General features: G+C 36.6%; 1 non-coding gene across 1 annotated transcript; it reads left to right on the top strand.

The window, feature by feature from the left end:
• Positions 1 to 41,385: 41,385 nt before the first annotated feature.
• On the top strand, positions 41,386 to 41,492 carry LOC141715572 (small nucleolar RNA R71). Its single transcript, XR_012572329.1, has one exon. It is a non-coding gene; the product is annotated as a small nucleolar RNA R71 (small nucleolar RNA).
• Positions 41,493 to 72,089: the final 30,597 nt, after the last annotated feature.

Raw genomic sequence — 72,089 nt, 5'->3', positions numbered from 1 at the left:
CCCTAGCCTAGAGATAAATTTTCCAAGGGTATTAAAATGGAGAAAATGGCCAGTCAAAGATAATAATTAACATGATAAGGTTGTAGCTTTTGTTATCTCTGTTAATAATAATATCTGAAAGGCATATGTCATAGCCTATTTGTTTATTCGAGGATTTAACTGAACTCAAATAAGAATGTAACAAGTAAATAGTGGATCTACCGTCAAAGAGATCTCACAAAGTAACATCTGTCAAAGGATTCAGAAACAATGTTCATCTACAGACTTGAGGAATTAATTCACTGGAAGAAGTTCAAGAAATTGATCAAGCCTCAGTGAAACAAATTAAGATTATGGATTTAATCAAGTGACAGAGATCTTATCAAGGTATTAGATAATTACAGGGATTTAATCTGAAGAAAATCAAGTTATCAAAGTCAAGACATGAAGAAACGTCACGGAAGTTAGTCACTCATGAACCAGACAGTACATCGAGTGTCAACATTGAAGTGGTGGAATTGATTCATAATTTTCAGTGATTTTCAAAAGATTTTCAGAAGAGTGGTTGTTGTTCAAGAGTAGTATTAATTCTCTATTAATTAATTAAGTCATATAATTTAATTAAGAAAATAAATTATATCTTCAAAGATTAATTTATTGATCAATTGAATTAATTGATTAATTAATTCTGAATTAATATTATGAATTTTCAGAATTGATTTTGAATTTATATTCAATATTAATTCAGTATGACAATTAGATTGTCATACCGATTGTCATGCTAGTCCAGGAGATTGTCATACCGATTGTCATGATAGTTAAAGTGATTGTCATACCGATTGTCATGCCGATTGTCATGCTAGTTCAACAGATTTTCATGCCAGTTCAAGCAATTGTCATACCGATTGTCTTGCCAGTTGATTTGATCTCTATTTATTGAATTATTAAAAGACAAAAGTAACACACATTATTCACACAATTGAATACATCTCAACCACACAAGAACAAAGAAAGCAGCAGCCGAACAAAACATTTCATCTCTTCACTGCTGTAATTCAAGTTCATTAATTTATAGCATTTAAGTTAAATCCAAACCACTAGAAATCATTCTCTTGTTCTTGTGTAACTATCTAGCGGATCAAAATCCCTAGAACTTAATCTCAAATTGCTTTTAGAATTTGATCTTTTTATTGCAAAAATAGAAAAAGTTCATGTCGAATTTATTCTAGATTTGTGATAATTTATTTGAGATTAATCCCTTGTAAACGATACCGTTGTTGTAACACCTTTCAAGTTTAATAATAGTTTTATTTAACTTGAATTTTGTTTCACTTTTTTTATTCCGCATTAAATTGGATTAAACGGTATAGTTTGTATTCAACCCCCCCTTCTACAAACATATTGGGACCTAACAATTGGTATCAGAACCTTCTGATTAACGAACAAATCAAGATCCTAGACTTTTGTGATTTTTCAACACCTTGAATTTTTATTTCTTCAAAAAATTCATAATGACTTCACGAAAAGTTGGAACCGTTAAAATTCTACTGTTTGATAAAGAAAATTATATTATGTGGAAGAAGAAGATGCTCTTGTTTTTACAAGTTGCAAATCCCAAATATCTTGACGTGTTAAAGAAGGGTCCAAAAATTCCGATGGTTATTGAAGCAGAGGTTATAGAAGATAATGTTGTAATTACCAAAGCTAGAACCTATGCAAAAGAGCCTGAGGATTTTACTCCTTCTGAAAATGAAGAAGCCTCCTTGGATGCCAGCCTTTAATTAATTTTAATTGATTCCCTTGATTACTTAATGAACAGACATGTGATGAACTGTAAAAATTTCAAACACATCTGGGAAACTATTGAGGTGATTAATGAAGGCACAGAGGAAGTTAGGGAGAACAAGTTAGAGATCCTAACCTCTGAGTATGAAAATTTTAAATGCAATCAAGGAGAAGGAATTACTGAAGTGTTTGAGAGGTACAATGCATTGATCAACAACCTGAACATAAATGGAAAATATTATTCAATCAGGGAGGTCAAAAAAAGTTCCTTTTAACACTGCCAACTCATCTTGAACATAGAATCACTGCCATAAGAGAAGCAAGAGATCTGAGTGAGATTTCTTTGGAAAGGCTCTATGGTGTGTTAAAAACCTATGAGTTGGAGCAGATTCAGCAGAAGGAAGTCTACAGGAAAGGTAGAGTGGTCAGCACGTCTACTGCACTAGTAGCTGAAGGTCAATAACAACAACAACAATCTCAACAGTCAGAGAGAATGGTATACTCTTCCAAGGCTGAGGAAAATGTGATAGTAGTTGAATATGATTCTCCTACTACAAATCAATCCGGTGATGATTTTTACTCATTCGAAGAGCTAGAGCAATTGGAAGATAAGTCAATGGCCCAGATTGTCAAGAGATTCTCCAATGTCAGATTCAAGAGAAATCCCAAGTTCAAGTACAAGTCCAACTACAACAGATTCCAGAAAGGTGGATCTTCATTCTCTAACACCAGCAGTGGTGGATACAAAACAGGGATGGTTGATCGGAGCACCATTCGATGCTTTAACTACAATTAGTTGGGACACTTTGCCACAGAATGCAGCAAGCCAAAGCAAGTAAGGAAGAACTCTTATGATTCAAATCAGAAGATTAACTCTGAAAGGGCTTATCTGGCAAAGGGAAAAAGGTGGGATGATACTGATAGTGAAGATGAAGAAGATGGGAATCTTGCTCTTATGGCTATTGATGGAAATACTTCATCGTCAAGAAAAGAGGTAAAATTTACTGATGCTGAATTAGTTTATCATCTAGTAGGTTCCTTAGATTGTGCTCTTCATCATAATGAAATGTTAATTCAATAGTTCAAAGACCTTGAGAAAGAGGTCAATGAATTAAGACTTGTGCACATTAATCAAGACAAATTAAAAGAACAAGTAACTTTTCTAGAGAATAGAGTTAACTGTTATAGACAACTCGAAACTATTCTCAAAGACAAGATAACCGGTCTTGAGACTAAGGTTAAAGCTTACTTTAATTATTGTTCGAAGGCTAAAGAGTTCTACAATAAGCAAGCTATTAATAAAACATCCGGAATAGGTTTTGATTACAATGTTGCTATTGGAGAATTAGGCATAAACTTCCCTCCTCATGTCTGTGCCAAAGGTAGGGAAGTACCACATGTGTTTAAGGGTGTTGATAAACCCCTCTATAAAGGATCAATTGCTGAATCATTTGATGAGACCTCCTTTATTATTCAAAAAGAAATATGTGCTGAAGATCTTGCTAATGAGAAGGTTGTTTCCAAGACAAGTGTGTCGAAAGTTCCAGTCAAAGTTGTGAAAGCAACTGAGACTAACTCAGACACACATGAGTTGGATAACAAAAATGCCATGTCTACCATGCATAATTTTCCTGTTGTTAATCCCTCTCATAAAGTATGTGATGTTCCTAATTGTATGTCTTGTGCTTTTAATTTGATGTATGCTTATTTTAATGGTAAGCATGTTTCTAGTGATCAGACTACTCCTCGTCAACATGTGAATAATATGAAGCATGATAGGTCTAAGACTGCTAGTCCTCCTAAGGCTAGAAAGGAGACATTTGTGCCTAAGCCTAAACAAAAATTTGTTAAGGCTGTTTACAAGGTCAAATGTCCAGTCATTGAGAAAGTTGAGAACATAAAAGTTAAGAATGTTGTTTTGCCTGACAAAAGCCAATTCTACAAGTATGTCGGACCCAACCAAGTTTGGGTTCCGAAGAAGGTCTAATCCATTTGTATTGCAGGGCATTAAATAGGTGGAACCGGCAGTGTGGATTCTTGACAGCGGATCGTCAAGACATATGATCGGAGATAGAGCCCTGCTATCAAATGTGGTTGAGAAAGCTGGCCCAGTTGTTACCTTTGGAGATAAAAGCAAAGGTATAACTGAGGGATATGGCTGTTTGCAAGCTGGTAATGTTATCATTGAACTTGTAAACATTTTCTGTATTTTTACTATATTTATATAAGTTTTTATTTATATTTTATGTAATTGTAAATATTGTTTGAGGTAGTACAATTGTTAGGAGTTAACAATTGTATGATATATGAAATTGAATGCTGATATCTTTTTGATGGATAATTGGTATTTAATTCATTGATATATTTTTTCTAAAAAAAAATAGGATGCAACATAATTATTGGTATCTAAAGTACTTGACAAGTATCAGTCCATGATATATTGTTAATATTATGTTGCAGATAATTGTGAGCATTTGACATGAATGAAAATTACTTAGACTTTACCCTAAGTGATCAATGCTTTAACAAAAACTCATTCATATTGAAAGTCAAAATTTTTCTTTCTCTTCTTAATACTGCTAGGTCATCAGTCTGTGTCTTATCAAATCATTTATCTTTTTAGGCATAAAAACAGACTTGTGCACTCGAACAGTTTTAGGAGAAAATCAAACTTCTTTCAACATTAGTGATTTCTTATTTCATTAAAAATCTTTTGAAATCACTATTATACATCATCTCTCTCAAAAGATTAAATGTATAATTTTCATTCATTATACATCTTAAGTACATTTTATCTCTATATTGCCATATGTTCGGTGATACAGGTTCAGCCTCCAATGACCTTCCTTCATTGACAATCATGAGGTTGAAAACCCACAACTTCTATCCCAGACTGTAAAGACAAACACATAAACAGAACCAACCAACACTCTCTTACCACTAAAATGAAGTATGAATGAGCGTGAGGGAGATAGTGCCTTAGTGCACCACATAAGGAAGGTTCTGAAGTCAACCCAACAGCTCTGTCTCCTACAAATATAAGTAGTATTTAAACTGAGACAACTGCTAGCCTCCATACATCTTCTCAAAAAGATGTAATGGCTGAAAAAGGCACAAAAACAGTTACTAGATTCACCCTCTCAACAGGGTGCGTCTATTGAAATTTGCCTGTCGGCCAGGTTATCCGATGTAGTGTCACCACCTCAAACATAAATAATTCTTGATGCACAAGGAAAGGTTACATACACAAAGGAGGAGTTGACGAAAAACAAGAGTTTCGACCATTTTAAGGTCAGATTCGATTTTTCAAGGTTCTTTAATGGACCAATTGCCTTTACAGGTGTTAGGAGAGGATACTGATCCAAAAGCCATATGTCAGTGGTCAGTGTCCACCTCCCCAGGCTTAAATCCCCTGGATGCATCTGTGCATAGTGGATCTGACATAGGTGCAGATCGGAAACTTGTTGACAATGATTCAGATATTACCTGATGAGTCACAAGGAAATGTCTTCACAGACATTAGAAGGGAACTTTAATCTTTATGCTAAATTCGTTGGATCATTGTTTACCTTCCCAGAGTTCAATTCTGGAACCCTAAAAGGGAAACTAGCAACTTGTAGATTATGACTCAGATTCATCTGACGAGTTTAACAAGGATGGGGATTGGCGAACTCCTATTGTACCACCTGTAACCTCCTTAAGGATGGCTAAGGTGATTTTCCTTGCAGGTAGAGCTGAATTTTGGAGCTATGAGAGGAATGATACACTTGTGAGAATGAGTGTAAAACACGAGTGGAGAGAAGAGTGAAACATATGTGAGGTACACTAAATAGAATCACACACTCACAGTGAGGAAGAAAGAGAAACTACTTGTTATTTCTTTTCCAACCAAGTGGAATATGAGAACTCCTTCAGACAACAACATACATTCCTTCTGTAAGGGGGAGATAATAGTTTAAGTAATAGTTTGGAGGATTCCTCAACTAAGGGGGAGACATAGCAGGGAGGAAAGAAAAAGGAAAAGGTAAAGCACATGTACACTACACCACACCATTGTTGTTTGTAAGTACGGATCCTATTGTACGGAAGAGGTGGTAAACACAAGGTGATTTCCTAGTAATCAGAAGAAGTGGTTTGGTTCATCACTATTCTTCATAAGGGAAGAAGCTATTTTCCAAAAGGGGAGTACCATTGGTTTTTATCTGCGGAACCTATTGTACGGGAGATGTGGTAAACGAAGGTGATCTCCTTTAAGTAGTTGATTCTCGTAGGGGGAGAAGCAAGAGAGATATGCACTTCTCAATAGGAAATATGGTTGTACAAAAGAAGCTGCTGATAATTACTTCAAGACTGAGAAGTATTATCAGGAAGAGATTTGAAGAACCAAGGAAATGAAGATGAAACTACTTGAAGATATGTTCAGTCTAAAGGAACATCTATTTGGAATCTGGAAAATGTTAAATATAAACCAGAATTTTTCTGCTATTTACTTTGCATTTCTGTTTACATCTTTTTCTTATTTGTTAGTTGAGTTATCCTCTAGGTATTTGTTGTTATTGTCTAACAAACAAATAGGGGAGATTAAAAGGCATATGTCATAGCCTATTTGTTTATTCGAGGATTTAACTCAACTCAAATAAGAATGTAACAAGTAAATAGTGGATCTACCGTCAAAGAGATCTCACAAAGTAACATTTGTCAAAGGATTTAGAAACAATGTTCATCTACAGACTTGAGGAATTAATTCACTGGAAGAAGTTCAAGAAATTGATCAAGCCTCAGTGATATAAATCAAGATTGTGGATTTAATCAAGTGACAGAGATCTTTTCAAGGTATCAGATAATTACAAGGATTTAATCTGAAGAAAATCAAGTTATCAAAGTCAAGAAATGAAGAAACGTCACGGAAGTTAGTCACTCATGAACCAGACAGTATATCGAGTGTCAACATTGAAGTGATGGAATTGATTTATAATTTTCAGTGATTTTCAGAAGATTTTCAGAAGAGTGGTTGTTGTTCAAGAGTAGTATTAATTCTCTATTAATTAATTAAGTCATATAATTTAATTAAGAAAATAAATTATATCTGCAAAGATTAATTTATTGACTAATTAAATTAATTGATTAATTAATTTTGAATTAATATTATGAATTTTCAGAATTGATTTTGAATTTATATTCAATATTAATTCAGCATGACAATCAATTGAACTGGTATGACAATCAGATTGTCATACCGATTGTCATGCTAGTTCAGGAGATTGTCATACCGATTGTCATGATAGTTAAAGTGATTGTCGTACCGATTGTCATGCCAGTTCAACAGATTGTCATGCCGATTGTCATGCTAGTTCAACAGATTGTCATGCCAGTTCAAGCAATTATCATACCGATTGTCTTGCCAGTTCATTTGATCTATATTAATTGAATTATTAAAAGACAAAGAAGTAGACATTATTCACACAATTGAATACATCTCAACCACTCAAGAACAAAGAAAGCAGAAGCCGAACAAAACATTTCATCTCTTCACTGATGCAATTCAAGTTCATTAATTTCTAGCATTTAAGTTAAATCCAAACCACTAGAAATCATTCTCTTGTTCTTGTGTAACTATCTAGCGGATCAAAATCCCTAGAACTTAATCTCAAATTGCTTTTAGCATTTGATCTTTTTATTGTGAAAATAGAAAAAGTTCATGTCGAATTTATTCTAGATTTGTGATAATTTATTTGAGATTAATCCCTTGTAAATGATACCGTTGTTGTAAAACCTTCCAAGTTTAATAATAGTTTTATTTAACTTGAATTTTGTTTCACTCTTTTTATTTCGCATTAAATTTGATTAAACGGTATAGTTTGTATTCAACCCCCCTTTCTACAAACATATTGGGACCTAACAATATCTCTAATTCATCTGGACCCAAACTGATAAGTTGGGTACCAAGAACTATTAATATATTTCTGAGTGTAGGACATAACAGGTTATTAATGTATATGTATTCTTGGTAATTCATACTCAAGGCATATGATCAAGGAAAGAGCCTCACAATCAAATATGATTGAAAAAAGCTATTCCGTCAATAATCTTTGCAGATGACAGGAAAGGTTTTCATTAGGGGACAAAGCTATGCAGAAAAAGGAATGTCATCATGGATACAACAATTGATATCACTGATAACAACTAATCATTGGAGTCACTGATAACAATTGAAGCATCTTTCTTTCCAGAGAATGAAGGCACAAATCCTCTTATCAGACATTTCTGTATCAAAGGACAAAATGTCAATTCAATGAAGGATTAGTGTCTCATCTGAAGCAGGAAGGTTGAGAAGCTCGCTCTTGTTAGAGTAATGAAAAGAAATGCTCGTGGCTAGACTGGAATCTCAGGAAAGGTGAAGTCAATGGTTTCTACCGTAAAGCTTCATCTGACAAAAGTTTAGCTATGATATTGGAAGCTCTCACCCTTGAACATCAACTCAAGGAACTCTTTTGCAAAAAGGGGTTAGTGAAAGGACTGCCTCATCTGGAATTCAGAAGATGATAAATGTGAGGCATGTCAGAAAGATGAGTCAAAGACAACATCACATCAAAGTAAAGATATACCTTAGTGATGGTGGTTGACTACTCTTATTAAACAAAGTTGTTATTTGTGTATTCTCAAGACAGGACATCACAGATGGTGATTGATCATATCAGAAGATCAAGCTGGAAGCAACTGTAAAAGAAATGATCTTATGGTCAGATAATAGGACTAAATTCAAGAAGCAGCCCTGATTAATATCTATAACAACAAGAATATTCTGATACATATTCAATACTGAGAGCTCCGTGTCAAGATGGAGTGGTACAAGGGAAGAACCGGAACTTGATTAAAGTAATGAGGACAATGTAAAGCTAATCAAGACTTTCTAAATATCAAAGGGCTGAGCAGTCAAAACAGTTTGCAACAAGTAAGATCAAGCCTTGATCAGGATGTGTACATGAAGACCACTAATGAGTTAATGGCCAACAGAAGCAAACACTGGATAACCTGAAAATGTTTGGAGAGAATGTTCTACAGAAGTAAATAATGAAATGTTTTGAATTGTTTGAAGATCTTGGCGTTTGCAGCTAAGACTAGTTAGGATACTTTCCATGGCTACTCAGTGGAGTCTACAACCTATTGAGTGGTTGTGGTTGATCAACAGGAGATGACTGAAAGTCTAAATGCATAATTCAACAACTCCATGCTACAAGCTGTTAAAGGTGAAAATAATGGTATTGATGATTCATATCCAAGCAGTGGAATGGCAGTGTAATACACAACTCATTATTTCAATGAAGCCAGTCAGCAAGGGTAAGGATTTTCAGGAAATCCCAGCAATATCTTAGGGGGAGCAAAAGAAGGATCAAATAGTCAGACTCAACACCACATTGTAAATCAAGAGGACACTATAATAATATATCTACTAAGACAAAGGGTTTGATGTCAATATTATTCCCAGAGTTTAGTTATTAAGTGATCTAGATAGTGGAGTAATGATTAGCAGGGCTACTGAGTATGAGTGATTAATTCTCTAGTTTTCTATCTGAAGAAGAAACTAAGAAAGTTTTAGAATCTCTGATAGATCCGGATTGATTGGGTGATTGTAAAGCAAGATGAACTCAATCTGTCAGCAAGCATATTGTAGAGAAGCTGGTATCCAAACCAAATGACAATTTTGTAATTGGTACATGGATAACCAGAAGTCAAAATTGGATGATAATGGCATTATTACGAGGAACAAGGACAAACTGGATGCCAGGTTATTATCAGGAAGCAATATCTAGCAAAAAGCACCAGTGACGAGACTTTAGGATATTACGATATATCAGGCACCTTGTGGCGCCCTCCAAACCCGGGTCAGAAGTTTGGGGTCCACACACATACCTTATTTATAACCTGCTTATAACAATAATAAAGATAATAATAATATGCAGTGATCCTACTTACCAACCACCACGAACGGCAACAGGTTAAAGTATGCACACAAGCCAAACACACTATTATATTACAAACGTTCAAATCCCAACTATTCCAAACTCAGAACTGAGTTTTAAACATTATTACAAACTTTTACAGACTTAAATTATCCCAAAAGAAGCCTACTAGCTCAGCTCAATCCACCTGAACCCCTAGCTCTTGCGCTGGACTGGGGATTCTCGGTACCAACCGGATCCTTCTTAACTGGACAAGAATAGAAACAATGTAACACCCCCAAATCCGGGGTCGGGGATCCGGGTTGTCACGAGTTCCATTTCCCTTAATAACACCCAATCTTAATAAACAATCAACTACTCTGTACTGTGACCCCACAATAAACACACACACCACAAGTTATAGTCTCAGAGATGAATATCCAAAAATAACACGAGTCATTTTATTCCAAAATTATATGCCATTACACCTTAAAAGGGTTTCTGAATAAATTTACATTTCTTTTCCATTATTACAATTGATAAAGATACATAATTCTGGTACATCAAAAGTTGAAAGCCTAGCCTATTGGTAGTTCCTACCTCAGCTACAGCGACATCAACGCCTATAGGAAACTGCGGAACGTTTCCTATCCGCTCGCGAATTGGGAGCTTGGTCCTGTTTATCTTGTCTATCTGATGTTGTGTGATGAAAGAAGAAGGCAAGGGTGAGCAACAAGCCCACCGAAATAATATGTATAATAATTAACAATATATGAGCATTCTCATAGTACTCATGAAAGTCTTGGTCAAGAAGAAATGAACCAAGCTGATATCTTAACGCGACCAAGTCGCAAAATATTCAGTATATATATACATATATACTTTTCACAATCTTTGAAATCCTCTGACATGTATAATATACACAGAGTTCCAGTTTATAACTGTATAAAAATATCGTTGCAAGGTGATCTCATATATCTAACCTTGTCTCAACGTTTTTCTGAAAATCTTTGTCATGCATAAGATAATCATTTACTAGATATAAGTTTAAAAGATGAAGTTACAAGATACTCCAATATACTTATATCTTTTCCGGATACTACTTGAACTACCACCGTTCAAGGTATCATCAGTTTCAAAAGTTCATCACGTAGATGAGACTACAAGAAAAGACTTGAATAGATTCAATCTTTGAAATATCCTCAAAATGAAATGAAGTTACGAGATACTTCATTTGATGAAAACATCATTTTGAAAACTCGACCCTGCCAACACTCAACAATCTCCCAGCCGTAGCCTTTCTATCGAAGTGCTCTGGGTAGTGTTGCAGAAATATCCAATTGGATGATGAACTCATTACTGGAGTTTTCCGCGCCAGGAAGACCACTCACGATGATCAGTCGCAGTAGTGCAACCCCACCATTTTCTACATGTAGAGGAGAACCTGTCGGATTTACTTGTCAACCGAACACTGGACTCCTAAGGAATGGACCGTCTTAGCGGAACTTCCAGGCCAATTGGGCCAATATAATAAGGCTGGGCCGGCGCCACTCGACCAATTACGCCATTCCTAGTTCAGATGAAATCCATGACTCTGAAACGTAAAGCTCGTCCCCACTTTCCCGAAGTAGAAATTGTTGATACGACTCCACCAAGAAGTCGTATCTAGTTGGAAAGGAAAACTCACCGATATTTCCCAGGCGATGCCTGTTAATGGATTAACTTGTTCCAAGAATTTTACTTCCCGAGTGTTGGGTAAGTAATCAAAAACTCTTTTATCATAATAGAAACCTTGTTGCGAATATAAAATACACCACAGAGCCGGATCCCTCAGGTTTTGAGCGAGTATTTAAATCCCCTTCGAAAGGAGGATCTTAAATATAAAAATGAGTTTTGGGATCTGCCCTAACCTTTAAAATCATTTTGAAGACTCGAAAATATTTTTAAGAATGTTTGGAGTGATGCTGATTTAATAAAATAAATCAGTCCCAATATATTAGAAAATATCTGAATATTATTATTTAAATAATATTCCCATAAAGAATAATCTTTATAAAAATAATTGAAGTAGAAGTTTTAAAACTTATACTTGAAATGAATATTAAATAACCAAAGATATACTTATATGAAAGTAATATCTTTATTTGAATAATCAAAAGTGAGTTTGATTATTGACACATTATTCTTTAATAAAATTAAGAATAATAATTAGTAAATAATCGGAGTCATAAGTCCTCGAATGAATATTCAAATAATAATATTCATTAAATAAAATAAAAGGAGTCATATGTCCTCGAATGAATATTCAAAATAATATTCATTAATAAAATAAACGGAGTCATATGTCCTCGAATGAATATTCAAAATAATATTCATTAATAAAATAAACGGAGTCATAAGCCCTCGAATGAATATTCAAAATAATATTCATTAATAAAAATAAAGTTATCGAATAAACCTTATTCGATTCATAGTTTTGAAAACTATATCTATATATATATATAAATATATACAATATACTCGGGAACATCGACTCCCGATTTTAGAAAATGTTCACCTTTGGGTCCCCTATACTAAGGGTATACGCAACTACTGCTTATCTCTAGCATATGTATTATGCAACTTATAAGCAATTGAATCAACTATATATATCAAGATTACGAAACAGACATGCATATATACCATATCACATGCTCCAATATATCGCAAGATTTGCTAATTAATCACCATGCATCTATCACAAGATAATGCATATTCATATGTATACATCACAACAACAGTATAACGGGTAGAAAACTTGCCTGAGTGTTCCGGGGTAGACTTAAGCTTAGAGTGGGTCCGGTAACCTATGAGCAACAACATAAGCCGGAATTAAACCACGGTCTCTTAAAAAACTAGACTTTAACCATTTAGAGCCCTAACGTTCGCTTTCGCGCTTAACGATTCACTTAAGTTGCTCGAGTACCCTCGGCTCCACCATTTTTAATAAATTAACCCTTAAGAGTTTTAAGGCGATTCTTTCGCGAGTACCTTACCAACTGCCTAATCCACTCAACATAATTGTTTCCTATCCCAATTAGTCATTTAAAGTCCTTAACCAAGGTTTCAAAGTAAGGCGAGGGGTAATGGTTCGTTCGCTAAAACGTAGTTACTTAAAACGGTCGTTTCTCCTAAACCGTACATCGGATTCAAGCGAACCACATATCAAAACGAAGTTTACGACACGCTCTAGCTAAACATGGCAATGTTACAGATTGGTTAGTGATTTATCTGGTCCGAGATTCATGTACAACAGTCTAAGGAAAACGGGCATTACGACGGCTATGTTTACGAGTTTTCCAAGTTTCTCACTACACCAAAACCTCACCAAACAACCCTAAGTGCACCTTTGCAACTTATTCACATGGACTTATTTGGACCAGTTATTGTCTTGTCAATTTCAAGGAAGAAATATGCACTTGTGATGGTGGATGACTACCCAAGGTACACATAGGTATAGTTTATGAATTCCCAGGATGAAACCACACATCATAATTGAACACATCAAGAAAATTGAAGAGCAGGCTGAAGATCAAAATTGTGTAAAAAGATTGAGAAGTGAAAATGAAATAGAATTCAGAAATGCAACATTAACTGAATTCTACAAGGACAAAGGCATCGTTCAATAATTTTCAGCAGCAAGGACATGTTAGGTCACACTTTCACTGTAGAGGGGGTGAATACAGTGTTTATTACAATCAAATCAAACTTCAAGAACTTATGTAACAGAAAACAAACTTTATTTAAACAATAAACTCTGTTACAATCTGGAACTGTTATCTCTCAGTGATGAACAAAATATCACGAGAGCTTCTGGAGTTATAATAAATAATATTCTCGATAATGATAACACTTCTAGTGTAAACTCTATTTCTGTGTTTATATACTACACAGTTACAAGATATTCGCTAATTGATATGGAATATAACTCTGCTTCCTAAAATATATCAATCAGATATCTTCTATTCCAAGTATTCCATTCTTCACGGAATTCCTTCTTCATGCATATCTCTTCTTATGTTTATCTTGATCTTCTTAACTTTAATCAGCTACTGTCCTTATCTGATCGTCCTTCAGCACTTAAGTTCTGATATCTATCTCCTGATAACATAAGTACTGATATCCCTTAAGTTCTGACTTCCAGTACCTTAAGTTCTGACTTCCAGTATAAGTACTGATCAGTTAAGCACTGATTTGTTCTATTCAAATAAGATCTGAAATCTAAACATAAAACATATTAGCCATGACATTATCAAATATATCTAACAATCTCCCCCAACTTGTAAATTAACAAAATATACAAGTTTAACAGATATTTGATGATGTCAAAAACATTAAGTACAAATGCATGAGAAATAGACAAGATAACTACAACTTACAGTCCTTAAAGTTTTTACCAATTCAACTTCTGATAACAACTTCAACCTGTATAAATATCAGAATTTAAGCAGTTGTAGATCTTCGACTTGGCTTCATCATTTTCCGATCTCTCTGATGTCAGAAGTTGTTCTGAGATAATTCTTCAACAAATATTTCTCAGCATATCTGAGTTCATCAATCATTCTCCGTTTGACATCTTTAAGCTCTGCAGTATCTTCACCAGTTTGAAATATTGCAGCTCTGAGATCATTAATCTTTGCTTTTCTCAACTCCCGATCTAGTCTTATGACATAAGCTTTGTTAGACTCTAGATTGAATTCAAGCCCCTTAATACCAAGATATGTTCTGATCTGTGCAGTATTAGGCTTCATATCAACAATATCACCATTGTGATTTCTGTACTTTGGAACATATCTGCTGTCAGACTTAACAGAATAAAGTCTTTTCTGTCTCTGAATCTGTTCCTTTAAGTAGTTTGCAGCAGTCTCTGTTATTCTGTCATCCACTTGAAGTAAGAATAATACATGCTCCAATTCTTCAAAATACTTCAATGGAATGGCATTTTGTCTTATATGATAAACCCTACCATCTGTCATGAAATACAACATGATGTATTCTTTCAAGTAGGTATGGTAAACCATCTGTACAGATTCTAGTTGATTCAATCTCTCAGGAGTTGCTCCAATACCTGGTTCACTCAAGGAAGTTGGATCATCAGTAGTGTTGTGTACTCTTCTTTCATCAGCACTTCCCAATCCAGTTTTATCTCTAGCTTCCTTTCCAGTAACTACTCTTGCTTCAAAACCACTTAAAGTAGTCTTCAAAGATTGAGTCTGTTTTGCTTTAGTGAATCCTGGTAGGAGTGTTTTAGATTTATCTTCTGATATCAAGTTAACTTGAGCACTGTCAGAGGTTACTTGCTTCTTCTGAATATTAGAACTTACAATTTCTTGACTCTGAACAACTTGAGCCATGTCAGAGGTTGTTTTAAGAATTTTTCTTGAAGTCAGAGCAAGATTATGTTTTCCATCAGTAATTTCTTCTTCCTCAGGAGGTACATAAGGCTTGATAGGTTCACCAACCTTTTCTTTACCCTTGGATCTTGGATCTATCTGTGGTTGTGATCTAGCCAAAGTTTCTTCAGTATGTATCCTCTCTTTGATCACAATGCCTTTAGGTTTTGGAAGTAACTTTTTACCAGAAGCTTCAGATTTAGATGTGACTTTCTCTGATTTAAGTCTGGCTTCTTCTTCCTTTAAACTTTCCAAGTCCATCCCTGGATTTTCTTGAAGAAATAACTGTCTTGACATTTCCTCATCAAGATCTAGAAGTTCATCAGAACTTATCCTTTTACCAGCAGCAGAACTTATTCTTTTCCCAGTATCAGAACTTGTTCTGTGACTAGCTTGTCTTGATGTAAATCTTCTACCTTGACTATGACCACTACCCATTCCAGAGTTTCCTTGGTCATCTTTTCCATCATCCTGTCCTTGCAGTGACTTGTTGTTCCTTGGTCATCTTTTCCATCATCCTGTCCTTGCAGTGACTTGTTGGTTTTGCATTTGGACTTAATTACCTTCTCCCCCTTTTTGGCATCAGCAGGTAATAAAAGAGAGATAAGTAGTTCCACTGAGGTCTGGATTTCAGTAAGTTGCGATTGCTGAGAAGCTTGATTTGTCAGAATTTGATCAATCTGAGCTTGTTGCTTCTCTTGAGTTTTCTCAATATAAGCAACCCTGTCAATGGTAGGTTGGAAGAACTTTTTCTTATCAAGTTTCCAAACTTGTTCCTGTTTAATAAAGTTCTCCTGAATCTTGTGTAGCTCTGCATGAGTGTTGGAATGAAGACCTTGTAGATGTTTAGTACTCAATGCAGTGACTCTAAGCTGGGTTTTAAAATCATCAGAATTTAACATTTCATCAGCTTTAGTCAAGTGCTCAGCAAGATGTAAAGCATTTGGAACACATGAAACTGAGTTCCATTCCTTAGTCCACTCCTGTCCTGCAGGAGTTTCACTCCAAGGTACTGGTACATCCCTGATAACAAACTCCTTTAGCAGTTCAGACTTAGGAAGAGTCAGTGGAGGAGTATGTCCTGAAGGACCTGCTGCATCAGCATCTACAGTTGTAGCAGCTTCACCAGTATCTCCAACATTTGCAGCATCAGAACTTAAAGAATCAGTATCTTCTGATAAGACAACTGTATGAGTAGCAATGGAGGCTTCAACATCCTCTAATTGCTGATCTGATACTAAGTTCTGATCAACAGCCATATCCTGATGCTCACCTAAAATCTTATCATCATCTTGATGCAGAGAAGGTGTTAGTGATAACTCAGGAGTTTGAACAGCATCAGTAACAGGTGTTGTGGAAGGATTATTTGCTGTTGGAGCTTCTAAGAAAAGTATTTCAGGCACAACCAAGTTCTGAATATCAATTTCAGCACTTGTGCCTGGATCAACAAGAGATAAAGAAGGTAAATTAGCCTTGTCAGATACAGGTTCCTGAAATGGAGTTGATGGAGAAGAAGTGACTGGAGCAAATTCCTTGTCTTGTGAGATCAGAGATTCCTGATCCCCTTCCTTAGCTGCTTCCTCCTCATCATCTGAAACTGGCCTCTGTGCCCTCTGTTTCTTGTACTTCCTTGTTGATTTGGATTCCTTGGGAGTTGCAGGAACAGTCATACGTCTAAGCCTCTTGAGAAGCCTAGAACCCCCAATTGCAGAATCCTTCTGAGAAGTTGCCTTCTCAGCTTCATAAATCATAGGTTCTGAAGAAGGAACCTGATCTTCAGAATCTGTTTCATCTCTCAAAGTAATCCTCCTCTTCTTCTGAGATGTTTGAGGAACAGTCTTTGTTCTCTTTGGCTTAGAGGATGTAGGCTTCACAGTAGGTGCTGAAGAAGAAGGTTGAGCAGTCTGTGAAGTGGAGAGATATGATTTGAGATAAGTTCTGAGGGTAGGTTGAGTAGAATGAGAGGTAGGGACTGAGGTTGATGGATTTTGGTTATGGTGAGTTGGTTGAACATTTGAGTAAACAGATTTGTAAGTAGCTGGATCAGCATTTACCAGAATCTGTTTCACAGACTGAGGAATCTGTAATTGTCTCACCATTGATTTCTTTGTGTCAGCATTTATCAGGTCGTTAAAGTACCTTTTTGCAACCTTAAAAGGTGGGGTTTGAGTGCTGACTAACTGGGGTTCAGCAGTACAATATGTATAAATAAGTTGACAGAATCTAGCAAAATAAACAACATCTCGATCCTCTGTCATCCTATCCCCAATAAAACCAATTATTCCAGTTGCAAAATCAAAATGAGTTTGATGGATAATAGCATACCCGATGTGCTGACTCAGAATTGGGATAGCATCATAATTAGAACATTTGTTCCCAAAAGCCTTGGTGATGCAATCGAAGAAGAAACTCCATTCTCTTCTGATATGAGCCCGTTTCAACTGTCCAAGTTTCGTTAGACTCTGTTCATATCCCAAATCAGTCATTAACCCCCGAAGTTCTGATTCCTCTGGTATAGAGAAGGTACAATCTTCTGGAAGATGTAATGCTCTTCGTACTGTACCAGGAGTGACTACATAGGAAGAATCACCCACTTGGAAGATAATACTGGGAGTTCCTCGTTTACCACCATCATCAAAAATTCCAGTCCTCCAGAACCGCAGAACTTGTTGACTTGAAAATAATTCAGGCTGAGTTAAGGCGTACCCAACCTCACTATGTGCAAGAAGATCTTGCACAAAATGCAATTCAGATGGAGCGTCAGCATGATCAAGAATTGCAGCATAGTTGTTTGGAACAAACTTTGCTCCATCAATGATTAAATCCTTTGGTGCCATGTGAAAAATATTGAAATTCAAGTATGCCGGTTAGGTGTTTGAGATAATATCTGTATGAAAACAACGGAAATAGTAAAGTGAAGGAGAGTAAAAGTAAGAAGAGAGATAGAAGATGAAGAAATTAAAAAGATTAAAGAAATCTTCTCTCTGCTGTACTTATACAAAAGAAATATTACCGTTGGACACCTGTCAGACATGCAGTAATAACGGATAGTTACTGGGCTCGAGAAAACAGTAATCAATACTTACCCATTTGCCGAGTTTCAAGGAAAAACTGTTCCATTTATCAAGGGAAACAATTCAAATTTTAACCCGTTATCACTGATTGGTTATTTTGCACTGCAACATTAATATTCTGAAAATGAATCATGTTAAAAATGACCGAGATAATTTCGATGAATAAGTGCTGACAAAGAATCAGAACTTAAATCAGAACTTAAGACAAAATTTAAATGGTCATCAGAATATCAAGCAGGATTTAACAACACAAGATAAAATAACTCAGAGACAAAATCTTGAAGTAAAAATAGTTTTCATTAATATATCAAGTCAATACATAAATGAAATAGAAATTACATCAATACAAGATTTTCCCTAAGCTTCTAATCCTAACGTCAACAGCTTTAGTCCTAGCTTCAGACAGGTAGAATTAAATCTACCTCGTCTCCCTAGACTTTGAAAAAGAATAACAGTCATTGAAAAGGAATGTGCACATGGAACAAGAGTGAACTGTTCAAGAACGAGTGCCATTATGTTTTAACCATAGACTATTAATCTTCCACTTCAACATTTCGAAATTAATCTGAGACTGTTACCAAATTTTATTTACAGATAAGTCAAGTAAAGGGTTAGACTGAAAAATCAGAACTTAGACCTATATCAGAACTTAACAGTCATCAGAACATAATGTCTTAACTCGAACAAGGAATATCTATCTTAGTAAATACTCATACAAGTTCTTAGTTATGAACGTCAGAAATTAATCATCAGAACGTGTAACTAGAACTTGTCCTCAGAATTTGTGCAGAAGTGACACAATGACTGTTTATCTAAAATAACATAGACCACCACAGAAATTTCATCATTCATATGGAGTGATGTGTGTGTGCATTAAGCTAAATAACAGACAAAGAGTAAAGTCTGATCTACTTCAGTACATCTTAGAAATAAGTCATAATTAAAATTTTGCTAAAGATCTGTCATTATCCTGAAACCTACTGATAAATGAGTTCATGCATGAGTGCACCTCTACTGTTTTTGTGCTAATTTTATGCATCTTTTGAAATTCTATTTTACAGAGGCTTCTCAGTGTAAGTGAGTCACGACTGTTTATTAGAATTTATGCTATTATCAGAGTATTTCTCCAGTAATCATAGAGTGTGAAAAGTCACCAAGAAAATATTTTGCTTTTCTAATGCATATTTACTTAATACCAGCAATGCACTTGGGTCGTCCCTTTCACATTTTTACTCTAGATCTCAAAGGAGTACCTGATATTATTCTTTGATTATTGTTCTTCTTCTTTTGATAAGTGAGGTTTATCAGCACTTAGTACATTCAGCAGTTTTACTAGAATCAGAACTTAAACAGATGAGTAGCATTATTCTAATTTGTGACTTAGTAATAAGATATACAAAGTAAACTTAACTAAGCTCAGTTATCAGAATTTGCTTGTGTCATAAGATTTCCACAGAAATAACTACTTCTTTCATGGGATCATTTGTTTATTGAAGACTAGTAGGTCAGTATCTAGCACAGTTATCCTCATAGGATAGAATAGTTACTGAAACAGACATATCACTTATCAGAGTTTAGACACATATATCAGACAACAGTCAGTACTTGAAGACATTTATCAATTAATGCACAGAATATACAAAGAGATTAATTCTGTAAATACTGATCATAAAGTCTGATAACATAGAACAAGTTTAAGCAGATTTAGAGAGAGAACCTGAAATCATTCCAAGTTCATTTACCAATTTTGAAAAGGTAGCTTCACACAGTGGTTTTGTGAAGATATCTGCTACTTGTTGATCTGTGGGAACAAAATGCAATTCCACTGTACCTTCATCCACATGTTCTCTGATGAAATGGTACCTGATGCTGATGTGCTTTGTCATAGAGTGTTGAACTGGATTACCTGTCATAGCAATAGCACTTTGATTATCACAGTAAATAGGGATTTTGAAATATGTTAACCCATAATCCAGTAACTGATTCTTCATCCAGAGAATCTGTGCACAGCAGCTTCCTGCAGCAATATACTCTGCTTCTGCAGTTGATGTGGAAATTGACTTTTGTTTCTTGCTATACCAAGAAACCAATCTGCCTCCAAGAAATTGGCAGCTTCCACTTGTGCTTTTCCTGTCAATTTTGCAACCTGCAAAATCTGCATCTGAGTAACCTATTAATTTAAAATCTGATTCTCTAGGATACCATAATCCTAGATCAGCTGTTCCTTTAAGATACTTAAAGATTCTTTTTACAGCTGTTAAGTGAGGTTCTCTTGGATCTGCTTGAAATCTTGCACAAAGACAGGTAGCAAACATGATATCTGGTCTACTAGCAGTTAGATAGAGAAGTGAGCCAATCATACCTCTGTAATCAGTAATATCTACTGAATTACCAGTATCCTTATCCAGTTTTGTTGCAGTGGCCATGGGAGTGGATGCACTTGAACAGTCTTGCATTCTAAATTTTTTCAGCAAGTTTCTGGTGTACTTAGATTGACAAATAAAAGTTCCTTCTTCACTCTGCTTGACTTGAAGGCCCAGAAAATAACTAAGTTCTCCCATCATACTCATCTGATATCTTGACTGCATTAGATTGGCAAACTTTTTGCAAAGTTTGGCATTTGGAGACCCAAAAATGATATCATCAACATAAATCTGGATCAAAAGTAAGTCCTTGCCATGGTTGAGATAGAACAATGTTTTGTCAATAGTTCCTCTGTTGAATCCACTTTCCAGAAGAAACTGAGCTAAAGTCTCATACCATGCTCTAGGAGCTTGCTTAAGTCCATAAAGTGCTTTATCAAGCCTGTAGACATAATCTGGATGTTTGGAATCTACAAAGCCTGGAGGTTGTTCAACATATACTTCCTCTTCCAATTCTCCATTGAGAAAAGCACTTTTCACATCCATTTGAAAGACAGTAAACTTTTTGTGAGCAGCATAAGCCATGAATATCCTTATGGCTTCTAACCTAGCAACTGGAGCAAATGTTTCATCATAGTCAATTCCCTCCTGTTGAGAATATCCTTTTGCAACCAGCCTTGCCTTGTTCCTTACAATTATGCCATCACTGTCAGTTTTGTTTCTGAATACCCACTTTGTACCAACAACCGATCTATTCTTGGGTCTTGGCACTAAGGTCCAGACTTTGTTTCTTTCAAATTCATTCAACTCTTCCTGCATTGCTTGCACCCAATCAGCATCTTGAAGAGCTTCTTCCACTTTCTTTGGCTCAGACTGAGAGAGAAAAGAATTGTAAAGACATTCATTCGAAGTACCTGTTCTAGTTCTGACACCTGCCTCAGGATTTCTAATTATTAAATCAGGTGTATGTGATTTTGTCCACTTCCTTGCAGATGGAAGATTTTCTCTAGAACTGGATGCTCCCCCATAATTCATGCTGTCTTCGATTTCATTTTCTGATGCTCCCCCTGAAACTATGCTCTCTGAGTTGGATCCTTCAGTATTTAGATTTTCAGCACTGTCAGTACTTGGCTTATCAGAACTTGACGAATCAGAATTTGACGAGCCAGATGTATGTTCTGATGCTTCTTGAGATGTGATAAAATCTTGAGTATGCTCCCCCTGCAATGGTGCATCTTCCTTTGACGTAGTCACCACAGTTTCAATAACATCAGAGTTTAATCCATCAGAATTTACAGTATCAGGACTTAGACTGTCAGGACTTGAGGTATCAGAATATGAATCTTCATTTTCAAATCTCAGCTTATTATGATCAATGCAATCTTCAAGTCCAGTGATCTTCTTGTCATCAAAAGAGACATTGATAGATTCCATGACCACTTTTGTTCTCAAATTATAGACTCTGAAGGCTTTTGTAGAAAGTGGATATCCTACAAAGATTCCCTCATCAGCTTTTAGATCAAACTTGGATAGCTGTTCAGGATGAGTCTTGAGAACAAAACACTTACATCCAAATACATGAAAGTATTTGAGATTTGGCTTCTTGTTCTTCACCATCTCATATGGTGTTTTTCCATGCTTGTTAATGAGTGTTGCATTTTGAGTAAAACAAGCAGTCTGCACAGCTTCAGCCCAGAAATAGGTTGGAAGCTTTGCTTCTTCAAGCATTGTTCGTGCAGCTTCAATTAGAGTTCTATTCTTCCTTTCAACAACTCCATTTTGCTGTGGAGTTCCAGGAGCAGAAAATTCCTGCTTTATTCCATGATTTTTGCAGAACTCTTCCATTATCAAATTCTTGAATTCAGTGCCATTATCACTCCTCAAAATTTTCACAGAATCTTTGATCAATTTATCCAGATGTTTGACATGATCAATCAGGATAGATGCAGTTTCACTTTTTGTGTGCAAGAAATACACCCATGTGTATCTGGTGAACTCATCTACTATGACCAACGCATATTTCTTCTTTGCAATAGACATGACATTCACTGGACCAAATAGATCAACATGAAGTAGATAGTAAGGCTCAAGAATTGATGATTCAGTCTTGCTCTTGAACGAAGATTTTCTTTGTTTAGCCTTCTGACATGAGTCACAAAGACCATCAGGAACAAACACTGATTTTGGCAGTCCTCTCACAAGATCTTTCTTGATCAGTTCATTTATCTTGTTGAAGTTTAAATGAGAGAGTTTCTTGTGCCAATTCCAGCTTTCTTCAGTTGAGGCTCTACTCACTAAACAGATTGCAGAACCATCAGAACTTGTTGAAAGCTTAGCTTCATAAATGTTACCACGCCTGAATCCCTTCAGAACAATTTTTCCTTTAGATTTACTAACTATTTCACAATGTTCTGCAAAGAAATCAACATGATAACCTCTGTCACAGATTTGACTTATACTCAGTAAGTTGTGTTTAAGTCCTGAGACCAGAGCTACATCTTTAATAATGACATTCCCAAGATTGATATTGCCATATCCCAAAGTTTTTCCAATGTTGCCATCTCCATAAGAAACACTTGGGCCAGCTTTCTCCACAAAGTCTGATAGCAGGGCCTTATTTCCAGTCATATGTCCTGAACATCCACTGTCCAGAACTAGAATATTTTTCCTGTTGCCCTGCAATCAAAAAGACCACTAATTATTAGTTTTAAGGACCCAGACTTGCTTGGATCCTTTGGCCTTTTTAGGTTTGTTAACATTTGCAGCGGATTTAACATCAGATTTTATGTTAACAGTTTTCTTATCAGACCTTATACTAGAAGGAACAACAGAAACTTTCTTTAAAGAAGGTTTTATTTGATAATAATCATAGTACAAACTATGATATTCCTTACAAGTATAAATGGAATGCCATAAACTACCACAATGAAAACAAGGATTTTGTGGTTTGTATCTAACAGACTGACTCTTAACTCCTGACTTTGTAGATAAGGAGTTAATATTCTTATTCTTCCTGCAAAAAGAAGCCAGATGGTTAGAACTTCCACAGTTATGACATGCTTTCCTAGGAGCATCAGGAACAGATTTATAGTTATTGCTTTTATTCACACCTTCCTTTCCATTCCTGTTTTTCCTAGGTGATTTTACCTTGTTTGCATCCTTAACATCTTTCAGCTTATGCTTAAGCTGCTTCTTCGTCATTAAGCCTATGTTAACTTCAGCTGTCTTTTCCTGTTTTAGTTTGTCAGAAGCTAATTCCTTTTTAACTTCTGATTTCTCATTTTCGGATTTTTCTGTTACAAACTTAACAGGTTTTAACTTCGGCTTTTGCTTATCAACAGGCTTAATTTCTACAGTTCCTTTTTCATTTACTCCATAGCCTAAACCCTCTTTCCAGTTTCCACTGCTTAGCAAATTTTGAGTTGTTTTGCCAGAGTTAGTCCAAGTTCTGATAATCTCTCTCTCCTTTTCTAACTCAGTTTTTAGAGATTCATTCATTTTTAGCACTTCATCCCTAATATAAAAAGCATTATCTCTATCCTGCTGAGTTTGATGAAACATGACTAACTCTTTTTCTAAGAAATCATTTCTTTTCTTAAAAGCAAGATTTTCAGAAGTTAATCTTTCACATGTTAAAGTTTGATCTCTATAACTAACAAACATGGTTTTAAGATATCTTCTCAACTCATCAATATCATCAGTATGAAAAGCATAAGTAGTCTGAGGTACCTTTGTTTCAGCAGCTTCAGAACTGCTCTCAGAACTTGATTTATCAGCATTTGCCATCAATGCATAGTTCTCCTCACTTTCAGAGTCTGAGGTGTCTGTCCAGCTTTTCTGCTTTGTGACAAGAGCTTTGCCTTTGTCATTCTTGGTCTTCTTGCAATCAGGAGATATGTGGCCTTTCTCACCACAATTATAACATTTAACATTAGCGTAATCTCCTCTGTCAGACTTTCCTCCTTTTCCTTCAGATCTTCTGAAATTCTTCTTATCAGAACTTATGCCTTTCCTGGAAAACATCTTTCCCTTCCTGAACTTCCTGTATGCAATCTTTGTGATTCCTTTCACCATAAGAGCACACAGCTTCATTATCTCCTCATCAGCATCAGTTTCAGGCAAGCTTTCAGAATCTGAGTCATCATCACTCTCAGAACTTGATGACTCAGTATCAGATTTTATGATAAGAGCTTTACCCTTATCTTTTTTTGAGGAAGGTGGTTTGGGGGATTCCTCTTCAACCTTGAGAGCAACTGTCCTTGACTTTCCTCCTTTTCTCTTGCTTCTTTGTTCCATCTCAAGTTCATGGGTCTTGAGCATTCCATAGATTTCATCAAGAGTTGTTTCATCAAGATTGTAGTTGTCTCTTATTGTTGTTGCCTTCAAATCCCAACATTCAGGAAGAGCTAACAGGAATTTGAGGTTTGTATCTTCAAGATCATACTCCTTATTTACTAATGACAAGTCATTCAAGAGTTTGACAAATCTATAATATACATCAGTCAATGACTCATTAGTCCTAGAGTCAAAGTGTTCATACTCTTGAGTGAGTATTGTCTTCCTGTTCTTCTTAACTGTTTCAGTTCCTTGACACCTTGTCTCCAGTGCATCCCATATCTCCTTAGCAGTCTTGCAGTTGATTACCCTGTTTGACATTACATTATCAATGGCACTATGCAATAAGTGACGTACCTTGGCATCCTTAGCAATAGATGCTATATCTTCAGCAGTGTAATCAGTCTTTTCCTTTGGTACGGTCATTGCTGCTTCACCTGCAACTACAACAGCGAGCTTGGTAGGTTTGTGAGGCCCTTCCCTGATTCTATCAAGGTATTCTGGATCTGTTGCTTCCAGAAACATGGTCATCCTTACCTTCCATATGGGATATTCAGATGGTCTCAATATGGGAACTCTGATAGTCTCATATCGACTCTGAGTTGATATCTTTGATGATTCCTCAGTTTTGGTAGGCTTAGTTGGAGTTTCTGTGTCAGACATGATTGTGTTTGGATCTTTAACTGTATGTGTGTTAACAGATAGCTCTGATACCACTTGTTAGGTCACACTTTCACTGTAGAGGGGGTGAATACAGTGTTTATTACAATCAAATCAAACTTCAAGAACTTATGTAACAGAAAACAAACTTTATTTAAACAATAAACTCTGTTACAATCTGGAACTGTTATCTCTCAGTGATGAACAAAATATCACGAGAGCTTCTGGAGTTATAATAAATAATATTCTCGATAATGATAACACTTCTAGTGTAAACTCTATTTCTGTGTTTATATACTACACAGTTACAAGATATTCGCTAATTGATATGGAATATAACTCTGCTTCCTAAAATATATCAATCAGATATCTTCTATTCCAAGTATTCCATTCTTCACGGAATTCCTTCTTCATGCATATCTCTTCTTATGTTTATCTTGATCTTCTTAACTTTAATCAGCTACTGTCCTTATCTGATCGTCCTTCAGCACTTAAGTTCTGATATCTATCTCCTGATAACATAAGTACTGATATCCCTTAAGTTCTGACTTCCAGTACCTTAAGTTCTGACTTCCAGTATAAGTACTGATCAGTTAAGCACTGATTTGTTCTATTCAAATAAGATCTGAAATCTAAACATAAAACATATTAGCCATGACATTATCAAATATATCTAACAGGACACCTCAGCAAAATAGGGTAGTTGAAAGAAAGAATAGAACCTTGGTTGAGGATGCTAGAATAATGCTACAAGATGCCAATTTTCCAACAAGTTTTTCGGAAGAAGCTGTCAACATGGCATGCTATACTCAAAACAGATATCTCGTCAAAAAAAATCTTGGCAAGTTACCCTACTCAATCTTATCAAAAAGGAGGCATATTTTAAAGCATATGCATGTGTTTGGAAGCAAGTGCTATATTCTGAAAGTCAACTTTGAAAATGTGGGAAAATTTGACTCTAAAGATTTTGAAGAAATTTTTCTGTAATATTCATTGGAGAGAACCGCCTACAAAGTTTATGTGATTAAACAAAAGAAAATTATTGAAAGCACATATGTGACTTTTGATCATGACAAATGTCTAGGCTTGAAATGCCTTGATGAAAATGAAGTCAAAGTCCTCAAGTTTGAAAATCTTAATATTGATAGTGATTTTGAAGATGAAGTTGAAGTCAACACAAACAACAGAATCAATGAATAGTCTACTGAGCAAGTGTATCATGAGAATGGAAGCTCATCTCAAACACTTGAATTTGATAGCACACACTTAGGGGGAGAAAGAGGAGAACGTTCTGCAAGTCATGCTAATGGTGAAGAAAATACAGAAACTTTAAGTCAACAAAATCATACCAGAAAGTGGGACATGAGTCACATTAGAGATGCAATTATTTGTGATCCAAATTTTGCTGTGAGGACTAGAAGTGCAACCGCTAATGAATCTCTACATGCATGATTTATTTCACAAATTGAGCCAAAGAAAACTGAGGAAGCTCTACTTGATCCTGACTGGATACCTGCTATGTAAGAAGAGCTAAATCAGTTTGAAAGAAACAAAGTTTGGAAGTTGGTTCATGCACCAAAGAATAGAAGTATAATTGGAACAAAATGGGTGTATAGGAACAAGATGGATGAAAATGGAATTGTAACAAGGAACAAAGCAAGGTTGGTTGCAAAAGACTACGCATAGGAGGAAGGAATTGATTATGATGAAACTTTTGCTCCAGCTGCAAGACCTGAAGCAATAAGGATCTTTCTTGCATTTACTGCACAGTCAAACTTTAAAGTGTATCAAATGGATTTAAAGAGTTCATTCCTTAATGGTGAGTTGGAGGAAGAAGTTTATGTGCAACAACCAACTGGCTTTGAAGATCCAGAATTTCCAAACTTTGTATACAAATTACTCAAGGCTCGCTATGGATTAAAGCAAGCACCTAGAGCTTGGTATGACACACTGTCGGGATTTTTACTAAAATATGGATTCACTAGAGGAATAATTGACAAGACTCTCTTCTACAAGAAGCATGGCGGTGATATGACCCTAGTTCAGATCTATGTGGATGATGTTAATTTTGGTTCTATAAATGAAAAGTTATGTCAAAGATTTTCAAAACTCATGCAGTGTGAATATGAAATGAGTATGATGGGAGAATTAAGTTACTTCCTTGGACTTCAAGTTAGTCAAAGAAGTGATGAAATCTTTATCAGCCAAACTGTTAGGATATGTTATGAACTTGATGATAAGTTGAATTAAACACCTTAATAGATTTAACTTAGTGTTTTGGTAGCTCTCGACAGATGCTATAATAAAGTCTCGAAGGATGAACTTATAGTCCCGACGTATGACAACTGAACATCCATGGAAAGTGTAGCTTATGTAACAATAAGTCTTGTAGCACATTTCTGCAAACAACAATGTTTTAGTTGAGTAGATGTTGTAGGATTCTTTGTGTCATATTGACTACTAGATTGATATGCATAATAGGCTGGCTAATTGTAAATATAAGATGTCTTGTAATTCTGCATAAGTGAATTATAATCAAGTGATAAAAAGACTCCTGATAGATGATCTACAAAGGCTCCCGACAGATAATCAACAAGGCTCCCGACGGATGATCAACATAGTCCCGACGGATGATAATGTTTAAAATAGTAGTTGACAGTGACAACACAATCACACACATCGGGTGTTTGCAAATGGAGTGTGGCAGCCTAATTGCAGGATTTAGAGAAAAAAGAAGCATTACCATTTCCATGCAATTGTGAAGATATTCAAAGATGCTGGATAGAGTAATGTAGCAGCATGAAGTTAGACTAGATACAGTTTGTCTTATTGTATTGTCTTACTATCATGTAACTTGGTAATATATAAACCAAGAGTAGCAAGTAGAACAACCAACTGAGTAAGCATTATCTTTAGAGAGATAAAAAAAGCTGTATTTGTTAAGAATCCCTTTGTAATTCTGTAAGTTCTCTTGTAAGCAGCTTTGTGCTATTCAAGCATCACAGAGTTCTCATCTTTATATATATATATATATCTGGTGGATAATTTCAAATCCACCAGAAAGTTTTAAAGCCTTGTGTTTTATTGCTTTGCGTTTTTATTTCTATTTTAATTTCATTCTGCACTTCTTGCAAAATCAAACACAGTTATATATTAAATAAGAACATTCTTAAAATCAGTAAAAGAAGCCAGAATTACATTCAACCCCCTTCTGTAATTCTTGTTGCATTGTTTGGGATTAAAAATTGGTATCAGAGCAAGCTCTTGAAATACAAAGAGTGTAAAGATCACCACAATCAACAAGATGATTGTTAGGGTGATAACACGCGCTAATAATACACGCAAGTATACGCGTTCGCAAGTAATATAGAATACTTTCTAGTTCGTTCCCACAGAGACTCAGACTAATTATTGTTTAATTAAACTCACGCACCAATGTATGATTACTTCTCAATGTTAAAACACTAACACTTAGAATTGTTGACTAAATATTAACTACAATTAATTACTTAATTAATCACTTAAATAACACTTCAATTGACAATATTAAAATACTCATAAGATCACAACTTCATTACTACTTCCTTCAATAGTTATTGTTATTACCCTTAGCATGCAACAGTGATGATATTAATCGAATAACACGAAACTCATAAAAGCCAACTTTCATTGTACTAATACCATTCTACCAAGCATCCACAATTAAGATAGAAGTTGAATAGGCATCAATTATTTTGAGTTCCTATATGTCTACAGAAATTGACAACATAACGATTTCAGCACAAGTTATTCCTTTTGATTACATAGGGCGAATAAAACTGTTAGAGTTACATACTAATCATGCATATCATACATGAACCTATGCTAGCATGGCAAGTTCTAAATCTCAAGATCCACCGTCGCTTCACAAGAGATTAACACACTATCTTATATGTTCGCGACGCACATACGACGAATACGTACAACCAATACTAGATATCATACAATCATCACACACTAAGGCATCAAACAATTAACTAAAGAATTCCATAGTAAATCCGTTACGACCCCATGATCACGATTAGCCCATAATAGCACTTATCGTCATCATGGGTTCATATGAAAACATGATAAACAAACACAAGAGAATAATAACTAAACTAATTATATTAAATCAGAGTACGTCACAAGAGTAATTAGGTTCAAACAAAGAAAACTAGCATCCAACGTTACAACGAAATAAGAATCACAAGAAAATATGCTTCCTCTTCGTTGCGGTGTGCTAAAACGGTCTTCTTCATTTTCTCCTTTGCTCCTTGCTTAATACAACGTTCCAACCTCGTGGAAACGTCTCTAAATCTACTTATATAATAGTCCCATAAAACTCAGATTATATAGAAGTTGGAAGCCAAACAGAAGTAGAAGTCTAAAATAATTTATCAAAATTCCCGACCCTGCGCGACCGCTCAGCATAGCTGAGCGGGCGCTCAGCCTTCTACGCGGCCGCTCAGCATAGCTGAGCGGGCGCTCAGGACCCTACTGGAAAATTCCTGAGTTTGCTCCGTTTCTTCGCTGTAATCTGCCCCTTTCTTTCCTCTCGCAATGGTGAACACATGCCAAGGCTTATTCTTGATGATTACTCCTCTGAAATGCAACTAATACCCTGAAATGCATAAACACTAGAAAAACGCATCAAATACACAAAATACATTATTTCAAGGCACCAATTTAAGCTATTTTAAGACGTTCTAAGTGGTATAAACGTGGTGTGTGCAGATGCTTAACAGATATGCTTCGGAACTAGACCAGTTATTATGACTCAACTATCATCAAGGCAATCACATGATTATACAAAGAATAAAAAATTCTAGGCACAAAGTGACATATAACACTACAAGAATTCTAGAGCTTATTACAGAATCATGCTTTTTATTCAAAACAACAATGCTTATTTAACCGTGCAATGAGTGAGGTACACAAAAGACTTATACAATGGTATCCATGTAGCGAGCGTTAGGTTAGCGGATCCTAGACTCTCAAAGCCTTAGGTCACTAGGCACAAAGTCCCCTAAGAACTTAATAACTCGAATATCAAAGAGCCCACTCGTGATCAGTTATGCATAAACACATACTTCTCTTTTTTTTCTCTTTTTTTTTCCTTTTTTTTTCTCTTTTTTTTCTTTCTTTTTTTTTTCAAAATTTTTGAGCAAGTGTGTTTCGCTCCATCTTGCTCAACCCTAGACTACTCGCATAACTTGCGAGCCGGCTACTAGCCATTTGACGCCTAGCCATAACTAGCAACAAATTCTATTATTACTCCATTTTTTTCTTTTTCATGCCTTTATCACTAAGAACCTATTATCAAATTCTAAGCATAATAAATAGACTATCCTCGAAAACAATCAGATCATAACAACAATCTAGTCCTTAAGCATTCTCTAAGACTTAGTGAAAATACAAGTGCTTCTAGCATGCATATCAACCTACACGACTCAATATCACTTTAATGATATCACTACACTCGCATCAATATCACAAATCAGTCGATAAATCATCGCAAAAGGGATCATGGCATATGCATGAGCTATATGATATGACAAACAAATAAAGCTATATAAAAAAACTATATGGAAAAAATTATACAACTATATTAACTAACTATCATGAATATGCAGCTATATGACACACACAAAATATTCCTTAGCTACCACCCCCAAACCTAAAATCTTCACTATCCCCAATGAAGGTAGTAGAAAGGAACACAGGGTATACCTACTCAGAGTCATCATCATCACCCTCAGTGGGTGGTGTATCAGGCGGCGGGTATGCAGAGTCCTCACCAAAAACTGGCCACTGAATATCAGCTCCAAGGCCTCGAAAAGCAGTCCCTAACGCAAGGGTGAGCTCCTGAGCAAACCTGCTCTGTGTCTCGTACATGGCATCCATCCGCCGAGAAAGCCTCCTATACTGGGCATCAGCCATCCCAGCACCCTCCTGAGCTCTCGAAGAACCAGCCTCATCACGCCTAGGCCTCGCCATAGTAGCACCTCGTGCTGGACGCCCTCCTGGAAGACGATAACCCAGCCCATGCTCCTCGGGCTCACCACCGGTCCACTCCTGCATCCCATTCAGAGTCCCAGAATCAATCGGAGCGGCCGGTAACTGCAACTGCTCATGAGACGGCCAGTTCACTCCCACTGCTCGACAAAGCTTCGTGACCGTGGATGCATAAGGGATGTTCATGTGCTTAGCTCCCCTCAAAAACTTCAGAATTCCTTGGTAGATAAACTCACCAAGGTCCACATAGTACTCCTCATTAAGAATTCCCCACAACAACTGTGCTCTCTCAACTGTGACCTCATGTGCATGTGAAAAAGGCAGAATATTAGCACAAATAAACGCATTCCAAGCACGGGCATACCTGTTCATAGAGATCGCCGGGAAGTGAAGATACTTATTAGTGCCGGTCTTAAAGGTCCAAACTGTGCCCGACCTACAGAGAGTAGCACAAATCAAGTCCAAGTTAAAATCCTCAGTAGTCTTCTCATTCCAGTTCTCCTCCTCGGGCTTCCTCTCTCGCTGCCCAATCACACGGCGAATCGCCGCTGGGTGATAATCAACCGTCAGCCCTCGGACCACAGAAAACCCATTCTTCTCGGCCTTCGCGTGACTCATAAAAAGCTATCCACCCCTTCTCTGCAATCATAGGTAGCAAACTCACCATCCCTCCCCGATGGTAAAAACCCTCTCTCCTTTAGAATCGGCTTCCCCAAAGGCCTAGTGTACTCCTCCTCTGCAGCTATGTCATTCAACTGAGGCCTTGCAGCAGTACCCCTCGATGAATCAGCAATAGGGACTGTGCTGCTGCTATCAATAGTTCTTGCTCTCTTGGGTGCCATTGAATCTGAATAAAAGTGTTTAAGAACTGTGTTTTTGTGCTTGGGAGAGAGTTTGAGTGTAGAAGTTTTGTGGGAGATATGTAGGATAGGTGTATGTATATATAGGGTGTGGATTAGGTTAAAATTAGATTAGGAGTGGGGTTGAGGGATAAAATCATGGGGTAATAGGAAAAGAATTCGTGGGTTAATGGGCTGTGATTTTTTTTTATTTTCTGATTTTTTTTTTTTGGATTGTTTTTATGACTTAAAAAAAATTCTGGCAGCCGACCCCTGAGCGGTCGCTCAGCAAAGCTGAGCGGGCGCTCAGAAGGTCACTGGAAAAAAAAAATTTCAGTCTCGTTTTTCTGATTTTTTTTTGTTTTGGATAGGTTATTAACTTCTAAGGGTTCCTGTAACCACAAATCATGGGTTGCCTCCCACGCAGCGCTTCTTTTCCGTCATTAGCTTGACGTTGCGTACCTTCCTCAAGTTGACAATAAAATGGCACTAACCACTTCTCGGTTTGCCATGTCACCATAGTAGTGCTTCAAACGCTGACCATTAACCTTGAATGCTTGGTCCGGATCATTCTCAAAAATTTCCACCGCTCCATGTGGAAACACAGTTTTGACAATAAAAGGTCCAGACCACCTTGATTTCAACTTTCCAGGAAAAAGTCGGAGACGAGAGTTGAATAAGAGAACTTGTTGCCCCGGCACGAATAACTTAGGATGTAGCTTCCTATTGTGCCACCTCTTCACCTTTTCCTTGTACATTTTATTATTCTCGTACGCTTGAAGTCGGAATTCATCAAGTTCATTAAGCTGAAGCATTCTCTTCTTACCAGCTGCATCTAAATCCAGGTTCAACTTTTTCAACGCCCAGTGCTCAAGCTCCGCAGGTAAATGACATCCCTTACCATACACCAGCTGAAACGGGGACATACCAAGTGGAGTTTTGTATGCTGTTCTGTAAGCCCAAACAGCTTCATCGAGCTTTAAAGACCAATCCTTCCTTGACGGACAAACAACCTTCTCTAGAATGCGCTTGATCTCTCTGTTAGACACTTCCGCTTGACCATTTGTTTGCGGATGATAGGCAGTAGCAACTCGATGATTCACATTATAACGCTGCATCATAGAAGTGAACTTACGGTTGCAGAAATGCGACCCTTCATCACTTATGATTACCCGAGGTGTTCCAAACCTTGGGAAAATTTGCTTATGAAGAAAATTCAGCACTGCCTTTGCATCATTTGTCGGTAGAGCTTTGACTACTACCCATTTTGAGACATTATCGACTGCCAGCAAAATGTACTGATTATTGCAGGACGAGACAAAAGGCCCCATGAAATCGATTCCCCAAACATCAAAGACCTCGACTTCAAGCATCATATTTAACGACATCTCATCCTTTCTCGTCAAATTTCCCATTCTTTGGCAACGATCACACCTTAAAACAAACTGATGCGCATCCTTAAACAAAGTAGGCCAGAAAAAACCTGCTTGCAGAATACGAGCTGCCATCTTCTCAACACCATAGTGTCCACCATAAACTGTGGAGTGGCAGTCTCGTAATATCCCCTCCGTCTCACAGAACGGGATACATCTCCTGATGATCTGGTCAGCTCCCTGTCTAAACAAATATGGTTCATCCCACATATACCACTTCACCTCATGCAAAAACTTCTTCTTTTGAGCTGAGGTCAAATTAGGAGGCATTATATTGCTGACAAGATAGTTTACAATATCTGCAAACCATGGCTCTTCCTCCTGAACTGCGAACAACTGCTCATCCGGAAAATATTCGTTGATCAATGTCTTGTCTTGTGAAGTAGACTCGGGATTCTCCAACCTAGAGAGATGGTCAGCTACTTGATTCTCAGTACCTTTTCGATCCTTGATCTCTAACTCAAATTCCTGAAGTAAGAGCACCCAACGAATGAGTCTCGGCTTCAAATCCTTCTTGGAAACCAAATAGCGAATGGCCGCATGATCAGTGAATACTGTCACTTTTGTCCCAAGCAGATAAGATCGAAATTTCTCAAAACTAAAGACTATAGCCAAGAGCTCCTTCTCAGTAGTGGTGTAGTTCATTTGGGCCCCATTTAAGGTCTTACTCGCATAGTAGACCACATGAAAGAGATTATTCTTGCGCTGCCCAAGAACTGCACCTACCGCATAATCACTCACATCACACATCATCTCAAACGGCTCTGTCCAATCCGGTGCTGTAATAACTGGTGCAGTGATCAAACTCTTTTTGAGAGTCTCGAATGCACATCTTTCTCAAGCAAGTTGCATAATGGCTTAGATATCTTTGAAATGTCCTTGATGAACCACCGATAAAAACCCGCATGACCAAGAAAACTAAGGATTCCTTTCACAGAAATAGGTGGTGGAAGATTTTCAATGACTCCCACCTTGTTGGCCTTATCCACCTCAAGACCCTTGTTAGAGACCTTATGCCCGAGAATAATGCCTTCACGCACCATAAAATGACATTTCTCCCAATTGAGCACCAAATTAGTTTCCACGCACCTTTTGAGTACGGCACGAAGATTATTCAAACATTCATCATATGAATGTCGAAAGACGAAGAAGTCGTCCATGAACACTTCGACATTATTTCCAATCATGTCAGAGAATATCGCCATCATACATCTCTGAAAAGTGGCCGGTGCGCCACATAACCCAAACGAAACTCTACGAAAAGCAAACGTGCCAAATGGACAACTGAAGGTAGTCTTTTCCTGATCCTCTGGTACAATACAAATCTGATTATACCCTGAGTAGCCATCCAGAAGACAATAATACTCATGACCAGCCAACCGGTCAAGCATCTGATCAATGAATGGAAGAGGGAAGTGATCCTTCCTCGTGGCTTTGTTCAACTTTCGATAATCCATGCATACTCTCCATCATGTAACTGTTCGAGTGGGGATGAGCTCATTCTTCTCATTTGCTACCACAGTGATACCTCCTTTCTTAGGCACACATTGTACGGGGCTCACCCAAGAACTGTCAGAAATAGGATAAATGATGCCTGCATCCAGCCATTTCAGAATTTCTTTCTTCACCACCTCTTTCATGATAGGATTAAGTCTGCGCTGCTGCTCAACAGTTGTCTTACTACCCTTCTCTAGCAGAATCTTATGCATACAATATGAAGGACTAATCCCTTTGATGTCTGCTATAGTCCATCCAATAGCCGATTTGAATTCTCTCAAAATCCTTAAGAGCTTGTCTTCCTCACTACCTGAAAGGTCAGATGGAATAATAACAGGTAAAGTAGATGCATCACCTAAAATAGCATACCTCAAGTGTTCAGGTAATGGCTTGAGCTCCATGGTAGGTGCTTCCTCTATTGATGGTTTGAGATTTCCTTCAGCATTCTTGAGGTCAGAAGTACCAAGAGATTCAAACGGCATGTCCAGCTTTTGCTTCCTGGGAGAAGCATTCAGATATTGTAATTGCTCGTTGCCATCTTCATCATCACTGTCAAAATCCCCCACTAAGGCCTTTTCCAATGCATCAGACATTAGCATGTGATCGAGTTCTGAAGTAACCGCAGAATCAATCACATCCACTTTTAAGAACTCCTCATCTTCTGTAAGGAATTTCATTGCCTTGAACACGTTGAAGGTCACATCCTGATCTTTTACCCGCATAGTAAGTTCACCTTTCTGCACATCTATCAAGGTTCGGCCAGTAGCCAAGAAAGGTCTTCCCAAGATTATGGGAATCTTCTTATCTTCCTCGAAATCCAGAATAACAAAATCTGTAGGAAAGAAGAGCTTATCCACCTTGACTAACACATCCTCCACTATGCCCCTTGGGTAAGTAATAGAACGATCAGCCAATTATAGAGACATGTATGTGGGTTTTGGATCAGGCAAATCCAACTTTTTGAAGATCGATAACGGCATTAGATTGATGCTTGCTCCCAAATCACAAAGGCACTTGTCAAAAGTCAACTTGCCAATGGTGCAAGGGATGGTGAAGCTACCTGGATCTTTAAGCTTTGGAGGTAACTTTTGTTGCAGAACAGTGTTGCATTCTTCCGTTAGAGCAACGGTCTCAAGGTCATCCAGTTTCACCTTCCTTGAAAGAATACTCTTCATAAACTTCGCATAACTAGGCATTTGCTCCAGAGCCTCAGCGAAAGGTATATTGATGTGAAGTTTCTTGAACACCTCCAGAAACTTACCGAACTGCTTATCCAGCTTTTTTTGCTGCAATCTCTTAAGGAAAGGTGGTGGAGGATAGAGCTATTTCTCCCCTGTATTACCCTCAGGCAGAGTGTGTTCAACATTAGTCTTCCTTGGTTCCGCCGCTTTCTCCTTTTGCTTAGCTTCTTCATCTCTAACTTCAGCTTCTCCTTCTTTTGCCTTTTCAGCGTCAACAACTTTCCCAGACCTTAAGGTAATAGCCTTGACTTGCTCTTTAGCTTCCTTCCTGCCTGGTATGTCACGCCCCCAACTTAAACAGCAAATTAAATATAACTATTACAACATTTTAAAAAGAAGTAAACATAACCAACTCCAAGATCTTACAGTTTAGGGTTTGGAACAGCCCAACACTACCATCTATTACAACTGATTTTAAAATAGCGAGTCCTCACATAAAACTACTATCTCTTATTCTACCTGAGCTCGAACATAAGCATCAGCATCACAGGTCTTACGGGCAGTCTGCTTGAATTTAACCATAGGTGTTAGCTGTAATATCAGGGTAAAGCAAGGAGTGAGCCAAATGCTCAACAAGTGCTAAACAATACGATACAAATCATAAATCGAGATATACATTAAAGAATGATAATGGAAAGACATAACCAATGATAACGAGAGATAAAACTATGGGTGATGGCATCATTTTGCTTGTATCAAAACAATTTTAAAATCATATCTTAATCAAAATCATTTTATGATGCTACGGATTAAGCCGGTGATCAGCCGCGAAGTAATCCCGAACCTCGCTGGGTTCAAAAACATTACTGGGATCCCTAGGCAACTTTTAAGCCTAAAATAAGTGTGGAAAGGACTCGCGTCTCAGTCCAGATCCACTATTCAAAGAAAACATTTATCCCCCTTTGGGACTGAAAATCCACATTTTATTTATTTCAAAAACTGATGACGATTTATGACCAAAATCTCTTTTAACAGTAAACATTTTTATCAAGGGATTATAATTCAATTCGAAACACGGGAAATATGGTACTAAATCTCAGGGCCATGATCCACTAAACTTTATTTTATTAGGGTAACTGAAAGGATTTCATATATAAAACTTGGACAAGGAAGTTTAGTGAGGCTATTGGATATTATGAAGGGGTAGTGCCAAACTGGGCTTAAAGCAATGGTTTCTCGTCAAGGTGCAAGTGCTAGATCATCAAGAAGATAAGCTTCATGAATACTAAGGGTGTTAAGGTATAAAGAATGATCTTTAACTCAGGATATATCAGAATTGTCAAGCTTTAGGATAAGAAAGAGGGGTATCAATCAATTAGGGACAACTTTGATAAATATTTGGCTTTCAGGTATCAAGGTAAGGTTCTATAGGGGTTCAAGTATCAGGATGAGATATCAATACTTAGGAATCATTAGCATGTTAATCAAGAGGATCAATCAAGTATTATAACAACTCTTTATTTTATCATGGCATTCAACTATCATGAAAAGACTTTTGAACTACTTGCAATACGTACTCGAGGGTTCATGGCATTTCTATATGATTCAAAGATGAACATAAGATATGTTGATTTAAATATATTAAAATGACTCAGGATAGTTGCGTCAATATATATGAACTATTTGTTACACAATTGCAGTGAATATGAAGATAGGTTGAATCTGGAAGCTTCACTCGACCTTTATGGCAAGTTTACCCTCGTCTCGAGATCCTACATAAATAATAATAATCCTCATTATAATATATTCTCACCAACTTAACCTATTTACAACCCAAAATTAAACACGGATGGCACTTAGGCCTATATGCACTTAATTTATATTCACCTTATAAATATAATTGCACACACATAGCCACATATACTCACATATCATATATTAATACCAAATAACACCATATACACCATAATGCAACACTAGGCTTGGATGATCTCGATCCCTCAACTTAAGTCACTTGGTCGCTAAACTAGACAAAGTCTTCTAATTTTGGCTTCCTAACTCGAGGTGCCTTTTCTAAACTATCCGAGACCTATTGATCCTCACTTGTGCCCTTTTCTCCACTGACCTTATACTATCTTACAACTATGGTGGTCAACCTAAATATCACTCCTAGGTGTTCTAAAACTATGTGCTAAGTGAAAGTGCCCACTGGTGCAAATTTCAGAATGACATCTATGGTTTCTTGAGTGCATTAGACACTCCTAAACTACAAGTTTTCCTTCAAAACTCTTACAAAAGACTCTCCTGACCTTAGGGCATCTCCCAAACTTGATGTGGCTCAAGGTCCTAGCTTGGGCCTTCTTGGGCCTAAGCTTAAAGTCCAAGGTTCCCCTGTTTTTCTGGGCAGAAAACGCCCTGACTTGAATTAACTTGTGACACATGGTTCTAACTCATATACTATGAACTATGGCTGGAAAAACTTCTCTGACACTCCCTCTAACTAACGCCCAACAGGGCCTAATGAGGGCCTACCCATGACATGGTCAAATCTCCCTATTTCTAAGTTGCAACAAAACTGTCCCCTGTTGGACAGATTTTATGATTCTACTTGTGCACCTAACCAAACGACATGCAAACCTCCAACCAATTCCTAAAACCTTTTATATACTCCCAATACTAACTTCTTGTCGCTTGGGGCTCAAAGTGCACAACAAATGCTCATTTAAAACTTCCCCATAAACTAGTGCATCAAATCTGGAAAAAATGAAAACACCAACTAATCCCTTTCCCCCTTAACTCCCACTTAAAAACCAAGCACCCAACTCTTTCCAAAGCAAACCTAGTGTCTTAATGTCCTAAAATAGTGTCTCAAGAGAAGGGGAGATCATCCATGCCCAAAAACTACATCATGCAACTAAATATATAACATGCAACTCATGAAAAACACATAACAAGATTTCGACTAGGCATAAAGTTTTAAATGCTTGCAAAATCGACTATTAATAAGAAATTTATCATGGAAACAATCTATTTTAAGCACACATATTTTGAATTTATAGATTTTTAAATATAACAACATGATTTCGAAAAGAGTAGCATGCAAAATATGGTTGATCATCATTTTAATGTCTTAAAACTAGCATGCATGGCTAAACATAAATATATAATAAAATTTCAGTAGCATGCAAAGGATTTTAAAGCATGATATCTCCATAAAACACTTAGTTAGCACATATACATAATATATCTCATAGAGAGCTCTTGAATTCACAAGAATCAAGAGTTTCTCTTTGGAGATCACATAAGAACTACACATGCATCCATGAAACTTCAACTTCCAAGTCACAAAACACTTGGAAAGTATATAAGATGAATGTAAGTAGAAGATTTACACTTGGGAAGATGAAGAATGAATTGAAAAATGGAAGGGGGGGTGGGGAATTTGGCCTTCGGCCGAGAGCAAGGGTGGGAGGGGGGAGGAGAAAAATTTGTGGGGTATTGGAGTGTGGAATGAGTGGAATGACTTCTCCCACTTAAACTTTTGTTTTATGCTTTTTGGTTGACAAATAATGAGTGAAAGTGAGAACTTACAAAAATGTCCTTTAGCTAAAGTTAGGCCATTTTGCATGCAAGGCTAATGTAGTAATTTGGTAATAATCAAATGAGTTAGTGGGGTTGGAAAAGTCTTATTTGCCCTCTGAGAGAATAGAAGGGTGATTTGCATGCAAGGTCTCTTATGTAATTTAATAATTATAACCAATAAAATTTGTAAAGATTTATTTTTATAAAATAAAATACAAGTTCAAAAACTATAAAATTTATACCATAAAATAACTTGGATTTTTAGAAATTTTATAAAATCACTTTTGAAATTTGTTAATAAAATAACTTTTAAAAGAAAATTTCTCCAAGGTTTAGAATATTCCTTATAAATTAAAAATAGGGGAAATAAATAAACTCTCATTTTGAAAAATCATATACTACATAAAGCAAATTTAAAATGCAGAAATTTTTCATTCACACAAGGTACAACCATTAAGTATATTCACTTATGGCTTTAATATCACACAAAATCCACATATAATATTACATAAAATGCCGGTCATTACATGGTACTTTCGTGTCACTAGGAAGTGTTCCAGGTTGACGATTGAGCACTGCATTGGCTATTTGACCGATTTGATTTTCCAATGTCTTGATAGAAACCGCCTGACTCTTGCATAACAGCTTAAGTTCCTCAAAATCAGCACTAGTAGGTGCAGCTGCACTTCCCTGTTGAGGATATGATTGCCTTTGAGCATACTGCTGTGGTTGCTGGAATCCAGGTGGATTAAACTGTTTACTCACACCTTGCTGATATGGTGGCTGAATAGCATTCTGATTATTATCCCAACTGAAATTTGGATGATTTCTGTTGTTAGGATGATAAGTAGCTGACATAGGCTGCTGTTGTCACTGATAATTATTCACATACTGAACAGATTCGTTGACAAGAGAACACTGATCCGTAGCATGAGAACCTGCACAAAGCTCATAGACCATAGCTATTTGATTAACTCCATATGTAGCTAGAGAATCAACCTTCATCGACAGTGCTTGAAGCTGCGCTGCAATAGCGGTGGCTGCATCGACTTCCAGAATACCTGCTACCTTCCCAGGCATCATCCTCTGAGTTGGGTTGTGATGCTCATTTGTAGATATAGTCTCGATAAGATTATAAACCTCAGTATAACTTTTGGCCCATAAGGCGCCTCCAGCTGCTGCATCGAGCATGGGCCGAGATTGGGCCCCCAAACCATTATAGAAACCAGTGATCACCATCCAATCGGGCATTTCATGATGTGGACACTTTCTCAACATTTCCTTGTAGCATTCCCAAGCTTCGCACATAGATTCTGTAGGTTGCTGCGCAAACTGAGTAAGAGCACTCCTCATAGTAGCAGTCTTTGCCATCGGATAAAACTTCACCGGAAACTTTTGGACAAGATCTTGCCAAGTAGTGATGGACCCAGCTGGTTCAGAATGTAACCAGTCCTTAGCTTTGTCCCTCAGTGAGAATGGGAAAAGCCTCAGCTTGATAGCTTCATCAGTCACGCCATTATACTTGAAAGTGCTGCAGATCTCGACAAAATTCCTTATGTGCATGTTGGGGTCTTCAGTCGCAGCTACTCCAAAAGAAACAGAATTCTGCACCATCTGAATAGTGCCCGGCTTGATTTCAAAGGTGTTAGCTTGAATAGCCGGATGAAGAATGCTTGACTGAATGTCATCAATTTTAGGCCGAGAAAAGTCCATAAGAGCTGGATCAGCCTGAACAATACGATCACCCATGATTACTAGTTCTTTCTGCTCACTTCCTGAATCCGAATCTTCAAAATCTATCTTTTCCAGAATATCAAGAACTTCGTCTGTCTCCTCAGCTGTATCTAAAGTCCTCTTGCGAGTACGAGAATGAGTTTGCATAAACGCTCGCTTATGTACCTGAAACACAACCAGAAACAATAAGTAACAACTACGTCCTAATCACTGAGTCCTAACGACCAATGATGGTAAGTACATAAACTAAAAAAATACGCCGAGTCCCCGGCAGCGGCGCCAAAAACTTGTTAGGGCGATAACACGCACTAATAATACACGCAAGTATACGCGTTCGCAAGTAATATAGAATACTTTCTAGTTCGTTCCCACAGAGACTCAGACTAATTATTGTTTAATTAAACTCACGCACCAATGTATGATTACTTCTCAATGTTAAAACACTAACACTTAGAATTGTTGACTAAATATTAACTACAATTAATTACTTAATTAATCACTTAAATAACACTTCAATTAACAATATTAAAATACTCATGAGATCACAACTTCATTACTACTTCCTTCAATAGTTATTGTTATTACCCTTAGCATGCAACAGTGATGATATTAATCGAATAACATGAAACTGATAAAAGCCAACTTTCATTGTACTAATACCATTCTACCAAGAATCCACAATTAAGATAGAAGTTGAATATGCATCAATTATATTGAGTTCCTACATGTCTACAGAAATTGACAACATAACGATTTAAGCACAAGTTATTCCTTTTGATTACACAGGGCGAATAAAACTGTTAGAGTTACCCACTAATCATGCATATCATACATGAACCTATGCTAGCATGGCAAGTTCTAAATCTCAAGATCCACCTTCGCTTCACAAGAGATTAACACACTATCTTATATGTTCGCGACGCACATAAGACGAATACGCACAACCAATACTAGATATCATACAATCATCACACACTAAGGCATCAAATAATTAACTAAAGAATTCCATAGTAAATCCGTTACGACCCCATGATCACGATTAGCCCATAATAGCACTTATCGTCATCATGGGTTCATATGAAAACATGATAAACAAACACAAGAGAATAATAACTAAACTAATTATATTAAATCAGAGTACGTCACAAGAGTAATTAGGTTCAAACAAAGAAAACTAGCATCCAACGTTACAACGAAATAAGAATCACAAGAAAATATGCTTCTTCTTCGTTGCGGTGTGCTAAAACGGTCTTCTTCCTTTTCTCCTTTGCTCCTTGCTTAATACAACGTTCCAACCTCATGAAAATGTCTCTAAATCGACTTATATAATAGTCCCATAAAACTCAGATTACATAGAAGTTGGAAGCCAAACAGAAGTAGAATTCTAAAATAATTTATCAAAATTCCCGACCCTGCGCGGCCGCTCAGCATAGCTGAGCGGGCGCTCAGCCTTCTGCGCGGCCGCTCAGCATAGCTGAGCGGGCGCTCAGGACCCTACTGGAAAATTCCTGAGTTTGCTCCGTTTCTTCGCTGTAATCTGACCCTTTCTTTCCTCTCGCAATGGTGAACACATGCCAAGGCTTATTCTTGATGATTACTCCTCCGAAATGCAACTAATACCCTGAAATGCATAAATACTAGAAAAATGCATCAAATACACAAAATACTTGATTTCAAGGCACCAATTTAAGCTATTTTAAGACGTTCTAAGTGGTGTAAAATACCACTTATCAATGATCAGAAAGGATATTGGAGTGAAAATTCCATTTCTGGACAAAAACAACTATCACCACTAGAAGGTGAAGATGCGCCTACATCTTTTTTCTCAAGATGAAGTTTATGTGGACTGCATTGAGAGAGGTCTTCATGTTCCTATGAGAGCTGCTACAGGAAATGAGCCATCAGTTCTAAATCCCAGACATGAATGGTCTGATCTAGACATTGAACAAGTCAGGAAAGATAAAAAGGCCATGAATATACTATTTAATTGTGTTGATGGTGATATGTTTAACAACATCATTAACTGAAAAATAGCAAAAGAGGTTTGTGACACAATTCAAATTATTTTTGATGGTATTGAGCAAGTAAGAGAGAACAAAATGCAGCTCTTGATTCAGCAATATTAGCATTTTTACTGTGAAAAAAGTGAGTCACTCACTGATATATTTAGTAGATTTCAAAAGATACTGAATGCTCTCAAGTTGCATGGAATGGTCTATCAAACAAAAGACTCAAATCTTAAATTCCTTAGATCTCTCAAGGTGACAGTCTCTTTAAGAAACTTTTATGATTACAAGGAATTCACCTTGGAAAGACTGTATGGAATTATAAAAACCTATGAGCTTGAGATAGAGCAAGATGAAAAGATGGAGAAAGGAAGGAAGAAAGGAGGATCCATTGCACTGGTTGTTGAGCAAGAAAAGGAAAAGGAGATGAAGGTTGAAGCTGTTGAATCTACATCAAACTCAAGGGTCTGTGAAAGCAAGGGTAAAGAGATGGTAGCTGAAAATGAAGAACAGTTGAGCCAAGATGACATGGATGACATAGATGAGCATCTTGCTTTTCTATCCAGGAGATTTGCCAACCTCAAATTCAAGAAGAATTTTGGAGCAGCTAAGTCAAACAGAAACATAGTTGATAAGTCTAAATTCAAGTGTTTGAAGTGTGGCTTGGCAGGTCATTTTGCAAGTGAGTGCAGGAAGCCTGATTATGGTAAAAAGAAGTTTAATCCTGTTGATTACAAGCGAAAATACTTTGTGTTACTCAAGAAAATGGAAAGGGCTTTCATTACACAAGAAAATGACTGGGCTACAGATGGATTGGATGAAGATGAAGAAACAAACTATGTCAACCTAGCCCTAATGGCCAAATCAGATGAAACATAAGTTAGTTCATCCAGTAATCAGGTAATCACCACTAACCTAGCATATTTAACTAAGTTTGAGTGCAATGATGCCATCAATGACATGTCTACTGAGCTATATCATTTGCGTGTAACTCTTAAGTCTCTCACTAAGGAAAATGCTAAAATTAAAGAAAAAAAATTGATTTTAAGTGAGAGGAATAATGTGCTAGAATCTCAATTCATTGAGTTTGAAGAAATGAGAATTGAATGTAAAACTGCCAAGGATAAAATAACTGAATCTTTAAAGAAAGAAGAGATTTTAAGAAAGCAACTTGAACGAGAACAAGAAGTGATTAAGGCATGGAAATCATCTAGAGATTTCCATGCTCAAATCACTAAAGTTCAAGGCATAGAATCTTTTTGTTATGAACAAGGAGAAGCTTGATTCCAATCTGGTTAAAGGACTTTCAACGGATATGGATTCGACGGATTATGAAAATTATTCATCGAATAATCAGAAGGATTATACGTCGAAAGACAACAAACCACATCCGTCGAATGTAAGTAAGTCAGTTAGCAAAGCTAAGCTAGCTAAGTTGAATGATAAATATGGATCAGTTTCTAAAAACTTTGTTCCAGGAAAATCAAGTCAAGTGAGAAAAGAAAAAAGAGTTAATGTTGGTCATCAGTCTATCAAGAAATTGAATGAAAGATTAGATAAGATTGAGGTTAAAGCATAATCAAAAAGGAAAAACAATAGAATTGGGAAGGTAGGAATTAACAAACATAACAACTACACACCTGATAAATATTCTCCAAGAAAAATATGTGTTAAGTGTGGTAGTGTTAATCATTTGTCTGTTAATTGCAAACTTGCTATGCCTACTCCTATGTCTGCACCTCCTTCATTTCCCAGCATGCCTACAATGCCTGTTAATGATATGCCTGCACAAAATCAAAATGCACAATATGCTAACATGCCATTTACACCTAATCCTTATTATGCTGCATTTAGTATGTCTCAAATTCCATTTAGCATGCCTTACAGGAATAACATGTTTACACATAGCATGCCTTTTATGTTAATCAAGATGTGCATGATAATTCTGCTTCAATGAATGGTTTCAAAGGTCCAACTCAAATAAAAAAGGATGAATCTGAGATACCCAAGTCAAATGAGATCAAACCTAAGAAACCAAAGAAAAAGGCTAACAAGGCAGGACCCAAGGAAACTTGGGTACCAAAATCAACTTGATTTGATTTTGACGTGTGCAGGGAAACGGGAAGAATCTTTGGTATTTGGATAGTGGGTGCTCAAAGCACATGACTGGAGATTCTACCCTGCTCACTGAGTTCAAGGAAAGAGCTGACCCAAGTATCACTTTTGGAGATGACAGCAAGGGTTCTACTGTGGGATATGGCTTGACTTTAAAGGAAAATTTCATCATTGAAGAGGTTGCCCTAGTGAATGGACTCAAGTATAATCTGTTGAGTATCAGCCAGCTTTGTGATAAGGGCAACTCAGTCACTTTCAATTCAGAAGCCTGTGTTGTGACTGACAAGAAGAGCAACAAAGTGGTTCTCAATGGAGTGAGAAAAGGCAATGTGTATCTAGCTCACTTCAACTAAACAAATATAGAATCTGTAACTTGTCTTCTCAGTAAAGCAAGTCAAGATGAAAGTTTGCTATGGCACAAGAAGTTGTCTCATCTGAACTTCAAGACCATGAATGAGCTAGTCAAAAAAGAATTGGTTAGAGGTATTCCTCAAGTGGAGTTTACAAAGGATGGATTATGTAATTCCTACCAGAAAGGAAAGCAGATTAAAGCATCATTCAAGAAGAAGCTTGATTCAACAATTGAAGAACCTTTGCAACTGTTTCACATGCATTTGTTTGGACCAGTCAATGTATTGTCCATCTCTAGGAAAAGATATTTCCTAGTAATTGTAGATGATTTCTCAAATTTCTCTTGGACATATTTTCTAAAATCCAAAGATGAAGCTGGTGAAATCATCATCAATCACATAAGGAAAGTCAACAATCATCTTGACTTCAAAGTAAGAATAATCAGGAGTGACAATGGAACTGAGTTCAAGAATTCTATGATGAGACTATTTTGTGAAGAGAATGGTATTATGCATGAGTTTTCTGCAACTAGAACTCCACAACAAAATGGAGTGGCGGAAAGGAAAAACAGATCTCTTATTGAAGCTGCAAGAACTATGCTAGAAGAATCAAAGTTACCAACATATTTTTGGGCTGGAGCTGTGAATACTGCTTGCTACACTCATAATATTTCTTTGGTTAATCAAGCAAAATGCATGACACCCTACCAATTGTTCAAGAATAGGAAACAACATTAAACTTTCTATATGTCTTTGGATGTACGTGCTATATCTTAAGGAATCAAAGTGATCAACATGGAAAGTTTAATGCCAAAGCAGATGAAGGAATTTTTGTTGGATATACTATTGGAAAAGCATATGGAGTCTATAATCTAAGAACCAACATTGTTATGGAATCTATACATGTTGTGTTTGATGATAAAAATATTGAAGGACCGCAAGATAGAGATTTCCATGAGAGCCTCAAATTTGACAATGTGGAGATGATTTGTGAAGATAGTGATGATGATAGTGATCAAGAACCAATGTCCAAGGATAATGCTGAAATGTCTACAACTAATGAAGCACACAATTCAACATCCGTCGAAAGACCAAGTGCGTCATCCGTCGAAAGATAATATGCATCATCCGTCGACTGGAAAAGAACAACATCCGTTGATCCCTCAATAGGAGTTGGAAGTCAAGGAAGATCACAGTCAGAAAGAACCCCATCCTCAAGTCAAAGATCCATAAACTCTGGGGGAGCTTCTGATCATCAAAACTCTACTAATCATCAAGATAACAATGTGGCATCTTCATCTAGAGCTAATCTACCAGAACAGAGAAAATGGACTAGAGATCATCCTTTTGAGCTCATTATTGGTGATGCATCTTCTAAAGTTCAAACAAGGAAAGCAACTTAAGAAGAATGTCTGTATAACATCTTTCTCTCAAAGGAAAAAACCAAAGAAGGTAGAAGAATCTCTGTTGGATCCTGTTTAGGTTCTAGCTATGCAGGAGGAGCTAAACCAATTTGAAAGGAACAAGGTATGGAAGCTAGTACCCAATCCTAAAGGAAAGAATCCAATTGACATCAAGTGGGTATTCAGAAACATGATGGATCAAAATGCCATAGTTATCAGGAACAAAGCTAGATTGGTTGCTAAGGGCTACTGTCACCAAGAAGGAATAGATTTTGATGAAACTTTTGCTCCTTTTGCAAGACTTGAAGCCATCAGAATTTTCCTGGCCTATGCAACCCATGCTAATTTTAAAGTCTATCTAATGGATGTCAAAAGTTCCTTTCTGAATGAAGATTTGGAGGAGGAAGTCTATGTCAGTCAGCCTCCTAGTTTTGAAGATCCAAATTTTCCAAAATATGTCTACTATCTTTTGAAAGCACTTTATGGATTGAATTAAGCACCTAGAGCCTGGTATGATACTTTGTCAAAGTTTCTCTTACAAGATCACTTCACAAGAGGTACTGTTGACAAAACTTTATTCTGTAGAAATGTTAATGGCTCTAGCATACTTGTTCAAATTTATGTAGATGATATTATGTTTGGCTCTACAGATGAAAAACTTGGCAAAAAGTTTGCCAAATTGATGCAAAGTAAGTATGAGATGAGCGTGATGGGAGAACTAACTTACTTTCTTGGTTTACAAGTTAAGCAAGTTAGTGATGGAATATTCATTAGTCAAACCAAATATATTTATGATCTTTTAAAGAAGTTTAATCTAATGGACTGCACATCTGCAAAAACTCCCATGGTCATTGCAACTAAACTTGAATTAAACACTACTGAAAAGTCTGTGTATATTTCAAGGTATAGAGGCATGGTTGGCTCACTTTTGTACTTAACAGCTAGTAGGCTAGATATAATATTTGCTACTTGTCCTTGTGCTAGATTTCAGGCTAATCCTAGAAAATCTCATTTAATAGCTATAAAGAGAATTTTCAGATATCTCAAGGGAACACTAAAACTTGGCATTTGGTACCCTAGAGATTCTGGTTTTGATCTAACTGGTTATTCAGATGCAGACTATGCAGGGTGCAAGATTGGTAGAAAAGGCATTACAAGAACCTGTCAATTTCTAGGAAACAAGGTAGTATCCTGGTTTAATAAAAAGCAAAATTCAGTTTCTACTTCTACAGCTGAAGCTGAATATATTGTTGCTGGCAGTTGTTGTGCACAGATTCTATGGATGAAAAACCAATTGTTGGACTATGGTTTGCAAGTGGACAGAATTCCTATTTTCTATGATAACACAAGTGCAATTGCCATCACTGAAAATCCAGTACAGCATTCAAGAACAAAGCACATAGATATCAAGTATCACTTCATTAGGGAACATGTAATGAGTGGTACTGTGGAACTTCATTTTGTTCCAAGTGAGAAGCAAATTGCAGATATCTTTACCAAGCCACTTGATGAATCCAACTTCACTAGGTTGGTAAGTGAGTTAGGTATGCCTAATTATTCTTAAAATATTTTTGATAATTTTGCAAGTTGTAATGCAGCCAGAAACTTAATTGATTTTTCTATTTTAGATGAAATTTTTGCTAAGTCAAAATATACATCTCGATGGATGTTCATTATCCATCGAGTTTGATCATCCGTCGAAATAGAAGAGCTTGGTAAAAATCAATTACTTTTTTGGATTATTTTAAACCCGGCGAATAATTGCTTTATTCTCATCCATCGAATTGTCTACATCTTAGCCGTTAAAGTTCTGAACATTATCCATCGGATATAGTTACCGTCTATAAGTATATCACGATGGATAATTGAAAGAATTTTGACAGTTTATTTTACTTTTAAACGGCTTTTTTGGGCAATTCTCATTGGGTCTTTAATTTTTACCTTTAAATTTTATCCCATTTTATCCGAGAATACATAAAAGCCTTACTTCAAGTTCATTTTAGCTTTTATCTCTCTCTATTACAATTAAATGCTCTCTTCTTCTTTAAAGTAAAATTCTCTTTCTCTCTCCAAATTTCCTTGCTTTAACAATGGCACCAGTAGTCAAGATCATGTCTCAGTCAGGATTCATTTATGAGAAAAACAATTTCGTAGCTCTTGTGAACAAAGAAATTCCAACCTCTGAGGATTATCACAAAATGATGGATTTTGTGAAGGGTTGCAAGCTTAGTTATGCCATGTTGGAATCACCAACAATCTACTGTGAAGTTAAGGAGGAGATGTGGACTACTGCTGTCTATCAGGCAACTGACAAAACTATAACTCTCACCATTAAAGGTAAGGAATATTGCATTAACAGTGACACTATTCAAGCATGATTTTAAATTCTTGATAACACTACTACTAAACTACACACAGATGCTGATTTAGTTAACTTGCATAATACTATTGGCTATGCACTTCCCACCACTAAGTTAAGTGAGATTAGGAGGCTAGGTCTTAGGAAAGAGTGGAGTTTTCTGTGTGATATAGTTACCAAAGTGTATTCTGGTAAAATAAGCAACTTTGATTCTGTCAATACTACCATGCTTAACATGCTTTATATACTGGTTAATGATACTTACTATATTTTAGTGATGTTGTCATGTTTGAGTTTGGCTACAAGTTATGGGAAATTAAAAAGAGATCTAGGAATCTTTATTATGCTAGATTCCTTATGATTATTGTTAACCATATTTGTGAGGATCTTATGATTAAGAACCCAACCAACAAACTAAATTATTGAGTTCAAGAAAGAAGAGTAATAATAGATTTAAACAGGGCTGATCATCAGAAGGAAGTGCCCCTTGTTTATTTGCCTATCATGGATGGCTCTCACGCAAGTGAGGTAAATACTTTTGTCTCTACTCCTCCTTCTTCTCAAATTTCTTCTCCATTGACTGTGGCTATGGCATCTTTGTCAATGACCCAACAGATGCCTACTCAAGCCACAAAATCCAAAGTTTCAAAATCTAAATCAAAGAAACCACACTCTAGTGTCTCTCAAAAGATGTCAGTTTTAAATTCTACCAAAACCAAAGAAGGGAGTGTGAAGGCTGGTAAGATTGGTGAGGGACAGGGTGAACATAAAAGAAACCCTAAGGATAAGGATGGTGAAGTGAGTGTACCCAAACCTAGCCACACCACAGTTTCCCAAAAAACTGTAGTGCTTAATAAGGAAATAAGCACATCTCTAGTTTCATCCTCCCAAAAGGATGCGACTATTAAAAAAAGCTCTCAACCAAGAGCACAAGCTAAAAAGGTTAGGGACACAGATTCAACCCAAACTTATACAAGAAAGAAGAAATCTAGAAAACTTGGGGATGCACAGGGATCACACACAGTGCAAACTGAAGATAAAGACTCAGTCACTGCACCATCTTAAATTCAGTTTGATGTGGCTCCAATAAATGTGGAGTTACAACCAAAATCTTTAACTACAGAAGCACCAAACACACAAAACTCTCCCACCAATTCTCTGGATGTAGATATGATTCACACATCAATCCCTGATTCTCCTTCTTTAACTCTGTTGGAGAAGCCAAAATTCAATGCAAATGAGCATCATCTTGTAGATGATTTGTTGGCTCACTTACCAATTCTTTCCGGAACTGTTGAGACTTTTGTGCCTAAATTATCATCAATCTACACAGAGTCCACAATAGTTTTAACTCCAAAATCTATCATTTCCTCTATTCCGGTGGATATTGTTCATCTGTCGTCCAGTGGTTATATCCCGACGGATGTGCCTAATAGCAGTCGTCCATCGGCTATCCTAATTACTACCCCGATGGATATTCCTCATTCGTCGGTACTCATTATACAAGCTGATTTTTCAACAATTGTTATAAGTGTAGATGAGTTAGTAGTTTTATAATCACTCCTAGGATTGAGGGAAAGGGAGTGAATAGAGTGAGAGGTTGAGTTGCTCTCAGGCAAAAGGAGTGGAAATGAGAGAAATTATGCAGGCTATTTCTTCCAGCCTGGAAAAAGTAAGTGAGGGGAGTTCCACCTTAGTAGGTGAAGGTGAGGGTGTGAGGGTGGTGAGCCAATGGGAGCCCTTGATACAAGAAACTAGAGAAAATGAGAAAAATGCAGGTACTAAAATTTGGGAAGAGCCCATTGTGAGTGAGTTAATGGATGTCAATGAGGCTGAAAAGAAACAACTAATTTGGAAAGAATATCAAGCTGTTTTAGATTCTATTTCTTATGTAGCTGAGGAATTTACTCACCCTGTTTCAGCTTATCAAGTTCTAGATGAACAGGACAATTTGGCTGCTGAAAGAATGCTAAATCTGGTGCATACAACAGCCTCCATGCAAAGCACCAAAGATGCCATCTCAGCCCCGCCACCCAAAGCTGGTGATGATGTTCATTATGGAACTGGTGGTTCTGAAGACATATTTAGGGATGAAGATGATGATGAGGAAGAGTCTATGAACATAGGGGGAGAAGCAGGACCTAGCTCCAGATCAAAAATTCCATCTTGGGTGTTTTCTAAAGACTGTGATGAATAACACTTGAAGACTACTCTCTTTTAAATCATTCAACAAACTCAGACAGCTCTTCAAGCTACAACCAATGCCAACACCAAGAAGCTACTTCAAGCACATCTCAATTCTCTTCAACTGTACCAAATTCAATCTCTTAAACACAATCTAGATGTCACTGCAATTAAAATAGAGATTGATCGAGTCAAGAAGGATGTCTCTGAGAGATTGTATGCTAAATTTTGTAATACAACCCTGCTTGACATCAATAGAAAACTAAAAAAAACTCCAGTCTTGCTAGCAAAGTGGACTCTTTGGATGCAAGACTCAAAATATTGGAAGCTTCTATAACTGCAAATTATTTACATGAAGCCCATCAAACTCAGTTGCTTCAAAAATTAGTGGCTGCACAAACTTCTACCTCCATTCACCTTGATGCTAACAAAAAGGGGGAGAAAGATTTACTTGTCCCAGTTAGTTAAGAATAGCCAATCAGTGAGGGAGAGAATGTACTAAACATACAAGTTGGTCAAGTAATTATTCCAGAAATTACTTTTCCTAAGCCACCAGTCTTGGATAACATTGATCTGATCCAGATAACAGTTATTAAGCTGGATTCAAAGACAAATTTCAAGAAGCTTGATGTTGCAGCAGTTGAGAAGGAACTGGATGACAAATGGAAGAAGATTGATGAAGATATCATAAAGAAATTTAGTCCAATTGAGAAACCAAACAAGACCTTTCATGATTTCTCTCAAGTCAAGCAAATTTCTGTGAATGAAATGAGTCTAGGTAATTTGGAAAAGGACAAACCCTCATGCATAAAGTCTCCAAAAGTCAACTTGGTTTTGAATCCCAAAAGGAATTATCCATCATCTGACAAAAATCCTTTGGATCTTATATTTCAGACTCTAAGGCCAGATGAAAAGAAGCTATTAGCAAGGTCCATTGCATTCTTCAAAGATCCAACTGACTCGGTGCTAAAAAGAAGAATTGCTAAGATCTACAACAATGGGAAAGAAATCTGTGTGGTGGTTGGACACCCTCAGTTTGCAGAAGCTAAGAAGGAAGAAAAAGAGAGAATCAAGCAAGAAGAGAAGCAAGCTGCTTTAGATGCTAAGAAACTCAAACAGAAGAAAAAGCAAGCTGCTATAGTAGCCAAACTTCAAGCTGTGAAAACTGCAGCTGAGATTTCTGAAGAGCAACCTGTGGTATCTGAAGCTCAGGATCAGACTAAAGGAACCTCAATAGACAAAGAAGCCAAGATATAAATAAAGAATCAAGAGAAAATTGGACTTCAGTGATGAGGAAATGGAAAACTACATTCCCAAATAGTCTACAACTTCAACTCAAATATCCAAGCCCTCAGAAGTACAGGATGAATTTAAGGTGGATCCTACGAAGAACTTTCATGGTAAGCCTATTGATCCCAAGGATGAGCCAATAGACTGGGAAAGTTTTCCTCTTCTTGAACTTAATTTACCAATCTTCAACAAGCTAAAGAAGACAAAGACAAGAGCAATCAAGAAGGTCATGCATGTAAAACTCAAAACCAAAACCTTAACCAAAGCTAAACCAACTGTCAACAAGGGAGATCTTCTATACAACTGTGATATCAAGGAATTTTCATATATCAATCTCTATATAGATGAATTAGCAGAAGTGAGGGGAATTGATGCTCACAGAAATCTCCCTGAAAGACTGGTGTTCAAATACAAGGGTGGGAAAGAGATCATATGGCCCCTTCACAGAATTCTTCAAGAAAGTTGTTCTGTTTTGATAAAGATCTTCTCATCCTTCAAATAAAATTTTGGATTCAATGTGACTGCCAAGCAATTGGTTCTAAAGAAGATAGAAGAACTCAGGAGCAGAATGGCCTCAAATGCACTTCCAAGAACTCTATCCATTCCCTTCACAGGAAATAAAGTGCACTTGAGGCCTTACTGGCTGATGGAATTCATGGATGACAAAGGTGTTAGAAGATTCTTCAGATTGGAGGACCAATTAAGCATCTCAAGCAATGAGACTCTATTGGAAATGTAAGAAAAATTGGATCTATCAAATGCTGAAGAATCTGAATTTCACAGACAACTCCAAAATCAAATCGAAGAAAACAACCGGAAGCTTGAGAAGAAACCAAGACAATCAAGGAAATAGAAAACATCTGCTCATACTAGAGGAACACCTTGATAATGATTGTGAGAACTCTTTGTACACTTTACTTTGTTCAATCCTCAAATAAACTGTAGCACTTACTAGTTTTATCTACCATTATTCATTAGTTCATTTAGGGTGTTTTGTTATCATAAAGTTTCTCTTAATTTATGGCTACAATTCCAGTAGACATAAATTGGGGGAGATTGTTAGGATATGTTGTGAACTTGATGATAAGTTAAACAAAATACCTTAGTAGATTTAACTTAGTGTTTTTGTAGCTCTCGACAGATGCTCTAATATAGTCATGACAGATGAACTTTATAGTCCCTACAGATGACAAGTGAACATCCATTGAAAGTGTAGCTTATATAACAATAAGTCTTGTAGCACATTTCTGCAAACAACAATGTTTTAGTTGAGTAGATGTTGTAGGATTCTTTGTGTCATGTTGACTACTAGATTGATATGCAGAATAGTTTGGCTAATTGTAAATATAAGATGTCTTGTTGTAAGTCATATGTCATAGACCTATTTGTATATTCGAGGATTCAACTCAACTCAAATAAGAATGTAATAAGTAAATAGTGGATCGACCGTCAGAGAGATCTCGCAAAGTAATATCTGTCAAAGGATTCAGAGACAAGGTTCATCTACAGACTTGAGGAATTAATTCACTGGAAGAAGTTCAAGAAATTGATCATGCCTCAGTGATATAAGTCAAGATTGTGGATTTAATCAAGTGACAGAGATCTCGTCAGGGTATCAATAAATTACAAGGATTTAATCTGAAGAAAATCAAAGTGTCAGAGTCAAGACATGAAGAAACGTCACGGAAGTTAGTCACTCATGAACCAGACAGTACATCGAGTGTCAACGTTGAAGTGGTGGAATTGATTCATAATTTTCAGTGATTTTCAGAAGATTTGCAGAAGAATGGTTGCTGCTCAAGACTAGAATTAATTCTCTATTAATTAATTAAGTCATCTAATTTAATTAAGAAAATAAATTATATCTGCGAAGAATAATTTATTTATTAATTGAATTAATTGATTAATTAATTCTGAATTAATTCTAGGAATTTTAGGAATTTTCAGAAGTTTAATTGGATTAAATTCAAGCATTAAATCAGCAAGACAATTGAAAATGAACTAGCATGACAATCAGGATTGTCATACCGATTGTCATGCTAGGCCATTGTCAATTGTCTCACCGAAAGTTACTCTAGGAGGATGATTGTCTTGCTAGTTCATTCTGATTGTCTTGCTAGTTCATTCTGATTGTCATGCTAGTTCATTCAGATTGTCTTGCTAGTTCAATCAATTGTCCTACCGAAAGTCTTGCCAGCTATAGGATTGTCATGCCAATTATATTCTATTCAGCTGATTGATTAAATAGAAGCAGAGAAGCAGCATATCATTACTCTCTCTCAATCAAGACAAGAACAAAAGAAAGCAGCCGCCTCTGAAAAATATCATCTTTTATCTGCAGAAATTCAAGATCAATTTCTAGTTTGTTAATGTTAAATCCAAACCACTAGAATTATTTATCTTGTTCTTGTGTAACAATCTAGCGGATCAAAATCCCTAGAACTTAATCTCAAATCGCGTTTAGCATTTGATTCTAATTATTGCAAAAATAGAAAAAGTTCATGTCGAATTTATTCTAGATTTAAGATAATTGATTTGAGATTAATACCTTGTAATCGATACAGTTGTTGTAACACATTTCAAGTTTAATAATATTTTTATTTAACTTGAATTTTGTTTCACATTTTTTATTCCGCATTTTACTCGATTATTTGGTAACGTTTGTATTCAACCCCCCCTTCTACAAACACATTGGGACCCAACAATTGGTATCAGAGCCTTCTGATTAACGAACAAATCAAGATCCTAGACTTTTGTGATTTTTCAACTCCTTGAATTTTTATTTATTCAAAAATTCATAATGACTTCACATAAAGTTGGAACCGTTAAAATTCCACAATTTGATAAAGAGAATTATATCATGTGGAAGAAGAAGATGCTATTATTTTTACAAGTTGCAAATCCCAAATATTCAAACTTGTTAAAGAAGGGTATAAAAACTCCGATGGTTATTGAACCGGAGGTAATAATAGATGGTGTGGTGACTACTGAAGCTAGAACCTATCCAAAAGAGCCTGAAGATTTTACTCCTGTTGAGAAGGAAGAAGCCTCCTTGGATGCCAGCCTTCAATTAATATTAATTGATTCCCTTGATCCCTTGATGAACAGACATGTGATGAACTGTAAAAATTCCAAACACATGTGGGAAACTATTGAGGTGATTAATGAAGGCACAGAGGAAGTTAGGGAGAACAAGTTGGAAATCCTAACCTCTGAATATGAACATTTCAAATCAAATCCAGGAGAAGGAATTACTGAAGTGTTTGAGAGGTACAATGCGTTGATCAACAACCTGAACATCAATGGAAAGTATTATTCAATCAGGGAGGTCAACAAAAAGTTCCTTTTAACACTGCCAGCTCATCTTGAACATAGAATCACTGCCATTAGAGAAGCTAGAGATCTGAGTGAGATTTCTTTGGACAGGCTCTATGGAGTGTTAAAAACCTATGAGTTGGAGCAGATTCAACAGAAGGAAGTCTACGGGAAGGATAGAATGGTCAGCACATCTACTGCACTTGTAGTTGAAGGTCAACAACAACAACAATCTCAACAGTTAGAAAGAATGGTACAGTTTTCCAAGGGTGAGGAAAATGAGTTAGTAGCAGAATATGATCCTCCTACTACAAATCAATCAAGTGATGATTTTTATTCCTTGGAAGAGCTGGAGCAATTGGAAGATGAATCAATGGCCCAAATTGTCAAGAGATTCTCCCATGTCAGATTCAGGAGGAATCCCAAGCTTAAGTACAAGTCCAACTACAACAAATTCCAGAAAGGTGGATCTTCATCCTCTAACACCAGCAGTGGTGGGTACAAAACAAGGATGGTTGATCGAAGCACCATTAGATGCTATAACTGCAATGAGTTGGGACACTTTGCCACAGAATGTAGGAAGCCAAAGCAAGTAAGAAAGAACTCTGAAAGGGCTTATCTGGCAAAGGGAAGAAGCTGGGATGATACTGACAGTGAAGATGAAGATGAAGGAAATCTTGCTCTTATGGCTATTGATGGAAAAGCTTCATCGTCAAGAATAGAGGTAAAACTTTCTGATGCTGAAATGGTTTATCATCTAAGAGGTAACTTAGATTGTGCACGTCGTGATAATGAACTGTTAAGTTTAAAGATCACAGACCTTGAGAAAGAGGTCAATGAATTAAGACTTGTGCATATTAATCAAGACAAATTAAAAGAACAGGTATCTTTTCTAGAGAATAGAGTTGACTGTTATAGAAAACTCGAAACTATTCTCAAAGACAAGATCACCGGTCTTGAGACTAAGGTTAGAGCCTACTTCAATTCTTGTTCGAAGGCTAAAGAGTTCTACAGTAAGCAAGCTGTTAATCAAACATCTGGAATAGGTTATGATTACAATGCTGCTATTGGAAAATTAGGCATAAACTCCCCTCCTCATGTATGTGCTAAAGGGAGGGAAGTACCACATGTGCTTAAGGGTGTTGATGAACCCCTCTATAAAGCATCAATTGCTGAACCATTTGATGCGACCTCTTCTGTTATTCAAGAAGAAATACGTGCTGAGGATCATGCTTATGAGAAGATTGTTTCCAAGTCAAGTGAGTCGAAAGTTCCAGTCAAAGTTGTGAAAGCAACTGAGACTAACTCAGACACACATGAGTTGGATAACAATAATGCCATGTCTACCATGCATAAATTGCCTGCTATTAATCACTCTCATAAAGTATCTGGTGTTGCTAATTGTATGTCTTGTGCTTTTAATATGATGTATGCTTATTTTAATGGTAAGCATGTGTCTAATGATAAGACTACTCCTCGTCAGCATGTGAATAACAAGAAGCATGATAGGTCTAAGACTGCTAGTCCTTCTAAGGCTAGAAAGGAGACATTTGTGCCTAAGCTTAAACAGAAATTTGTTAAGGCTGTTTACAAGGTCAAATGTTCAGTCATTAAGAATGTTGAGACCATTAAAATTAAAAATGTTGTTTTGTCTGACAAAGGACAGTTCTACAAGTATGCCGGGCCCAACCAAGTTTGGGTTCCGAAGAAGGTCTAATCCATTTGAAGTGCAGGGCAGTATACAGGTGTAACCGGTAGTGTGGATTCTTGACAAGTGGATCATCAAGACATATGACCGGAGATAGAGCCCTGCTATCAAATGTGGTTGAGAAAGCTGGCCCCATGGTTACCTTTGGAGATAACAGCAAAGGTTTATCTGAGGGATATGGCTGTTTGCAAGCTGGGAATGTTATCACTGTAATTTTGTATATTGTGCTAGGTTATTATCAGGAAGCATCATCTAACATATAGCACCAGTGACGAGGCTTGAGAATATTACGACATATCAGACACCTGCTGCACATTACACTTGGAATTGTACTCTAGTAAGATGTGTACAAGTGTACTCCTGATTGGTAAGTCAAAAGAGGAAGTCAATGCACCACAGTTCATGGACTTTGCAGCTGCAGATCTATTGGACTATGCAATTTCTTCTTCACAATCTCACTTCAGGTTGGTATGAACTAGTATACTGCTCAAGCAATCGTCAAGGACATGGTATGGCACTCTAACTGCAGTTATAATGTTATATGAATAAGTAGAGTCGTCATATTAATAACTATCTTATCACTAAGCACAATCATATTGTTTTATATGTGCAGTGGTATATTGATTATGCAACATAACAATTAGTATCTAAAGTACTTGACAAGTATCGGTCAATGATATCTTGTTAACATTATGTTGCAGATATTTGTAAGCTTTTGACATGAATGAGAATTACTTAGACTTTACCCTAAGTGATCAATGTTTTATCAAAAACTCATTCATATTGAAAAACAAAAATTAAACTTCTTTCTACATTAGTGATTTCTTATTTCATGTAAAATCTTTTGAAATCACTATTGTAAATCATTTTCTCTCTATTACCATATATTCTGTGTTACAGGTTCAGTCTCCAATGACTTTCTTTCATTGACAGTCATGAGGTTGAAAACCCACAACATCTATCCCAGACTGTAAAGACAAACACAAAAACAGAACCAACCAACACTCTCTTACCACTAAATGTAGTATGAATGAGCGTGAGGGAGATAGTGCCTAGTGCACCACATAAGGAAGGTTCTGTAGTCAACCCAGTAGCTCTGTCTCCTACATAGATGAGTAGTATTTAAACCGAGACAACTGCTAGCCCCCATACATCTTCTCAAAAAGATGTAATGGCTGAAAAGGCACAAAAACAGTTACTAGATTCATTCTCTCAACAGGGTGCGTCTATTGAATTTTGCCTGTCGGCCAAGGTATCCGATGTAGTGTCACCACTTCAAATATAATCAATTCTTGATGCACAAGGAGAGGTTACACACACAAAGGATGAGTTGACGGAAACAAGAGTTTCGACCATTTTAAGGTCAGATTCGATTGTTCAAGGTTCGTTAGTGGACCAATTGCCTTTACAGGTGTTAGGAGAGGATACTGATCCAAAAGCCATATGTCAGTGGTCAGTGTCTACCTCCCCAGGCTTAAATCCCCTGGATGCATCTGCGGATAGTGGATCTGACATAGGTGCAGATCGGCAACTTGTTGACAATGATTCAGATATTACCTGATAAGTCACAAGGAAATGTCTTCACAAACATTAGAAGGGAACTTTGATCTTTATGCTAAATTCGTTGGATCATTGTTTACCTTCCCAGAATTCAAATCTGGAACCCTAAAAGGGAAACTAGCAACTTGTAAATTATGACTCAGATTTATCTGACGAGTTTAACAAGGATGGGGATTTGTGAACTCCCATTGCACCACCTGTGACCTCCTTAAAGGATGGCTAAGGTGATTTTCCTTGCAGGTACAGCTGGATTATGGAGCTATGAGAGAAGAGTGATACACTTGTGAGAATGAGTGTAAACACGAGTGGAGAGAAGAGTGAAACTCATATGAGGTACACTAAACACAATCACACACTCACAGTGAGGAAGAAACAGAAACTACTTGTTATTTCTTTTCCAACCAAGTGAAATATGAGAACTCCTTCAGACGACGGCATACATTCCTTCTTTAAGGGGGAGATAAAAGCTTAAGTAATAGTTTGGAGGATTCCTCAACTAAGGGGGAGAAATAGCAGGGAGGAAGAAAAAGATCCTATATGTACACTACACCACACCATTGTTGTTTCTAACTACGGATCCTATTGTACGGGAGAGGTGGTAAACACAAGGTGATTTCCTAGTAAGGGAAGAAGCTGTTAGGGGAGTACCATTGGTTTTTATCTGCGGATCCTATTGTACGGGAGAGGTGGTAAAACGAAGGTGATCTTCTTTAATCAGTTGATTCTCATAGGGGGAGAAGCAAGAGATATAGGCTTCTCAACAGGAAATGTGGTTGTACAAATGAAGATGGAACTACTTGAAGATATGTTCAGTCTAGAGGAACATCTTCTTGGAATCTGGAAAATGTTGAATCTCATCCAGAACTTTTCTGCTATTTACTTTGCATGTATGTTTATATCTTTTTCTTATTTGTTAGTTGAGTTATCCTCTAGGTATTTGTGTGTTATTGTCTAACAAACAAATAGGGGGAGATTGTAAGTCATATGTCATAGACCTATTTGTATATTCGAGGATTCAACTCAACTAAAATAAGAATGTAATAAGTAAATAGTGGATCGACCGTCAGAGAGATCTCGTAAAGTAATATCTGTCAAAGGATTCAGAGACAAGGTTCATCTACAGACTTGAGGAATTAATTCACTGGAAGAAGTTCAAGAAATTGATCATGCCTCAGTGATATAAGTCAAGATTGTGGATTTAATCAAGTGACAGAGATCTCGTCAGGGTATCAATAAATTACAAGGATTTAATCTGAAGAAAATCAAAGTGTCAGAGTCAAGACATGAAGAAACGTCACGGAAGTTAGTCACTCATGAACCAGACAGTACATCGAGTGTCAACGTTGAAGTGGTGGAATTGATTCATAATTTTCAGTGATTTTCAGAAGATTTGCAGAAGAATGGTTGCTGCTCAAGACTAGAATTAATTCTCTATTAATTAATTAAGTCATCTAATTTAATTAAGAAAATAAATTATATCTGCGAAGAATAATTTATTTATTAATTGAATTAATTGATTAATTAATTCTGAATTAATTCTAGGAATTTTAGGAATTTTCAGAAGTTTAATTGGATTAAATTCAAGCATTAAATCAGCAAGACAATTGAAAATGAACTAGCATGACAATCAGGATTGTCATACCGATTGTCATGCTAGGCCATTGTCAATTGTCTCACCGAAAGTTACTCTAGGAGGATGATTGTCTTGCTAGTTCATTCTGATTGTCTTGCTAGTTCATTCTGATTGTCATGCTAGTTCATTCAGATTGTCTTGCTAGTTCAATCAATTGTCCTACCGAAAGTCTTGCCAGCTATAGGATTGTCATGCCAATTATATTCTATTCAGCTGATTGATTAAATAGAAGCAGAGAAGCAGCATATCATTACTCTCTCTCAATCAAGACAAGAACAAAAGAAAGCAGCCGCCTCTGAAAAATATCATCTTTTATCTGCAGAAATTCAAGATCAATTTCTAGTTTGTTAATGTTAAATCCAAACCACTAGAATTATTTATCTTGTTCTTGTGTAACAATCTAGCGGATCAAAATCCCTAGAACTTAATCTCAAATCGCGTTTAGCATTTGATTCTAATTATTGCAAAAATAGAAAAAGTTCATGTCGAATTTATTCTAGATTTGAGATAATTGATTTGAGATTAATACCTTGTAATCGATACAGTTGTTGTAACACATTTCAAGTTTAATAATATTTTTATTTAACTTGAATTTTGTTTCACATTTTTTATTCCGCATTTTACTCGATTATTTGGTAACGTTTGTATTCAACCCCCCCTTCTACAAACACATTGGGACCCAACACTTGTAATTCTGCATAAGTGAAATAGAATCAAGTGACCGAAAGACTCCCGACGGATGATCTACAAAGGCTCCTGAAAGATAATCAATAAGGCTCCCGATGGATGATCAACATAGTCCCGACGAATGATAATGTTCAAAATAGCAGTTGACAGTGACAACACAGTGACATGCGTCGGGTGTTTGCAAATGGAATGTGGCAGCCTAATTACAGGATTTAGAGAACAAAGAAGCATTACCATTTTTATACAATTATGAAGATATTTAAAGATTCTGGATAGAGTAATGTAGCAGCATGAAGTTAGACTAAATAAATTTTATCTTATTGTCTTATCTTATTATCATGTAACTTGGTAATATATAAACCAAGAGTAGCAAGTAGAACAACCAACTGAGTTAGCATTATTTTCAGAGAGAGAGAAAAAAATGTATCGGTTAAGAATCTCTTTGTAATTCTGTAAGTTCTCTTGTAAGCAGCTGTGTGCTATTCAAGCATCACAGAGTTCTCATCTTTATATATATATCTCTGGTGGATAATTTCAAATCCACTAGAAAGTTTTAAAGCCTTAAGTTTTATTGCTTTGTGTTTTGATTTCTATTTTAATTTCATTCTGCACTTCTTGTAAAATCAAACACAGTTATATATTAAGTAAAAACATTCTTAAAATCAGTAAAAGAGGCCAGAATTACATTCTACCCCCTTCTGTAACTATTGTTGCATTGTTTGGGTTTAACACAAACCAAGCATGTCAAAGATTTATTGAAGAAATTTGGAATGGTTGATTGTTCACCTGCATCAACACCTATGTCTACAGCTACAAAGTTATATGAAGATAAGAAAGGAAAAAGTGTAGAAATTTCAGGTTATAGAGGAATGATTGGATCTTTGTTGTATTTGAATGCTAGTAGACCGGATATTATATTTGCTACATGTCTGTGTGTAATATTTGAAGCCAATACAAAGGAATCACCTTTGATGGCTATGAAGAGAATTTTCAGATACTTAAAGGGAACACCAAACTTGGGATTATGGTATCAAAAGGGAACTGGATATGAATTTGTTGGATACACAGATGCAGATTTTGCTGGATGCAGCGTTGACAGAAAGAGTACTAGTGGAAGTTGTCAATTTCTTGGACAAAGACTTGTGTAACACCCTCCAAATCTGGGGTCTAGATCTGGGGGTTACTTGTCAACTAACAATATTATCAAACCTGTATAGTATATATAAACATATATCTAACCCCTTTCTACTACTACTCAGGATCTTTAAGGTTAAAATATGAAGATAAGAACAATTTACTACTTTTGATACAAACCCAAATAAAAAGTTTTACAAGTTCTCCTTATTACAAATCAGTTATCTACACATGTTTTAAAAACTAAATTTCTTTTATTCAAACACTTACTACATCTATCTACACTACACCTGCTCCGGTAGTTCAAAACTCTTTTCTTGAATCGGGATTAGCACCCTTGGTGCCAGAGGGTCCCGCCTTTTTACTCGCTTTTTTACCACGCGAGTGCAAATAGATTTCATTTTATGCCTTTACTGTAAAACAAAGCGAGTAACAACAAAAAGGGTGAGCCATAATTGCTCAACATGTCCACAATATATATATATAGTATTAAAATAATGTTAAATGAACCAGTAATCTGATTGTTTGAGTAACCATATATTTCTGCAAGGAATAATAAAGGCCGCTATCGGCGATTACCAATGAATTAGACTGGACTCAAAATCACAGTACTGTGTTCTGCTGATCAGTCAGATACAGTACGGATCTATGTAATTTACATAGACCCACATCATAACTAGGTACCCAGGCTTATTTCTTGCCTCCGTAATTCCTACAAGGGTCCGGTTCATTCCTGGCCCTAATCGTAACCATCTAGTCTATAGGACAGGCATCCGGAACTATCAGTATGCTTTGATGCCATCTCAATCATTAAGATATACATTAGGATATAAGTACTGCATAATCTATTGGAATATTAATAGATTATTCAACATATCAAAAGAAACCAGGAATCAAAGTGAAATATAGTCAGGGAAACAGTTGTGTAAAAGTGTTTGTGAACAGGAATTATTAATACTTATCAGGTTGAGAACTTGAATAACGTAAAGCAATTCACTATTCTGATTTAGAATTGGGGAAAAACTTGCCTGATATACGTTCTACCTCAGATATATCACAGTTCCGGAATAGTAGTTTGATCCGCCTTGCAGGGGTTGTATCTATCAAAGAAATATACTTATTTAATCGACTCATATCTTAATCGAATATCAATCCGAATTTATGTTGCTCTTGTCGTCTACCCGTACGATTCTAACTGACTCGTATAATAATTATCTAGCAATTAGGACTCGACTAACTACATAAATCACATAACAGATAAGTCACATTGTAACACCCTCCAAATCTGGGGTCTAGATATGGGGGTTACTTGCCACTAATTACATTATTAAACCTGTACAATAACTATTTAAACATATAACTAACCCCTTTTACTGCTACTCAATATCTTTTAAGGTTAAAGTATGTAAGAAAGAACAATTCACTACCTTTATTCCAAGCAACCCAAATTAATAGTCTTTTGTGACAAACCAGTTATCTACATAAGTTTTACACTAAGTTTCTTTTATTCAATCAATATCTACATCTATTCACACTACACCTGCTCGGGCATCTCAAAACTCTCTTCTTGAATTGGAATTAGCACCCTTGGTGCTAGGGGGTCCCGCCTTCAGACCCGCTTCTTGACCACTCGAGTACGGATGGGTTTCATTCTCGGCCTTAACTGAAAAACAAGGTGAATAACAATAATAGAGGTGAGCCATAATTGCTCAACAAGTCCACAACATATATATACAGTATAAAGAGAATGTTAAATGAACCGGTAATCTGATTGTTCATATAACTACATCTTTCTGCAGGGAATAATGAAGGCCACTACCGGCGAGTAACAATGAATTGGACTGGATATAAAAACTAATATATACACTATAACCCGCTGATCAGTTAGGATATAGTGCGAATCTATACCCAACTGTATAGACCCACTAACATATAGGGTACCCAGGTACTATGGCCTAATAAATAAGGGTCCGGTTTATACCCAACCCACATAGTAACCATCCAATCCATGGATCAACATCCGGAAAAATCATTATGCTTTGATGTATCTCAACATCAGAGTATTTCAAGATATATAAAGCGGGTACTCTATTGGAATATGAATAGAGTATTCAGTGGACAAGAGAAATCAGAAATCGAAGTGAAATATGAATAAAAGAATCAGTAATTATGTGTCAGTGTATATGAACAGGAATTATCAATGCTTACTAGACTGAGAATTGGAAACAGAAGAAAGTAATTCACTATTCTGAACTTAGAATAGGGAAAAATTGCCTGATACTTGTTTTACTTCAGCTATATCACAATTCTCGTGCACGGGTTGAATCCGTCTTGCTGACATTGTATCTATCAAGGAAAAATATTTATTTAGTTGACTTACATCGTAATCGTATCTCAGACTGAGGTCACGTAGCCCTGATTGTCTACCCGTACGATTGTAACTGACTCGTATAATAATTATCTAGCATTTAGGACTCGATTAATCACATAAAACACATAGCACATAAGTCATATAATTAATTTAGACTTTGAAAATATTTTTAGGATCGATATTGGACCTATACTCACATTAACAAACCATATCTGACTCGTCTCCTAATTTTCTGAGATTTATTAGATTCGTATTTATAATTAATAGAGTCTATAATGAATAAATATCGAAAGCCGGCTCATTCCCAAAAATTGTGAATAACACAAAAATGCAAAAAAATGAAATACTTGATAATTCCATGATCATATAAGAATAAAAATGTGATTTTTGTGGAGCTTTTGACAGCCGAAGGGGTCCGGAAAAGTCATTTTTTGCGAAACAAGAAAATTTATATAACGAGTGGATGTTCAGAATATCGATATGGTATAAGCCATACTAGGAGAAATAAGGCCAATGATTTTGTATGAATTATCAGCTATTAAAACACTGTTTGGGCCGTACAACTTTTCATTTAAAAGCATTTGACTCATAATAAAACACTCAATAATTACCCGGAAAAGTGTCCTATCACACAGAATACACGTAGCATATTACAGCTAGGGTTTTATAACTCAATACACTTAATGACATATCAAAACACCTAATTCATCTTTAGTATGCTATAATACAAGCGTAATTTCTCAGTCGTTACACACATAATCATTTTAGGTTTGAAAATATTTTTAGAATCGAAATCGGATCAATACTCGCATTATCGAACAATATCTGACTCATTCCCTAATTTCTGGAATTTATTAGACTCAAATCTATAATTAATATAAATAAATAAATATAGAAAGTTGACTCGTTCCCGAAAGAAATTAAGATTTAAAACTATTTTTTATTGAAAATATATCATTTTCTAACTAAAAGGGCTTTCGTTTCGATTAAATCGGATAAACGGTTCAATTATTATTCAATAAATAGGGATAAATCAATTTATTATTTAATATAATCAATTATTAATAATAATTGAATCTCAAATATATTTTTAAATAATTATTTAGGAAAAATCAGTATTAAAAATGATTTTCCCATAATTTTTTGGAATTAAAATGAATTTATTACAAATTATTTAAATAAACTGATTAATTATCAGAATAATTAATCAATTTAAATAAACAATAGGTAAATAAGAAATAAAAAAATAATAAAAAAATAAAAAAAATTGGATTTTTAAAATAATAAAAACAATTTAGATTTATTTATAAAATAAAACAATTAATTAATTAATTAATCGATTTATTAAATAAATAAAAACTGAATTTTTGAATTTATAAAAGAAAAATAGAATAAAAATGAATGAGAAACAAGTTTTTGAAATTGGAAATGGGGAAAACCGGATCAAAACCGGTTTTCAATTTGGGTCACCAAGAACGCATGGGTTCGCCGGCCGGTATAAAATCCGGCGGCAAAATCCAATTTCTGGCGATCAATTTCTCGATCAATTCGAGATGTTTCTGTTACTCCCTAACAATATAACAGTGTTTGATTAGTAATGGTGCGGAATAAAAGAGTGATAGAAATCAAAACACTAAGTAATAAAAACACAAGCTTTTAAAACTTTCTGGTGGATTTGAAAGTATTCACCAAATATATATATATATATATATCAATTGAGAACCCTGTGAAGCTTTGAATAGCTCACAGCTGCTTTACAAGTTTGAACAAAGAAAACTACAGAGACATGCTTACAAAATACAGCTTGATATGTTTCTCTGAAAAATAAGATTGCTTAGTTAATTGTTCTGCTTGCTACACTTGGTTTATATATCACCAAGTTACATGACAATAAGACAAGTCAATAAAACAAAATTTATTTAGTCTAAAATCATGCTGCTTCATTACTCTTTCCAATATTTTTGGCTGTCTTCACAATTGCATGGAAATGGTAATGCTTCTTTGTTCTCTAACACCTGCAATTAGGCTGCCACATTCCTTTTGCAAACACCCAACGCATGTGACTGTGTTGTCACTGTCAACAGCTATTTGAATTAGATCATCCGTCGGGAGCCTTTGTGAACCATCCGTCGGGAGCCTTTTCTGTCACTTGACTCTATTTCATTTATACATAATTACAAGACATCTTATATTTCCAATTAGTCACCCTATTATGTATATCAACTAGTAGTCAACATGACTTATATACTCCTACATAATCTACACATTGTTGCTTGCAGAAATGTGCTACAATCTTATTGTTACATAAGCTACACTCTCGATGGATGTCAAATTGTCATCCGTCGAGACTATAAAGTTCATCCGTCGGGACTATATTAGATCATCCGCCGAGAGCTACAAAGTTTTACTAAGTTAAATCTACTAAGGTGTTTTGTTTAACTTATCATCAAGTTCACAACATATTCCTAACAATCTCCCCCAATTTATGTCTACTGGAATTGTAGCCATAAATTAAGAGAAACTTGATGATAACAAAACACCCTGAAAATACAGATTAAAAAGTAGTAGATAAAACTGATAAGTGCTACAATATTCATTGAAAATTGAACAAAGCAAAATGTACAAAGAGTTCTCACAATCATTTTCAAGGTGCTCCTCTAGTCTGAGCAGATGATTCTATTTCTTGATTGTCTGGATTTCTTTCCAAGCTTCCTGTTGTTTTCTTCTATTTGATTCTGGAGTTGTCTGTGGAATTCAAGTTCATCAGCTTCAGATAGATCCAGCATTTCTTGCATTTCCAATAGAGTCTCACTGCTAGAGATACTCAATTGGTCATCGAGTCTGAAGAATCTTCTAACTCCTTATCATCCATGAATTCCATCAGTCAAAAAGGCCTTAAATGCACTCTTTTTCCTGTGAAAAGTGCATCCATGATAGAGTCTTTGGGAGTGCATTTTTGGTTCTATTGCTCCTTAGATCTTCTATTTTCTTTAGGACTATCCTCCTTGCAGTCACATTAAATCCAAAGTTCTTCTTGAATGATGAATAGACCTTTATCAGTACATATTGGCTTTCTTGAAGAATCCTGTGAAGTGGCCATGTGATATTTTTCCCTCCCTTGTACTTGAATACTAGCCTTTCAGGAAGATGTCTATGAGCATCAATCCCTCTTACTTCTTCCAATTCTTCCAAGTAGAGGTTTATTTCAGAAAACTCCTTGATGTCACAGATGTATAAGAGATCTCCCTTGTTGACTGTAGGTTGAGATTTGGTTAGTGTAACGCCCCCAAATCCGGGGTCAGGAATCTGGGCCGTCACGCAATCCTTCAATCATGTGTAACCTGCATTAACTCAATAATCCAATAATTCCATATCACAGACCCCCAATCTTGCACACTCACAAGTTATAGCCTTATAAATGACGTACAACAAGTATCATCTGTTATTAAAACTTAAATGTATTTTACAGGATCTCAAACAATTATTCATAACCTCTACATGAAGTTACAATAATTACGACTGATATCTTATACCTATCTGATACTCTGGCCCACCTGAGACAAAGCTGCCAGGGATTCTCCCCATGACTGCAAGCGACTAAGTCCCATACCGGCATACTGATTATCTGTTGTGTTGTGACATTTAAAAGAAAGCAAGAGTGAGCAATAATGCTCGGCCATAATAATGTACAGTATGAAAAGACTGTATGAGAAATTCAAGTATAATTTCATATATGATAAATATGTTTATTCAAAAATAGTTTTCCTCAATGATACACACCTTCTTTCGAAATTAATTCTTTTGTGGACTTATTATCCTCCGAATACCTTAATTGTAAACCCAGCACCTAGGCTTGGGTTACGGTATTGCATCACAATTCCAATTGGAAGAATAGGACATTCACTGGAGCCACCACATACGATGATCAGTCGTACTATGAAAATAGTAACCTTTTTGATAGGGATAAATAAATCCTGATTGTGTAATTAAATATCACAGTAATTATACATGATTTGGTCTGCTAGGCCCAATAAGAAGATGTATGACATTCAGACCAAAAAGGTTAACACATTGATCAGGCCTGATGGACCAGATCAGGCCTGATGGAACAAAGAAGGCCCAAAAACCCTGAATATTAATTAATTTCGTAATTAATTAATAAGGGAAAAATCAGCTACTGAGAAGAGTCCCAATAAGGACATAAATCCTTGCAGATTAGCCTCTAAGGGACCTAGAAGGATAAGGAATCAGTTTCCTACTATATAGGACTCTAAAATCCATTCTAATTCTGAGACTTGGCTACCAAGTCTCCTATACCAAGTCCAATTCAAGGACCACTAACATTTATATAAGGGGTCTCACCCCACAAATCAGAACTAAGTTTTTTGGCTTGATTCTCTAATTCACAGAGATACGTAGGCATCTCGTAAAGGCGGAGTTAAGCTACGAAACACGAGAGCAACCATTAAAGGCCTTGAGCTCCCGAACCTTAGCAATAAATACAGCAAATAATAACCTTAGTTTTTTATCCATAACATTTGGCGCCGTCTGTGGGAAAGCACAACAATAACCATGGCGAAAACACGGAGAACAGTTAGAGCCCTTGGAGGAGGAACACCAACGGGGACAACCCAGGTGATTTCTTCAACTGTAGAGGTACCTCCTCATTCAACCTATGCAACCATGCAAGGAGAAGCCCAGATAGGGGCAACTGAACCTCAGCCACAAGGGACGATTCCCTCGGCTACTCAAGGTACGACTCCCCAAGTTCAACAAGTATATGCACCTGTGAATTCTCGACCTATCGGGTACGAATATTCAACTATTGTTACTACTAACCCCCCTTATGGGATGCCCCTTTACCCCGAGGTTGGAGGAAGTCGACATGCTGGACGTAGTGAAGCACGAGGGCGTTCGCCCCCATACATATGAGGTTTGGCTCCTATCCCTGAGGATCAAGAATTTTCTGGTCCTTACACTGAGAGAGACTCCGTATCTTCGGATGATGAAGTAGCCCCAAGAAGGAGACGTGCTGGAAAAGAGCCGATGGCTGATGGTAGCCAACGCCCTCAAAGCACCCAAGGGGCGAATCCCCAAGAAGTACAGGAAAGAATCAGGGCTCACGAGGCTGAGATTCAAAGGCTGAGGCGGGACTTGGAGGCGCACCAAACCACCAGACCCCCAGTACCTCCTAGGGGGAGAAATCCTCCTCCTATCATAGACCTGGATGGTCCGGTGCAGAGAAGGGCTGTTGTCCCAAGGGTTGATCCAAGCAATCTTTTTCCTCTTGGATATCCTGATGATCCTACTCTGCCCTTCACTACAGATATAATGAATGCCCATATCTCAAGGAAGTTCAAGATGCCAACTATAAAAGCTTATGACGGAATGGGAGATTCCGCTAATCATGTTAGAACATTCTCTAATGCACTGCTGTTGCAGCCCGTGAATGATGCTATTAAGTGTCGGGCCTTTCCTCAAACCCTGTCGGGTATGGCTCAAAGGTGGTATAGTCGTTTGCCCCCGAACTCTATTGGGTCGTTCAGAGAGTTAAGTCAGGCTTTCATTAAACAGTTCATCAGTGGGAGAGTGCATGAGAAAAGTTCAGCATCCCTCATGAGCATTGTGCAGGGAGCAAAGGAATTCATGAGAGACTACCTGAATCGTTTCACAAAGGAGGCTTTAAAAGTCCCAAACCTTGATGATAAGGTAGCCATGATAGCACTGCAACAAGGAACTAGGGATGAGTTTTTCAAGATGTCCTTAGCCAAACGCCCACCTGAAAGCATGTTGCAGCTCCAGGATAGGGCAGGGAATTACATCAAGGTGGAAGAGAGCATGAGGAAGACCGTAGTGAGTAATGAGCCCACTGGAGGCAAGAAGCAGAAAACTGATCTGGAGTATATCGCTAAGGACAAGTATCCTAGAACCGAGCAAAACCCTGATTCAACCCCCAAGAAGGGAGGACCTGGGCAAACGTTCACTGAATACGCTAAGCTGAATGCTCCTAGAAGCCAGATCTTGATGGAAATCAAGAAAGATAGAGATATTCGTTGGCCTAAGCCCTTGAAGGCTGATCCTGCAAAGCTAGATAAAAGCAAGTA

This window comes from Apium graveolens, chromosome 3 (genome assembly GCF_009905375.1).
Source record: "Apium graveolens cultivar Ventura chromosome 3, ASM990537v1, whole genome shotgun sequence".
Classification (NCBI taxonomy): Eukaryota; Viridiplantae; Streptophyta; class Magnoliopsida; order Apiales; family Apiaceae; genus Apium; species Apium graveolens.
The sequence above is the reverse complement of the archived record's forward strand: the minus strand, read 5'-3'. Positions and strand labels throughout refer to the sequence as shown.